Source organism: Hemitrygon akajei, chromosome 23 (assembly GCF_048418815.1).
Source record: "Hemitrygon akajei chromosome 23, sHemAka1.3, whole genome shotgun sequence".
Taxonomy (NCBI): domain Eukaryota; kingdom Metazoa; phylum Chordata; class Chondrichthyes; order Myliobatiformes; family Dasyatidae; genus Hemitrygon; species Hemitrygon akajei.
The window spans coordinates 47,294,613-47,366,701 of record NC_133146.1 but is presented as its reverse complement, the minus strand read 5'-3'; the positions used below and the strand labels follow the sequence as shown (position 1 = coordinate 47,366,701).

Sequence of the window (72,089 nt, the reverse complement as noted above, 5' to 3'; positions counted from 1 at the left end):
GAAGTGGAGGGCAGAGAAAGCTGTTCAGGAAGCAGAGGAAAGGCTGCATCACAGGAGGCTGGTGGGAGTGGTCACACGAGGCAGAGCTGGGCTCGGATCCTTTCCAACTCCCCAAATGGACACCATCTGAGGGAAGGAAAGGTGCCGCCTAGTTCAGGAGGAGGTGAGAGCAGCAGTGGAGGAGAGGAGAACCTGCAAGGCAGTGGGAATGAAGCAACAGTGTGCTTGGACAAGATGGGAGAATGTGGTTGAGAGGAAAGTGACCTGGGCTGAGCTTTGGAAAGCCGAGCCACACCGCATCCAATTTCTCATCCAGGCAGTGTACAATGTGCTTCCAAGCCCATCAAACCTGCACACATGGGGCAAAGCAGAATCATCTCTGTGCCCACTATGCTCCAAGCAAGGAACCCTGGAGCACGTCCTCAGCGGCTGCACAATGCGAGGTACCGATGGAGGTATGATCAGGTCCTGAAGACCATCACTGAAGCCATCAGCGCAGTTGAGTGGGCAAACGGTCCCGACCCTCCAAGCAGACCATTGCCTTTGTCAGAGCTGGGGAGCAGCCAATACCCACCAAAAGAACATCAGCAGGCATCCTGACCTCTGCAAGGAACTGGCAGCTGTTGGTGGACCTCGAATGGCAGCTGAAGTTCCCCAACCATATCACAGCCACCACCCTGCGACCAGACATTGTCCTTGTGTCTGAGTTTAATAAGTGAGTGGTGATGCTGGAGCTGACAGTCCCATGGGAAGATCACTTGGAAGAGGCCTTTGAAAGGAAGCTCTCCAAGTACGCAGGACTGGTCAGCAACTGCCAGCAGGCTGGATGGAGAGTGAGGTGTTTCCCAGTGGAGGTTGGTTGTAGGGGATTCGCAGCCTGTTCCTTAGCCAGAGCCCTCAGCAATTTGGGCATTGAGGGAGAGAGGAAGAGGAGGGCCATCCGCAGTACCACCAATGTGGCAGAGAGGGCCTCAAGATGGCTGTGGCTCAAAAGAGGGGAGCCATGGAGTCATAAGTAGCTAGCCATCTGGACACAAGCTGGGGTCTGATCTGCCCCGGCTGGGTCACCTGGAGAAGGGTGTATGATGTTGAAAGACCCAGAACACGTGATGATTCTAGGAACATTACTGAAGATGTGTCCAGAGGCATCAGTAGATGTATGTACACAACAAACTCACTCTCCGCTCCACATTGACAAGTACACTACTGTGCAAAAGTCTCAGGCACCCTAGCTATATACATGTGCCTAAGACTTTTGCATGTTTTCTTCATCTCTCTCACAGGACAGTCCAGTTCCTTCTAAATTAAGAATATTTTCTTATGTGATTATCCTGTGACATGATGTAGAGGTAGTTTGCTGTATTCACCATTCTTTGTAGACGTGATCTTTAATAGATTTTGCAAAGATAATGATGATCTCTATCACATATGTATCTAGAATGGTTCGACAATCCTGACAATTGTAACTCACTTGGATGATAAGAGTCTTTATACAGTGTATAAATTCAAGACCTGTAAGAGTAAACTCCTGCAGTTTCTTTTCTTTTTAATGTTCTGAGTCTATCTTCTTTCAATAATTCCTCTTCCTTCAAACCTCATATAAAGTTGACTCATAACAACTTACAACCAACCAACCAACAGCATACTTCCTCTGCTGTGACGTAAGCCAATTAAGTATTCTTATCAGCCTGGTTTAAAGTTGTACATAATATCAAGAAGGATCTCATCCACCCTGCTTAAGGACTGTTTGTCACACTCCTGTCAGTGAAGAGATGCCACAGCATCTACAGCAGGACCAGTAGACTCATGAACAGCTTCTTCCTCTAAGCCAACATTTCCACTCACTAAGCCATCCCACCACACCTGTTTTATGCTGCTTTGGATCCAGAGTAGCAATAATTTTGTTCACCTTTACATTTGTGTACTGAAGAATAACAGTAAACAATCTTGAAAAGCAAGTGCTGTATGCATGCATGCATGAATAAGCTGTTCTCATTCTGCATCTATTTGAAGTTCCTTTGCCTGAGAATGAATATTAAGCCTTTTTAGGTCAATGACCTTTCATCAGAATCGATGAAAAACCATTGACCTGAAACATTAACTGTGATTCTCTTTCTACAGATGCTTCCTCACCTGCTGAGCATCTCCAATATTTCTTTTTTTTTAGTTCAGATTTCCATCTTCAAAGTGCTTTTGCTTTTGAATTAAACCTTTTTACACTCCTTAGTTTCAATTCATGTTGAATGCATTATTCAAAGAAATAACAATAAGATATAGAAAACAAATTAACTCTCAATTTCATAATGAAGATGCAAACATATTGTCACAAATGAAAATGCTTTCAGTAGCCAGGATTTAATTTTAATTTGTGAAATGTGTCTCTAAGTCAAAAAGAATCTGGTGCTTTCTCAGCGCATGTGACGCATGAACTCATCTCAGGCTTTCAGCCGGGTCCAGGTGTCGATTTTAACTGACGTTTCAATGACAAACTCTGCCACCTTCATCAGGGACAATGCCTAGGAACATCTAGTCTGGTGGTATATAAACTCAACTCCCGTCATCCGCCCCTTCTGATTGGTTAGCCCTCAACCAATCTGGTTTCCGCTCTCCCACCTTGTGTACAACCTTATTTCATTTCTTATGTAAAATGATACCTTTGTCTTTGTTGAAATTCTTATTCTCTAGTCTTATTTCAATGGCTTCCTTCACCAGGCAGTCCCAAAAGTCATTGGCATGGCGCAGTAGATCTGTGCTGTCAAAATCAATCCTATGGCCATTGAGAATGCAATGCTCTGCTCCCACCAATTTCTCCACGTAACCCAAGCAGATACATGTCCTGTGCTCCTTGATGCAGTTTCATATAAGCTGCAATGTTAAAGATCACCTTGTTTGCTTTTAATGCTTCCCACATGCTCAGAACCTTTAAATATCTATACTCCTCACTGAAATGAGTAACATTATCATTACAGTTCTATTTTAATAATATTATTTCACTGAGTCGAAGCTCAGGAAAACATCAATTTTTTCCAGAATTCAGAATAAAACAGAAGGCTGGTGGGCCAGAGGCCTCATTGTCTATGACAGTTCATGCAATTGTGTGATAAAAGGCAGGGACATGGATGGTCTGCATTTTCCTGGCTCATGTTATACTTGTTGCCCATGATGTCAATTCAACCTGACTTATTTTGGACAAAAATGGAAGGAGATCTTGATTTGAAGACAATTCCAGTGTCAAAGCCTTGGATCAGCGGCAGCGCTTCATAATACGTTGTGAGTGGAGAAGAATAACTCCCCTCCTAACTCTCCTGGAAGTCTTTGATAAGCAGCTGTCAAAGTTGGCAGGCTATTAAAATACTTTTAACTATCTCAGTAATTCAGAAAAATATTTGAATTAGTACAAATGAACAGCAGATTAGATAACATTAAATATTTTAACACAATAAATGAACAATAGTTGCTTTTTAATAATTACCAAATAAACAGAAACCAAGTAATTAAAAATAATTGCAACACACACAAAATGCTGGAGGAACTTAGTAGGCCAGGCAGCATCTAGGAAAAGAGTACAGTTGACGTTTCAGGCTGAAACCCTTCGGCGAGACTGGAGAAAAAAAGAAATTGTTTTCTTTCTTTCCTATAATCATATAATTGTAGATATTGGGGAATTTCAACGTGCTTCATGACTTTGAATTACCAGTAAAGGCCAGCAAAGTCCAGGCTAATTTATAGATGATATCTTTATAAAGTACATCAATAAAAAAGGCTAAGTTAGTTACATTTGCATGCTTCTCTGTTAAAATGGACCACGCAAGCTGAAGAGATTTTTAATTCCATTTATTTTTGGTTCTCAAATAATAAATCATAAAAGAGAAATGTATTAGTACGATATATAGATTCTCATCAGGATCAACTGGATTTTAGTTAATATACCAAACGTTAATGATGACTACAATCGTGGACTGTAACTAAGCATAAGGACATTATGTTAAGGCCGCCCTAAGGGTGGAGTAGCAACACTTTATATTCCATCTGGGAAGCTGCCAACCTGATGTCATCAATATATATTTCTCCTTCCATTAAAAATATTCCCTCCCACTGCCCTTTACTTCCATTCCCCACTCTGGCCTCTTATCTCTTCTCACCTGTCTATCACCTCCCCCAGGTCCTCTCTTCCTTCCCTTCATCCCTCTCATTTATACGGGCATCCTCCCTCTTCCTTTCCAGTCCTGAAGAAGGGTCTCATCCTGAATCGTCGACTTGGTTATTCATTTCCACAGATGCTGCCTGACCTGCTGAATTCCTCCAGCATTTTTGCTTAGGACACCAGAATTACCTCTTTTCCTAGAGGAAGGTACATGTAACCAGCATCCTCTCCCACTTCCTTGTTCTGCTGGAGTAATAATTAGTGAAACCATTGATAAAAAGTAAAGGAATAAATTGAATGTATTATAGTAAAACACACATGAACCATAAAATGTCAAATGTTAGCAAAACTTGGCTAATGCATTACTCTAATGCACCAAGAGAATTCATTTTGGATGAGGCAGAAAAGATTCATTGTTTGAGTAGTACAGACATTCTGGATCTTGATACAGCTCAGAATAACAAACACGAGAAAATCAGCAGACGCTGAAAATCCAAAGCAAGACACAGAAAATTCTTGAGGAACTCAGCAGGCCAGGCAGCATCTATGGAAAAGATTAAACAGTCTACATTTCATGAGGACTGGAAAGGAAGGGGAGAAATCAGAAAGAGAAGTCCTGATGAATGGGCTCGCCCAAAACATCGACTGTTTATTCTTTTCCATAGAAGTTGCCTGGCCTGTTGAGTTCCTCCAGAATTTTGTGTGTGATGTTTTTAATAAGCAGCTTTGGTAAATGCACAGACTTTAATATGTCACTTGTATGCATCTGAAGGATGCCAATAGCATAAACATTGAAAGAGGAAGTATGTCTATTCTCTAGTAAGTTATTACTTCTGGTAATAGTCCTTCATCGACTCTACAAATGCTTGATACAGTTCATATATTGTCTGTTGACTAAAAGGACAAAGAGATATAATGATGCAGTTATCCTTTAAGGAATCTTTTTGTTTTCCCATCTCTTGCAGTTACCTCAATTATAATTGCTTAGCAGTTATTTTCTTGAGGAAAATAATTTTCTGTCAATTACTGTCTTTTAAATATTTCTTGAGGATGATTTAAAGGAAGTGAAAACAGATGTGAACCATTTCCACGGAAGTTTGCCATTTTCTGAATATTTATCTGTTGAAAATTATACACAGAAGGAGTTGTAATAATTCTGTAGACAAGGGCTCAGTGCTTGCTGAAGAATTAGCTTGTACAACTACCAAGAAATCCCATAGGTTTACATGTACTGATGCACATGACTCCTGGCTGGAAAAGCTATAGAAATTCTAAAATCATAAACCCTCTTGTAGAGTTGAAAACTGTAAGAAAATTGGAACAAAGTCTATTTCCTTTCTGGGGAACATTTAATGGACTTTAACCTGAAAAACAGAGAACAAAACTTGAATTGTTTTACTTTAATAAGCAAAGTTAGGTGATTCCTTTTTGCATGTATACAGTAATTTGAATTGTAACTGTTTGCAATTTGAACTAAACATATCAAGCGATAAATATAATAAAATTTCTATCTGTTAAAACCACTTTGTTTTCTTGCTGTAAATGAGCCTTTAGTTTCTGGTTAGACATCAACACTTATTGATTGCAATTATGATAACAAACCATTTTGAATAATAAAATGTACTTTAGAAAAAGGGATGTAGTCCCTTTAAGGCAGGATAGCAGTTTTGCCATATTAGAGCAATTATAATGATTCATTGTCTGTGTCTAATGACATGATCTCCTTCTAGAGTCTGAAGAGTGGGCGTTGGAAAATATACAGCAGCCCACCATGGTCAGTATGAGGCATAACAGGAAATGGCTGTGGGTGTTAACCTTGTCAGAAAGACTTGGACAAAATGCTGACACTGCAGATAAGGAGCCAACATTAAAATATGGGAAAACTATCAAAATACTTATTATCATTTGGGAAGCTGGACCCTGAAAATAGAGGGAGCAGGAACAAAAGCAACTAGATTATTCCTAGAACCTTGTGCACATAATGAAACCACTTCTGTCACAAACATTAAAGAGAGAGAACTGGCAAAATTTCACCAGCTTTGATTATAGTTTTATGCATTCATGTAAATTTAATTTTATGCATTCTATAATTTCATTTTATGATTGCACATAAAATAACTGGATTTTATGTATACCTGTTACTTGAATTTTATGTTTTTTATAATTTCATTCCTTAATTTCTTATATAGTTTAGAAATTTTTAATTTCACATGAAAAAGAGCTGACATTACAGAACTGTGTCTTTGCTTTCTATCACAGCTGAAACAGCGCAGCAGTCAATTTGCAATAATGGTTACCTTTCAGTTCTACAATGTCGCCCAATCCTACATTCGGATTTAAATCACTTCACAACTGCAGATAACAGTCTCAAGCACTTAACCTAAATGGTCTTCTGGTCACTTAGATTTACTGAAACAACTCTTGCTTCATGAGATGGCTGTAATCCTACCTACAAAAATACTCTATAACTAATATTACTCTTATCGAGAAATGACTGTACCTATATTATATATACAATGTGGACATGCAACAAAACCTACTTTCTATATACATTATCCTAATGTAATATATATTGTGATGCTAAAACAGATTAATGATATTCTCTACTAAGAAAGGGAATATTGTGAAAGTTTGAATTGTTTTCTTTTCTCCAAAAGTTCTTTGCTTCTTTTATAATTGCAACTGAACTTAAATAAATATACGTACAACATCTAACTAATGGATGCTTATTGTCAGACACTGCCAAGAGTGTCATTTTCCTTTTAACCAGCGCATCGTTTAAAGATCTTCCTTAAATTTAAATATGTTCTTCTGTGTTATGTATGCATATATATATGAAAAAAATCATTGGTAAATTGACTACCATTTTTTAAAAAACTCCAGAATACATCTGGATAAAAGTTACCAAATAATTCACATTTACATATTTCAGTAAAAACGTTTTAGGAGTAGGACAAAGAATACAACTTAAAAAAAATAATTTGTTAGTTAAGAAAGCTTCTAAGTTCAGGCTTAAAAAGTACTTACAGATATTAAACAATGCAGTTAAAGAAAATAAAGTCACTAATACTATTTCTCACAGATGTAGAAAGGATTTCTAGAAACCATGCCAGCAACTATTTAATCCCAGATGTCTATGGAAAAAAAAGATAACGGTAAATGAAAGCATATGGGATATATGAATTCCCACTGTAAAAGGTTGATTTCATGGCTTAAATTGAGAGAGATTTTCTTCAAACAGAAATGAATTAAATTAAATTTTAGCTCTGTGATTCATAAACATGATTTAAATGGAGGATCAATATGAAGATTATTTAAAACTGATTAATATGCAAGAATTTGTTTGATTCTTGAATAGAATAAAATTGTACATTGCTGTGGAAAGCTTTTACCAAGAGAATGTTTAATGTCTTGTCAGTTTCCCCAAAATAAAGCAGACGATGCATAAATCGATTCCAAGTAGAAGCTTTTCACAGCAATGTACCAATTCTGTTTTATATGAGTCCAAAAGGTCAAGTAACCAACATGTAGATTGTGAATATAAACTCACTATTCAGATGGAATATATATGGCAAGTATCCAATGCATAGAAGGAATACCACATCGTCAATCTCAAAGAAAAGTATCTGCATCAATCTCTCTGAAAAATACTGCACATCCTTCAACAAACCAATAACAATGAACCTACCTACTCCACAGATGGAAGATGCTTGATCACAGAAGTTCGACTGTGGCCATCTCAAACTATGGAACATTTCATACCAAAGAGGCCAAGAGAATTGGTTGCAAGAGGAACCTTGTACCTGTAGCCAGAATCTCAGGAGACCATTGAATGGATCAACAGGCAAAACCTCCAAATGTGAGGGTTTTCAAGTCACAAGGAGAAGGATGATGTCTTTTCACATTGGCAATTCATCGTATTATTGATTTATGATTCCCACTATTTTGGATAATAGTATATCTTCTGATAGTCACAAAACAAAAACCTTAAAACTCACAAAGATTCAACAGTAAGTCAGTGAATAATTGACCACAAGGGGATGAAAAGAAGAACCCCAAATTAGCCACCCGAAAGACAGACATGGAAAAAATTGAAACACAGTCCAGGTTTGCAGCAGTGATGTCATATTGAATGATATAATGTTTGCCCTTTCAATTCCTGTCTTCTCACTTTTTAGCGACCTAAACACTCCTTCTGCATGAAGCAGTGATTTACCTTGCTTGCTACAGTTTGCATTAATTTCAGTGCTTATGATATGGGTCTCTCTACATTAGGGAACTCATTTACATAACCAGTCTGTTCAGTTTGCAGGCATGGCCATGAACTTCTAGTTGCCTATCACTTCAATACTCCATTCCATTCCCACTCAAAACTCTGTCTTGTGTCACCTCCTACACTGTTCTAAAGAAAGCCGGCATATACTCTAAGAACAATACTTCAATTTTTACTTTTACCTTGTAGCGTCCAGAATTCAACAATAAATTCAACATCATTCCAGCCATTTTCATTCTTGTATTTCATGTGTCCAACTTTAGTTATTTTTTTCCTCCCTGAAATTTCAGATTTCATTTCATTACTATTTGTACCTCCTACAGATGAGCAGTTACCACTCTTCTTCAGTCAGAAGCACCAATATCTGTGCCACACTTCCATAGCCTCTCCCCTATCACAGAACTTTGATTTTGGTCTCTCTACCACTTCCCTACTAAACACCTTTTTGTTTCTAATTTTACCCAGTTCTGATGTAAGGTGATCAAAATGTTTCTTTACAAATGCCATCTAACCCACTGACTATTTCTAGGATTTTCTGGAATAAAACTTAATTTCCCTGATGGAGATAAAGCACCATGGGTAATACTATTAAAACAGAGTAACTGAAAACTGGACTTTCAGTCCGTGGGGGTAGTCAATAGTAAACTGTACTAACTGGACAACCTAAACAGTGACATTCGGAAAATGGACAATCTAATATACTAAGCAAAATTTTGAATTGGACATGTGATTTTCTTGGAAGATGCTGAATCATATTAAATGGTTGGTTGTTCATCTTTTTATAAAAAACATCTATTCAGGGAGCCTTGAGGTTGATGTGATTATTTCTGATCTATTTCTCATCATTACCAGCAGTCAGCTTCTCACCTGACACTTAAGACTATAAGTCCATAAGATATAGGAGCAAAAGTAGACCATTCAGCCCATCGTATCTGTTCTGCTATTCAATCATGGCTGATCCAATTCTTCCAATCCTCCCATACTTTCAACCCATTGAAAACTATTTTGTTATTTTTTTTTTCTTTTGCTAGAAATGCTTTTCTCTACTGATTGTTTAACATTTATTTAGAGATACAGCTCGAAAGAGGCCTTTCCGGTCTTTGAGCCACACTGCTCAGCAACCCCAAACGATTCTGATTTAACCCTTACCTTATCACAGAATAATTTACAGTGACCAATTAAGCTACATGGTATGTTGTTGGACTGTGAGAGGAAACCAGAGCACCTAAGAAGACCCATGCATTCCATGGGCAGGATGTACAGCGACTCCTCGCAGAAGACCCTGGGATTGAACTCTGAACTCTGATGTCCCGAGCTATAATAGCATTGCACTAACCACTATGTTACAGTGGCACCAGTAACAATTCTGCTAAAATAGCAAATTTTACACAAATGAATCAAGTATTCACTCCCTGCTATGTAATAGATTGTCATAGTGACTTTATTTTGCCCCATGGAAAATTCCAGAAAGGGAATTGTGCAGTGCTTTACCTCACTACTGTTGTCTTTTTGACTCCACATTTTCATTCGCTTATATAACTCAACAACATACAAGCAGACCCAGTTTGGATAATTTGACAAAAAAATACAGTTAAATGGACATCTCGTATCTTGCCAAAAGGCTGATTGTAGCTAGCTCTGATGGATAGAAATCTTATCATCATGACGTACTTTAAAAATTTTATTTTATTGAGATATGGTGCAAAGTAGACCTTTCTGACCCTTTGAGCTGTGCTGTGCAGTAACCCTCGATTTAACCCTAGCCTAATCACAGGACAATTTACAATGACCAATTAATCTACTAACCGGTATGTCTTTGGACTGTGGTTGGAAACCAGAGTACCCGGAGGAAACCCACACGGTCATGACAGAATGTACAAACTCTTTACAGTAGCAGGGGGAATTAAGCCAAGGTCACTGTGCTAAGCACTATGCTACCAGGCTGCCCTTTATCAAAATATGAATGCAATGTCTGGTCTTAGGTAAAAGCCTTCAAGGTTTAGATACCTGGATGTAAGCACTTCTGACAAAGTGGGAGTGTTGGAAGACAGGTGAGCAATAATGGAGCATTACAAGATTTTATGGGTGAGTAATACTATGGATAAGAGTGGTTATGCCAGAAGTGACCTTTAAGCAATGTATTGAGAACATGTGTACAGGCTGTGGCCACTTTATTAGGTACATCCATACACCTGTCCATTAATGCAAATATAATTGACCGATCATGTGGCAGCAACTCAATGCATAAAAGCAAGTAGAAATGTTCAAGAGGTTCAGCTGCTGTTCAGACCAAACATCAGAATGAGGAAGAAATGTGACCTAGGTGTCTTTAACCATGGAACGAATGATGGTGCCAGATGAGGTGATTTGAGTATCTCAGAAACTGCTGATCTCCTGAGAATTTCATGCATAACAGTTTCTAGAGTTTACAGAGAATAATGTGGAAAACAAACAAAAAAAAATCCAGTGAATGGCAGTTCTGTAGGTGAAAACGCCTTGTTAATGAGAGAGACCGGTTCAGGCTGATAGGAAGGTGACAGTAACTCAAATAACCACGTGTTACAACAGTGGTGTGCCGAGGAGTATCTCTGAATTCACAGTGCATCGAACTTCCAAGTGGATGGGCCACACCTTGAAGTGGAAGACCTCACTGCATTCCACTCCTGTGGCAACTTTATTAGGGACACCCCTGTACCTAATAAAGTGGCCACTGAGTGCATTTTCAACTTCCAAAAGCCAAAGTGTCTGGACCTCATTCTTTACTACACCACTAATCTCCCCACAAAATACGCTGCTTTTTCATGCACAATAATAAACTAATCTACATATCACAATTTAAATTGATTGCCTTAATTTCAAATGTTCATATTCAATTAGATTTAAAACAATTCTAAATGAAAATGTATCCCCAATAGTAAATAAAAGCTCTATGCAGACAACATATTTTATTCTGAACTGTTTATACATTTTCCTTCTGTTCAGTAGGATTTCTAGTTCAACTTTAGTTTGTTTTACAAATTGCATCATTCTATTTAACCCTTTGTTGGTTCCTACTTTTCCACCAAAGTATTGCCAAAACCTATTCACTTAGGATCTTTATTAGTCTCTCAACACTAATCATGCCAAATTGCTATTAGCCAAAAAATAAAATGCCTGTTTTTGCCATCTGTTAAATAATTACAATTATATAGACAGTCTGCTTAAATTCCATGCCACTAATATTCTTCAATGAGATTAGGCAGATCAGTGCCTTAAATCCACATACCTCTCATTTCCCCATGTACCTTATAACACTTGTTAGTAAATTGTTTAAATTGTTTAAAACTAACAATTGATCCAGTGACAATTGCTATTTTCAGGAAAGAATCTTAAATTTTAATCCACTCTTTGAGCATAGAAGTATTTTCTAACTTCATTCCCAAAGGGATTATCTCTAATTTTCAGACTATCTGTCCCATCTTAGAGCCACAAACAGGAAAAATGCCTAAGTGAGCTCATACGTTCATATGCTGAAAGCTTTGATCAAATCACCCCTTAACTATCTAAATTTCAGGAAATGTGAGACTGTTTTATATAATCCTAACTTGTAATTATAACTATTCGACCAGGTGTCAGTAAATTTATAATGCTTTCCTTCAAGACCAATAAGTGCTTTCTACACTGTGGTAACTAGAACTGCTCACACCACTGCAAGTGGAGCCCAATAAATGTTCGGTACAGCTGTTATGCAGTTCCTACTTGCTGTACACTACATTCTGTTCACCCAGCTTATTATTTTTCTGTTTCTGTCCATTGTAATAAATTATGTACATGGTCCTCCAAGATATTAAGAAGTGCTACTGTACTGTGCAAAAGTCTTAGGCAGATATATATAGCTAGGGTGCCTAATACTTTCACACAGTATTTGTCAATGTGGAGCAGAGAAGGAGTTTGTAAATCTGGCGGGAGCGAAGGATGTTGGGAATAGCGAGGATGGAACACCACCGGAGGAGTGTGGAACAGGTGGCAGAGAAGGATTGTGAGGGGGGGGGGGGGGGTGGAGGTAGCACAGGTGTGATCACACCCAGCCCCGAGACATCGGGAAAGATCATTTGATTCCAAACAATTGGTTTATTCATCATCACAAAATCTCTCTCTGGTGCTTCCTGCTCCATTACCTCTCCCTTCCCCTTTTCCCAACCATAATTCCCCTCTCCCTGCCCCGTTCCCACTCCCAGATACAATAGAGCCCCATATCAGAATCAGGTATATCATCACTTGAATATACCATCATTTTGTTTTGCAGCAGGCAGTACAGTGCAAAACGTAAAACATAAAACCCCAGGTGCAATCGTTTTATGGTTTTATGTGTAACAGCATGTCTCCTTTAAGCTGTGTCTAAAAGCTTGAAAGAGATTGGCAAATTACACTGTGCCATTTAAAAGACTGCTCTTGGTCCCTCTCAGTTTGTCCCAAAAGCAGCAGCCTTACTGAAAAAAGAACCTTATCACATTCCCTATAGATGCTCTCACTCAGGCAGGTACCCAAATACTCATAAGCCAGTGCTTACATGCACAACACCGTGGTATTCCTCCACCTACTGGAGAGTGACAATCTGAAGTTTGACAATACATGTAAATGCAGGCCAGCCACTTGCACAGGTTGGTACTCGGGACATGCTCATGTCACTTAGATCAAGTTTGAAGTAGGAAAAGCAATGTTTGTAAATGAGAAAACCTTACACAAAGAAAATCAGAACATAGTGTTGGTAAGTAGCAATGAAAGAGCCACAAATCCTTAAAAGATTGAATTAAATTATAGGAGCCTATATAGGTGATTACAGAGGATCTATTACTTTTAACAAAGGAGTCAAAATACAGGGAGTGAGACTTCATGTAACTGATAAAAGAATCTGGATGGTGGTAGGAATCTGATACTCACTGTCTAAGGTGATGACGTCATAACCCTTCATTACAAGACCTGCTATGTACTCCATAAGCCATAACCGGCAGTACTATGGACTTATTGGGTTAGGGAGCTCTTTGTTGATTGCCATGGGTACAATGGGCTGAATGGCCTCTTAGTGCTCCAGTAGTATTCTGTAACTGCAATTGTTTCGCTCCATGTTAACTTTAACATTGCAATATCTGTTTGTGCCATTTTGCAAATAATGTTTTAGCCTCACATGTTTTAGAACCATAACTGCTTCTAACTTTTCACACAATTTAGAAGTAGTCTGTTCCGGCCATCTTAAAATCCAAAATGAGTTGCACTACACATACTTTCATTGAAATTAATTTGTTGTATATCTACCCAACTGACATTCTATCCATCTATCTTTGTAACTGTATACTACCACCTACAATACACACCATACCGTTTGTCTTCAAGTTATCAACAAATCCAGATTTGTGGATTTTCACACCATTTCTAAGTCATTAAAAATTCAATGAATAGTTACGGCCCCAACCAAGGATCTGCATAGCAAATTGATTGCTTCATTGAAATACATTGATCAAAGTAAGTAATTGGTACTGTGCATTGATAGTAAACATTAATTTTTTATATATCACTCATTATAGTAGATAAAATGTTATTAGTGTCAATGTAAGAAATGAAGTGTGTTCGCAGAACATTAGATCATTATTTCCTCTTTTCCCAAGAATGGGGAGTTACAGTAATGATAATTGTCAGAATGCAGTAATAATAAGTGTGATGGTTATTAATATTTTGGTGGCCTTCAAAATCTGCTCTCCGTGATTGACACTGTAAGTCAAGCCCACAGCATCTGAGATGTCTAATGATAAGAGAAAGAACCTCAACACCGATGAGGCCACAGTGAGAGCCATTCACCAACCTATTAACTCAATGGCTTTTCACCTCCACAATCCCAGATTATCAGAAAATATTTAGGTGCAGCAAGAACTGCAACATCAGATAAAGAATAATCAAGGTTAGAATTGCCCTCAAGTGGATGTACACAGATCAGACATGTCCCTCTGGACAAGTGGACAAAAGATTATATTTTAAAAAATCCACTTTACTGAATGCAGCACCAGCAACAGATGTCAGATGCCATGATGGGGGAAAACAGGTAGTGCAATGTGGAAAATGATGTTGCATATATTACAGTGAAACCTGATGTGATCCAAATTAGAGTAAATTTGTGTCTTTATGAATAAACTTGAAATGGTCTAATTAGAGTCACTATGGGTTTGCATTCACTTAAGTGCACATCTCTGGTAATTTCACACATGGTTGTCAATGGAAATCTGAATGACTAGACAAATTAAACGCCATCTCAACTTTTACCACCTGGCTACTTTCAGACAGCTTAATTAAAATAAATAGATATGCAGCTACTTCGATGCCTGCAGAATCATCCTTTTTACTTTTCTTGTTAACTAAATTTGCTGGCTTAATTACAAGCGACAAAGACAATGAAGCAAAGTTTGTCATTGCCAGTGTAAAAGTGCTTTGCAATTGATCGTGGATGGATTTGTAAGCAGGTCTAATTTCTCAGTCAGAGTGATGTGCCACATTATTTGACAGTGGAAGATGCTTCAAAATATGTTATTGGAAATACTATTACAGGTAAAACGTTTTCAACAGCTATTTTCAAAGATTCAAGAACACACCCTTGAATATTTTCTTCTGGCAGTTTTCAATCACAGGAAGAGATTAAAAGTTGCCAGAATAAGGACTCAAGGATGTGTTCAAAACCTCCTCAAAAAATGCAACTTTGCTGCTGTCTACTGGACCATAGCTACTCAGAAAGAGGTGATTTAGGATGCTATTGCAAATCCAAGTCCACATGTTGGGAGCATAGTGAAACCTTTGATAAATTACAGAACTAGTGGTAGGGTCTTGACAAACCACGTGCATACATGCCCATCAGGCACATCTTACCCCATTTGCGTAAAAGTACAGTACATTTCCCACTTTGCCTTCAGTATTCATCCTGGAGCTCACAAGTCTGGATTAAAGGTAAACCATTCTCCATCAGAAGGGTTGTCTAAGAGAGAAGAGAGATGAACTGCTTTATTTGGGAAGTTGGCTGAGTAATATATGAAAGGAGATTTATAAGATATTGGGCACAATGTTTCGGCAGATATGGACAATAAAGACGCCTATGTCAGACTTTTGTTTATTGACAATAGTTCTGCCTTGAGTACTATTATTTCAAACAAACTCAGCATCAATCTCTGGACCCTGAGAGTCAAAACCTCCCTCTGCATCTGGATCCTTGACTTCCTGACCAACTACATCTACAAATAGTGGGCTGCATCTCAAATAATGACGTGTCAGATTTCAGGAAAGAGATAGAGCGTTTACTGACATGCATCTTGACTTTCTCTCAATGCTAACAAAAGAGCTGGTCTTTGACATCAGGAAGGTGGGTGGTACACATGCTCCTATCTATGTCAATGGTGCTGAGAAAGAGGTTTGAGAGCTTCAAGTTTGTAGGGGTGAACTTCACCAATAACCTGTTCTAATCCAACCATGTGGATGTCATGACCAAGCAAGTTCCACGAACGCCTTTATTTTTTTCAGGAGGCTTAAGAACGTGTCTACATTGTCTCTTACTAATTCATATTGATGCACCATAGAAAGCATTCTGTCTGGATGTATGTAGCTTGGTATGGCATGTACTCTGCACATTATCACAAGAAACTGCAAAGAGTTGTGAACACAGCTCAGTATATCTTGGAAAAAAAGCCTCTATTCTTGGATATTATCTATACCTCGCTGCCTCAGTGAAGCAACTAGCATAATCAAAGGTCCCTCCCACTCCAGACATTCTCTCTTCTCCTCTCTACCGTCACATAAATGATACAAAAGCCTGAAAGTATGTACCATCGGGCTCAAAGTCAGCTTCTATTCCTCTGTTATCAGAACCTTGAAAAGACCTCTTGAATGATAAGATGGGCTCTTTACTTCACCATCTATCTCATTGTTATCTTGCACTTTAGGACATATACAGGACCGTGGAGGAACTCAGCAGGTCAGGCGCCATCTATGGAAAAGAGTAAACAGTCATGTTTCAGGCTGAGAATGAAGGGGGAAAGATGCCTGAATAAAAAGAGGGCGAGGGAAAAGAGGCTAGCAGGAAGGTGATAGGTGAAGCCAGGTGGGTGGGAAAGGTCTTGGGCTAGAGAAGAAAGAATCTGATACAAGAGGAGACTGGACAATAGGAGAAAGGGAAGGAGGAGGGGACCAAGGGAAAAGTAATAGGCAAGTGAGAAGAAATGAAGGATCAGTGGGGAACAGAGGAAGGAGGTGGGCGAAATTGTTTCTGGAAGGAGAAATTGACATTCATGCCATCAGTTCGAAGGATACTCAGACGGAATATCCTCCACTACGGATCGCCACCATGGAACGGAAATAGGAGTGGGAATTAAAATGTTTGGCCATCTTATCGTTTATGGCAAAAGGTTCAGAGGTGCTTGACGAAGCGATTTCCAATTTACGAAGGGTCTCACCAATGTAGAGGAGGCCACATCAGAAGCACCAGACACAATAGACAACCCCAACAAGCTCACAAGTGAAGTGTTACCTCATCTGAAAGGACTGTTTGTGACCCTGAGCGGAGATGAGGGAGAAGGTATAGGGGCAGGTCTAGCACTTAGGCCCCTTGCCAGGATAAGTGCCTGGAAGGAGATTAGTGGGGAGGGAACGAATGGACAAGGGAATCATGGAGGGGCGAGAAGTAATGATAATATTTAGTGGCAGGATCCTTCTGAAGATGGCAGAAGTTGTGGAGGATAATGTGTTGAATGCAGAGGCTGATGGTGTGGTAGGTAATGATGAGGGAATCTAACATTATTATGGCAGCCGGAAGATGGGGTGAACGCAGATCTATGGGAAATGGAGGAGATGCGGGTGAGGGCAGCAGCAATAGTAGAGGATGGGAAACCCTGTTCTTTAAAGAAGGAGGACATCTCTGATGTCCTGGAATGGAAAGTCACATCCTGGAAACAGATGTGGCCGAAGCGAAGAAACTGAGAAAAGGGAAAAGCAGTTTTACAGGAGATGGGGTGGGAAGAGGTGTGGTCGAGATAACCATGTGAATCAGTACGTTTATAAAAGATATCAATTGACAGTTTGTCTACAGAGATGGAGACAGAGAGATCAAGAAAGGGGGGGGGAGGTGTCAGAGATGGACGAAGTGCTTGCTTTTTATCGTTTACCTGCTCTGCTCTCTTTTGGCAGCTTTTACACTTTACTCTGCATTGTTATTGTTTCAACTTCTTCTAGCTCAATACACTGTGTAATGATTTGATCGGTATGAACTGTACGCACAACAAGGTTGTCACTGTATCTTCGTACATGTGACAATACTAACCAAGGTCCGGAGCAGGGTGGGTAGTGTAACACTATTACAGAGCCAATTCCAGTGCTATTTCTAAGGAGTTTATTTGGTCTCCCCGTGACTGCATGGGTTTTCTATAGGCGCTCCAGTTGCCTGCCACATCTCAAAGATATTTGGGTTAGCAGGTTAATTTGTCGCATGGTATAATTGGGTGGTAGAGGCTCAATGGGCAAGAATGGCCAGTTACTGCACCATATCTCTAAAAACAAAGCAATAATCAACCCCAATATCAAATAAAGCCTTGCTCTCATTCATAATAAATAGCCTGGTCAGCATTGAAACTATTTCCTTTTCCCACTCAAGCCTCTCTCCTTATTAAGTCCCTTGCTGCCTAAACCCGAGGGATTTCGACCTGAATGGTAGTGGTGGCTACTTGGTTAAGTCAGTGTAATGTCTCTGTTTGACCACATGGGAGCGCCAGAGTTCTCCAGGTTTCAGTGCTCCTACTCCCCACGATTATTGGTTGATTATTTTTATCTAGGCTTTGTTTTGTTTGTCTTTGCTCTGTCTTAAGTTAGCCTCCTATTAGTGGAGTGATTCTTGACCCCCAGCCTGTGTTCTCTACTAAGCAACCTTGTCTCTGGTCTCCTTTGCATTTGGGTCCACCTGGTCTAAGTCTCTCCTGGTGGCTAAAGATATTGAACTTCACCGTAACAACCCCAGTTCAAATCCAGTCTGGCAACCACCTCTGTTAGAGAAGACTGAGCCGTTCATGGACCCAGCAGAGTATGAGCATCTCTGATCAGTGCTGGCCAGCTTCGCAGTTACGGTGGATGGACCTCAGCATTTACTCCAGCAGATCTGGACTATGCAGCAGTCATTCCCCAAGACTATCCAGCTGAGCCAGCAACCTCTGCTGCCACCCCAACTCCTGAGTCTCCAGCCAACATAGAGATATCACTCGCTTGTTCTTTTTGAATCCCCATGGTTCCTATGGAGGCACCATAAACCTGTCAGTGCCCGAGTGATTTGATGGCAACCCAGGGATGTGTAGAAGGTTTCTTACTGAGTGTTCTTTGGCTTTGAAGCTGCAACCCACCAAGTTCCCCTCTTACTGCTGCAAAGTAGCCAAGTCATCTCTGGTTAAGCTGTTGCTTGGGTGGCTCTGGGAGAAGAACTTCCCAAGATACACAGGCATATCTCCCTTAACCAGGGTGAGGAAGTGTGTATTTGACCACTCTGTCATCAGATGATTGGCAGCCAACTGACTCCTCCAACCTGGTCAGGATAGCAGTAGCGTGTCTGACTACACAAATTTGAGGTCTGCACTCTGAAAGAAGAGAGTGATTGGAACACTGAAGCCCTTATAACCATATTCCACCAGGGGTTATCAGGTGAAATTAAAGGTGAATTGTCATCCAGAGATCCATGTGAGGATTTCAAGACCTTCAGTGATACCTCCTTCTATGTTGACAATCATCGCCAGGAAGGAAGAAGACAGTGCCATAGCAAGTCCTCTAGGGTTGCCAGCCTCTGAGCCCCTCCAGCCTCATCATCCTCAATGCGGTCATGTGCACCCCAGCTACCCTCAGCTTCCTCCAGAGGAACTGACACAACTGGGCAGAACCAACTTTCTCCAGCAGAGTGGAACCAAAGGAAGCCGGGCCATATCCGTTCTGCCCATTCTGAGTTGTCAGGAAACATCCGGTCTAGTCCAGGAAGGGAGATCAGTGACAGGCTCCACCATTCCTCCTAGGACTGCTACATCGGGGTCGTGTCGTCTACCTCGGTCTCCTGGGGTGAACAACAACATACACTTGGAGCCTTTGTGGATTCTGCTCTAGCAGACAGTTTCATGGACCTCGGGTTAGTAAGCTGTTTCTGTGTTCCAACCAACCAGTCCCAACCACAGCTCTGGACAGAAGACCTATGAGCCCTGGGAAGCATTGCCACCTCACTGCCCCCGCCTGTCTACATATAGAACAGCACACCAAGACCAGGTTAAGACCTACAAGTATCTGGGAGTACAGTTAGACGAGAAGCTAGACTGGACTGCCAACACAGATGCCTTGTGCAGGAAGGCACAGAGTCGACTGTACTTCCTAAGAAGGTTGGCGTCATTCAATGTCTGTAGTGAGATGCTGAAGATGTTCTATAGGTCAGTTGTGGAGAGCGCCCTCTTCTTTGTGGTGGCGTGTTGGGGAGGAAGCATTAAGAAGAGGGACGCCTCACGTCTTAATAAGCTGGTAAGGAAGGCGGGCTCTGTCGTGGGCAAAGTACTGGAGAGTTTAACATCGGTAGCTGAGCGAAGGGCGCTGAGTAGGCTACGGTCAATTATGGATAACTCTGAACATCCTCTACATAGCACCATCCAGAGACAGAGAAGCAGTTTCAGCGACAGGTTACTATTGATGCAATGCTCCTCAGACAGGATGAAGAGGTCAATACTCCCCAATGCCATTAGGCTTTACAATTCTACTGCCAGGACTTAAGAACTTTTTAAAAGCTATTATTAATGCTTTTTGAGATAGTGATTTAGATGCATATCATATTTTTTACTGAGTTAAGTATTGTATGTAATTAGTTTTGCTACAACAAGTGTATGGGACATTGGAAAAAAAGTTGAATTTCCCCATGGGGATGAATAAAGTATCTATCTATCTATCTATCTATCTATCTTGTTCCACCTTACTCATTCTCTTGAATTCCCCTTGACCTGAGGACAACCCTGCTTAGCCATCCACAAATCAAATTGACTGGTCCACCAGTCCATGAATGGTCTTCTCCCTGATGGGCCACATACCTCCCCCGAACTGCCACCTCGCCTCTCCTGAGCTGAGTTCTGTCTCTCCCGAGCTGTCCCAAGTTCCTCCTAAGTGTGAAGACCTACTAAAGGTTTATAGTAAAAAAAGGGGCACAACACTCCCTCCTCATTGAAATTATGACTGTGCAATTGAACTGTTGCCTGGAATCTGTCTGCCCCGAGGAAGACTCTACTCCCTGTCAGCTCCAGAAGGTATGGCCAAGGAGGAGAACATCCAGTTTCATCTGCCCCTCCAAATCCTCTGCCGGTGTGAGTTTCTTGTATTGATTATCGAGGCCTCAGTCAACTCATAGTGAGGAACTGATACCCCTTGCCACTGATAACCACTGCTTTTGAGTTGCGGCAAGGGGCAGCCACCTTTACCTCCAAAATGCATACAACCTGGTCTACAATCAGGAACAGGATGAATGGAAGGCTGTATTTAACATTCCCACTGGCCAGTACAAATATCTTATGATGCTGTTCACTTTGGTCAACGCAACTGCTGCCTTCCAGGCCCTTATCAACAATGTTCTCTGAGAGATGCTACATCACGTTGTCTTTGTGTACCTGGATGTACTCATCTTCCCCAAGATCTACCACAAGCACCTCCAACTTGTCCGGTGGGTTTGTCAGTGTTTACTCCAGAAGCAGCTATTTGTCAAGCTGGAAAGAGTGAAATTCCACATCTCTACAGTCTCTTTCCTTGGTTTTATTGCCTGAAAGGGGAACGTGCAGATTGAAAGACCCAAGCTCTCACGGATTGGCCCCACTGTGATCAAGAAGCAGCTCCAGCACTTTCTGGGCTTCGCAAATTTTTACCAGGGGTTCATCTACAACTTCAGTTCCATCACAGAACGCCTTACTGCTCTGACTAAAGGAACCTCCGGCCCATTTCACTGGACCCCAGAAGCCGAGGTGGATTTTCAGAAATTGAAGCTTTGGTTTACCACAGTTCTTGTTTGGGGTTGGGGCTGTTCTTTCACAACACATCCTCCATCTGACCAGAAACTCTATCTCTGCGCTTTCTTCTTCCAGTGGCTCTCTCCTGTGGCCAAGAATTATGACTAGGGAAAAGAACGCTGTCAGTAGTCGAATTAGCCCTGAAGGAGTGAAGACATTGGCTAGAGGAAGCTATACAGACCTCAAGAACCTCGCCTATATCCAAGAGACAAAATGGATGAATTCACACCAAGAATAAGAAGCCAGCAGTTTGAACAACTAGACCTAGTCACCATCCCAGAACCATCCTCCTGAAATCCAGGCTAGTGGTAGCGGTCTGAAGGGAAGTTGAGACCATAGTCAGGAGAGCACAACAGCAGGAGGCAGGCGAGGGAGTGGTCCACTAGGTAACCATTCTTCCCTAACACTGTCCATTCAGATGTGCTACAGGGAGAGCACACATCATGTATCAAATGTCACCCAGAGACTGCTCAAAAGATGGAATTTATCAAGGGGCGGTTCTGGTGACTGGTCATGGAAGGGGATGTTGAGCCTGTCACACCTGTGCCCAGAACAATGAACCCAGATTATATCCACATGTGCATTCTATCAATGTCTTTTTGTAATCTATGATAATTTTCTACACTATCCACAACATCACCAAACTTCATATCATCTACAAACTTATTAATACATCCTTCCACTTTCTCATCTACAGTAGGTAGATAATAACCACAAAGAGCAGGAGTTCCAGACAGGTCCCTGGTCGCAGACCTCCAGACAGAGTATGTTTCATCTTCTACCATCCCCTGCCTTCTGAGTCAAAGCCAATTCTAAACCCATCCAACCAAGTTTCCCTAGATTCCATGCCTCCTCAGAGTGAGCGTACCATTGGTAACCTTGTCAAATGCCTTACTAAAATTTCTATATACCACATCCACTGCTCTACCTTTATCGATTTGTTTTGTCACTTCCTCAAAAAAGTCAATGAGGACCATGAGGCATGACCTTTCCTTGATAAAGCCACTTTAACTATACCTAATCAGATTATGTTTCTCCAAATGCTTATAAACCCTGTCTCTAAGAGTCCTCTCCAATAGTTTTACCAACACAGATGTAAGACTCACTGGTCTATAATTCCCTGGATTATCCCTATTACCTTTCTTGAACAAAAGAATGACATTTGCCATCCTGCAATCTTCTGTTACTTCTCTTATGGCCACTGAGGACCAAAGATCATGACCAGCAGCGTAGCATCCCTTCCTTCACTTCCTGTAAAAACCTGGGGTTTATCCTATCTAGCTGCAGGGACTTATCTATCCAAGTGTTTTTCAGTGCTTACCAACACTGCCTCTTTATTCACTTTGAAATGTTCCACTACATTAGCCATTCATCAAGGTTCCTCTTACTGGTGAGTGCTGAAGCAAAGTGTTCATTAAGAACTACCCAACCTTTTCCAACACAAGGTACATGTTTCCTCTTTTATTTCTGATCAGTCCTACCTTCACTCTACCCATTCTCTTGTTACTTTTACACCTTTCTAAAATCTGCCTACTGACCTGCTCTGTGATGTCCCTGTTAATATAGACAATGATATTTCCCTTCCAGTTACTAATGTCCACCCAGTATATAATCCCTCCACAACATTCTCCCTTTCTGCAACTGTTTAACTAATCCTGATTAACAATGCCACTACCCCTTATTTTTTACCTCCCTCTCTGTCCCTTTGGAAATATCTAAACCCCAGAACATCCAGCGCCTGTGACAGCCAAGTCTCTGTAAAGGCCATAAATTCAAAGTTCCAAGTTTCCATTCATCTGCAATTTTATCATCCTTGTTCCTAATACTTCAAACTGTTAAAGTAAACACATTTTAACCCATCTAACTGACATACTTTTGCGAAACCAGGTTGGTGAACCTATGACACACGTGCTCAAGATGGCACACATAAAAATTTTATTGGCACACATCTTACAGTGCTGCTCCTCGATTCTTTAAACCTCATCCGTAATAAGAAAAGCTACATAATGATTATCTTTACTGCAACATGAAACAGCAATGAGTTTTCACAGTCTAATTATAGGGAGATGTTTTCACAGGGAACATCTTCCGCCAACTTGGCTCGAGCTAGACAGTTGCGATAACATGCGATTGCTGGAGGAACTCAGCAGGCCAGGCAGCATCAATGGAAAAGTTTCAGTTTCAGGCCGAGAACCTTCATCAGGACTGGAGAAAAAAGGTAAGAAGTCAGGGTAAGAAGATGGGGGAAGGGGAGGAAGAAATACAAAGTAGTAGGTGATAGCAGAAACAAGGAAGATGGGGAGGAGTGAAATAAAGAACTGGGACGTCAATTGGTGAAAGATATAATGGGCTGGAGAAGGGGGAATCTGATTTAAATCTACATCCCATTTAATTCTGCCACCCAATTTAATTCTACTTCCCATTCCCATTCTGACATGTCAGGCTTCTACTGCTTCAGTAAAGCCATACTCAGGTTGGAGGAGCAATGCCTTGGATTCTGTCTGGATAGCCTCCAACCTGATGCCATGAACATCGATTTCTTGAACTTCCAGTAATGTCCCCACCCTTCACTATTCTCCATTCCTCTCCCTCTCTCATTTCCTTACCTGCCCATCACCTCTCTCTGGTGCTCCTCCCCCTTCCCTTTCTTCAATGGCCTTCTGTCCTCTCCTGTGATTCCCCTTTTGTTGACCATTTATCTCTTTTACCAACTGACTTCCAAATTTTTTACTTGACCCCTCCCCCTCTCCTTGTTTCACCTATCACCTCCTGCCTTGTATTTCTTCCTCCCGTCTCCCCATCTTCTCGTTCCGACTTCTTATCTTTCTTCTCCAGTCATGATGAAGGGCCCAAAACATTGGCATGTTACTCTTTTCTACAAATACTGCCTGACCCGTTGAATTCCTGCAGCATTTTGTCTGTGTTGCTTGGGTTTCCGGCATCTGCAAATTTTCTCTTGTTTAAGTTGCAATCACTTGTGAGGTTGGATGTCATATATTGAAATCCTCACAGACCTGATGTACTCATCAGTATCTGGAAAGTAAACACCCACAATAACAACACTACTTAGAAATTATGTTATTTTTCAATTTTTGTCTTTTTGGAAGATTAATATTAATATTTTTGAACAGGTTCTCTAGAATGGTTCATTTATTTCAATCTGTCTCATACTTCTGTTAATAGTAAAACAATACACACCTGTAAGTAAGTAACAGGACCCTGCTTTTATTCCTTAAAGCTGTCCACAATTATTTTCACTAATTCATTAGTCAATGATAATTTCTACTCAAAATTACCAATGCACACAGGGAATTTTTGTTTAGATTATCACCAATGCTCTCATAAAGGTTTGTCACCCCTGCTTTATTGACGGCCTATCATTTCTCACAGTCTCTCTGCACATTACATCTACCTTCATAGCAACTGCTCCACGATCTGACCCTCACCCTGCCTTCCTAGTTTAAACCCTTCCCAATATCTCTAGCAAATATGCCCACAAGGACATTGGCCTGTCTCGAATTAACGTGTAATCTGTCCCTCTTTTACAGGTCATACCTTCCCCAGAAGAGATCTTAATAGTCCACATTTCTGAAACCCTGCTCCTTGCACCACTTCTTTCAATCACACATTCATCTGCCATATCATCCTATTCTGAGCCTCCCTGGCACATGGCATGGGCAGTAATCCTAAGAATACTACCCCTGAGGGCCACCTTTATAATTTTTAGTGAAACTGCAGTTCTTGTTAAGATGGTGGCACACAGGAACGCAGCATCTTCCACAGGGTCAACCAGAAGTGTTATTGCTTTTTTAAAAATGTACTTTTTATGATTGCCAGACCCTGCTAGACATTAACAACTTAAAGTGCTGCAGGACTACCCCATCAGCGAGTTTCTCCTTGGCAGAAAAACTGAAGGAGCTGGACTTGGTGCGAACCGTGATGCAGGTTGTGACAGAGAGGCATTGGTGCGCGAAAGGGGTGTGCAGTCTAACAGTAAGCGATCATCTTACCTGTTTTTCTTGTGATTGCAAAACTCTGTAGGACATTGGTAGTGTGGAATGCTGCAATTCCAATTCATTGGTTTATTGGTGAATGGTGGGGGCAGTCAGCGGGGGAGCTGCGTGGCCTTGGTTGTAAGTGAGGACAAGGCATCAAACCATGGTGTTGCCTGTTTGCCCAGGGAAGGCATCAAACCACTGGAGGGAGCGTGGTGCAACACGCATGCTGATGCCAGTGCTTCCCCCAGAGTTTGTTCAGCAGAAGACAAGCTGTATTGTCTTCGAATGCAAACAGCTCCAACACCTTGGACTCAAGGACTTGGACAGTATTTTTTGTTCAACAATATTTTACTGCCATCTTAAATGAGCCATAGGTGTCCTGTGCTGTGTGTGACTGTTGGTACTTAGTTTTGCACCTTGGCCCCAGAGAAAAGCTTTTTCGTTTGGCTCTATTCACGTATGGTTAAATGAAAATTAAACTTGAATTTGAACTTGAACTTTCAATCACAGTTCTTGCTACATTCTGCTTCATATTCCTTTTAGTAGTATTTAGAACAATTGAGCACAGAATAGACCTATCAGAGCATGAAGTTGTACCAAATTAATAGTAACTAGTAATAAGTTCTTAACTAAACTAATTCCTACTATTTACACAAAGTCCATATCCCTCTATTCTCTGCACATTTATGTACCAATCTTAAATACCTCTATTACCTCCCCCACCATTACTCACAGCGATGTTTAGCCCATTAAAGAAAACTGGCTGTAGTATCCAAACTTTGACCCATTGCTTGGCCCATCCATGCTATACATTCTGCACAATCAAGAGAGTTCACCAGATGTCTCTGCTTTCTGAGGAGGCTGAGGAGTGGTAGACTATGCATATTCATACTCACTGCCTTCTACAGATGCATATCCTAACATGCTGTCTCACTGTTTGGTATGGAAGCTGCACAATGGCAAATGGGAAGGCTCCACAACGGGTAGTCAAAACTGCCCAATGCATTTCTGACACCAGCCGACCCACCATCAAAGACATACAGTAATGTGCAAAAGTCTTAAGCACATATTACAGTATACAGCTAGCATGCCTCAGAATTTGGCACAGTGCTGTAGTAATTTTATGTATTGCATTGTACTGCTGCCACAATAAAAAAAACTTCATGATATATGTGTGTGATGATAAATCTGATTCTGTTATGGTCTCTACTGTGGACCCAACACAGACCCCTGTGGAACACCACTAGTCATTTGCAGCCAACCAGAAAAGGCTGTCTTTATTCCCATTCTTTGCTTCCTGCCAATCAACTACTGCTTTATCCATGCTAGTATCTTTCCTTTAATCATAGGCTCTTGATTTGTTCAGCAGCCTCATGTGTGGCACCTTGTCAAAAGCCTTCTGAAAATCCAAGTACACAACACCCACTGATTCTCCTTTGTCTTTACTACTTGTTATTTCTTCAAAAAATTACAACGGATTTGTCAGACAAGATTTCCCTTAAAGAAACCGTGCAGACTATGGCCTATTTTATCATGTGTCTCCAAATATGACCGCACCTTGGTTACTTCTTCCAAGCCTGTATTTCCTAAGATGTGCGCACTTACCCAATTGAGTTCCAAAGGTCTTAAGCTTTAGAATTCCCTCTAAAACTTTGCTGGTTCTCTCTCAATTCCCTTTGTTCAATTTGTTTATTATCTCCTGATATATATAATTATCAATCTTTTATTGCTAACGTTGAGTTATCTTATGATGTCTTTGCTCATCTAAAGAAACTAAAATGCTGCTGATGTATCAGTTCTTCCATGTTCACCTCTTAGATTAGATTAGATTAGAATTTCAAGATACACTGGAATCTGAAGCAACAGACAATGTGCTGAGGGAACTCAATGGGTTGAGCAGCTTTTGTGAGGGGAATGGAACTGTTGACATTCTGACTTGAAACCCTGTATCAGGACTAGATAGATATTATAATCTCAGTTTCTGACACTCACAGCCTCTTACATTTAATCATTTGTTCTTTGAAAACCTCAGTAAGTCTTAAAGTTGGCTATGGATTTCTTAACAGCTGATTTCCTAATGACTTCAGTCACTAACAGGATAGGATAAACTCTGAACTCATTAATGCTTTCAAATTAGGGAAACTAACTCCTCAATCAATTAGACTTGCATCACACCTGGTGTATAAGTTGGCAACCTATACCTGGAGATACGAAGGACAACTTCCATTTTGTTACAGCTTCATGCAATGTCTGATGGGTAAAAATAACAAAGCATTCTGAGGTCTTCATACCGATCTGCAAAGAAATATAGAAAGATTAAAGGAAACGGCAGTACAATGGCAAATGGAGTTCAGTGTGTGGAGGTGCCATTCGCTCTGGACATTAATTGAGAGAGCATGAGGTTGTGGAGGAGAAAAGTTCAGTTCTACAGGTGTATATGCCAAGAAAAGTTTGTCCACAGTAAGCAATATGGCAGGCATGCAGTGTAGGTGTTCAACGGCAATACACAAGATGCTGGAGGAATTCAGTCGGTTAGGCAGCATTTATGAAAGGAAATAGATCATTGATGTTACAAATTGAGACTCTTCATTTGGACAGTCTTCCGAGTCCCTCCAGCATCCTATGTGCTGCTTCTCCTTCCAACATCTGCAGTCTCTTGTATCTTTGTCTTACGACTGTCAAATGGGCTTAAGAGTAAAGTACTTCTTCATTGTAGTGTGTCATGGGCAGGTGTCATAAGACCATAAGATATAGGAGCAGAAGTAGGCCATTTGGCCCATCGAGTCTGCTCCACCATTCAGTGAGGGCTGGTCCAATTCTTCCAGTCATCCCCACTCCCCTGCCTTCTCCCCATACCCTTTGATGCCCTGGCTAATCAAGAACCTATCCATCTCTGCCTTAAATGCACCCAATGATTTGGCCTCCACAGCCACGTGTGGCAAAAATTTCCACAGATGTACCACCCTCTGACTAAAGTAATTTCTCTGCATCTCTGTTCTGAATGGACGTCCTTCAATCCTGAAGTCATGCCCCCTTGTTCTAGACTCCCCTACCATGGCAAATAACTTTGCCATATCTAATCTGTTCAGGCCTTTTAACATGTGGAATGTTTCTATGAGATCCTCCCTCATTCTCCTGAAATCCAGGACAAGGGTGGCCATATGTTCCTCATACAGTAACTCTTTCATTCCTGGAATCATTCTCGTGTATCTTCTCTGAACCCTCTGTCACCCAGAACATTGGGTGAACTTAACTTTGGTTTGATATTTAGGAAAGGTATTTATTCTGAGGGAGTGAAACCAGCACATGAAGGGTTAAGCCCTGGGGGCTGTTGTGATCTAATCAAGGCATTTAAAACAGCAAAGGGATTTGATAGAACTGATACAGAGAAAGTTGGGGAAATCCAAAACAGCAGGGTGTAATCATAAAATTAGAGTGAAACCATTTAAGAGTCAAATCAGGAAGCACTTTTCTCACACTGAGTATTATGACTGAAGGAAGGAGCACCCTGCCCAATTTTATTTTAGATTGGCTTCACTAGAAAGTAAAATTGTGTGGGATTTAAAACGTGCAGGCGATTCGATCCCATTGGTTTCCTGCCAAGCGGGTAAGATTAAAGCTACTCCCCTTGGGAGACTGGTCTTTGAAATAGCTAGATTAGAATCTCAGTTGCTGACACTGAAGTCTCACTACACCTCACAGTCTCCTAAATTTAACCATTCATTCCTTTAAAACCTCGGTGAGAATTTAAGCAGTTGGCTGCCAGTCTCTTAGCAGGTGATCTTCCCCCGAGAGCTGTGCTCATGTATCGGAAGCTGAATGGTAAGGGCTCTAGACTGTTGTTAGTATTGCTCATCACTGAGCAACAACATTGAGCCAGTCACACAAGCATCTCCAGTTTGGCGCTGGCTGGTGATTTCATGCTTGAAGACAGGAAGGCAGGAATGGATCTCATTTCTCTAATCCCAACCTCTCTCACTGTGAGGAGTCCACGTTTATCTTGTAAAGATTTAGGGTTGCCTGAACTGGATATTCCTAAGAAATGCTCAGTGTGGTCATGTTTTCTGACTAAGCTACATCAACTGCTTCCATTGCATGCTGCACATGCGCTTCCTACCTGCTAACCATCATAACTGGTGTCTAGTATGCTATTGAGTGGTAGCCCAAAAGAGCAGAGTTAAAGTTTGCAATGTTTACAAGCAGTCTGCACCAGTTTAAAGGGACGTGATCAGTGGCTGCAGCCACTGGCGGAAGTCAATGTTTAATACTGTCTGACATAGAAGAAAAGGGAACAGTGGCAGAAGGTGCAGCTACAATGATGCAGCAACTCCAGTGGGCACCAGAGAGCTAAAGGAGGAGCTAGAGAGGGGAGAGATGTGCTGTACGCTCAGAGCACCTGGAAAATTCTCCATACACAGAGAGAGCAGGAGGGGTGTCAATGCCACAAATTAAGAATGATGCCCTGGAGGTAATTTTGTGAAATGATCAAGCCTCAAAATTGTATGCTCAGTGAATACTTCTGCCAGTTGTTGTTTCCATAACCTGCATCACTAGCCTCAACAACTGTTTTATGTATCACAGGACCATCCCTTTCACCAATCAACATACTTTATATGCACTTAGCGTTAAAAGGTTCCAAAAAAAAAGGAAAAATGGCAACTTCAGAAAATCTAAAACTAAAAATAACACAAAACTCAGCAGGTTGTGGATCAGTGGAAAGAGAAATCAATAATATGTCTGGTTGAAAACGTTAAACAGAACTGAGTTGAAGAATATCAGTTCTAATGAAGGATCCTGAACCTAAAACATTAACAGTTACTCTAAGTTTTTCTTCTGCTAAGTTTTTAGTGTATTTCCTCTTCTTAATACAGTAGTCAACACATGGTCCCACTGCAAACCTTTGCTATTAAAATTTGTCAGCAAGATCATCCCAAGACCATCGTGTGTTACTCACTGACTGCCCTCTTGTAGAACTGGAGGCACAAACAGCTCAGATCATTGATGGATCAATGGAGCTTCATGTGCTCACCTCATGGATGAAATGAATCTGATCCAGCCTGAAGCAACTAATGCTGAGGCCTTAGTCAGCAGCTTAAATGATCGAAGATGATTGTCAAGTCATGACAAATCTTTCACATGTCTCATATCCCTTGACTTTACAAAACCTTCTACCTCACGGGTTGCAGGTGTCTTCCTATTGCAACCTTACAGCTCATTCCTCTCTGCAAGTGTACTCTGAGCTTCTCCCTCATATACTCAAGGACTCAAACCTGGCCAGCTAAAAATGGCCAGCACTTATATCCACTGTGATGAAGTGATTTGAGAGGTTGGTCATGAAACATATCGACTCCTGCCAGAGAAGTGACCTGGATCTTCTCCAATTTGCCTACTTTCGTAACCGGTCAACAGCAGATGCCATTTCATTGGCTATTCATTCAGGTCTGGAGTACTTGGACAATAAAGATGCATAATTCGGGATGCTCTTCATTGATTACAGCTCACATTCAGCATTATTAACTCTCCTGCTCCACTCACTTTACACTTATGACTGTGAGGCTGAGTATAGCTTCAATGCCATTATTAAGTTTGCTGATGACACCACTGCTGTTGACTGAATCAAAGGTGGAGATGAATGGGCATGTCAGAGAGAAACTAAAAATATACTTGAGTGTTCTGAAACAAAAACCTCTCATGCCACATCAACAAAGCCAAAGAGTAGATTATTAATAAAGAAGGAAGAATCTGGAGATCCATGAACCAGTCTTCATTAGGGGAATGGAGGTAGGAAGGGTCAGTAGCTGTAAATTCCTTGACAGTAACATTCCAGAGGATCTGCCCTGGCTCCAGCATATAATTGCCATGACAAAGAAAGTACGAGAGTGTCTTTACTTACTTTGAAGTTTGTGAAGATTATGTATAGTTTTCATAGATTCTATCAAATTTCTTTATTTTTCTTGTACATGCAAATGGTTACACACATGCATGAGGAATTGGGGCTGCATTTACTGGAGTCATACTTGGATGAGGCCTTGCACCGGGCTGTGCTGTTGATGTTTCTTCCTCAACCCTCTCAGAATTCCTCCACCTTGGCTACTCCGCCTCTTACAGAATATAGCTGGTGGGTAGAAGTGATTCCCCGTGATGGTGAACGTTTGCAGCCAATGCACATCTGTGAAATACCGCAGAGCATCAGCACGCCATCGAACTGCACTACCACATTTTGTGTTGCAGCAGTTGTATGCATTGTTTATATGTATTTGTTGAGATACAGCACAGAAAAGGTCCTTAGGGCCCTTCGAGCCACATGCCCAGCAAGCCCCAATTTAACCCTAGTCCAATCATTACAATGACCAATGAACCTACCAACCAGTACATCTTTGGACTGTGGAAGAAAATTTCCCAGAGGAGACACACATGATCACAAGGAGAACATACAAACTCCTTACAGATAGTGGTGGGTTGCCTATTTGTGCATGGGAATTGCACCAAAGTCATTCCCATGTTATCATCAGATAGGTTTTGTCATCCAGCTCCCATCTTTTGGTTTGCTGTGGTGGCTCAGTTGCAGGGAGCACAGTCATTGTCCCAGAATGACAATGATATTATTGTCACCAAGGTACCAGCCATTAATTAGTGTAACTTACAGTCTGTGATTGTGCACCAGGTGGTCACCGAGGGACTGGAGACCTTTCTGCTTATAAAACATTTCAGAGTTGAAATACTGCATTGGTCAAACGATGACCCCAGGATTTCAGTTTTAGGCCAACATCAGAGTATCCTTCAGGAGGGTGAGCCCACGGAAAGCAACTGGCCTAGACGGTGTACCTGCTAGGGTACTGGAGCCTTGTGCTAATCACCTGGCTGGAGTGTTTACTGACAGACTTAACCTTTTGCTTCAGCAGTCTAATGCACCCACCTGCTTCAAGCAGGCTTCAATTATACTGGTGCCTAAGATGAATGTTGTAAGCTGCCTCAATGACTATCATCCAGTAGCACTTACATCCACTGTGATGAAGTGCTTTGAGAGGTTGGTCATGAAACGTATCAACTCTTGCCTGAGGAGTGACTCAAATCCCCTCCAATTTGCCTACCGCTACAATGGTTCAACAGCAGATGCCATTTCATTGGCTCTTCACTCAGCCCTGGAACATCTCGACAGTAAATTGCATCCAGATGCACTTCATTGACCACAGCCCCAGACTATCATCCCCTCAAAGCAAATCAATAAGCTCCAAGACATAGGCCTCTACATCCTTGTGCAGCTGGATCCTCGATTTCCTCACTTGCAGGCTCCAGTCGTTTGGATTGGCAACAACAAGGGGGATGTGCTAAGATGGCACTAAAGGGCGACTTCTTTGAGTTCATCTTTGGAACAGCTTACTTTCCTCTCTGTAATGTCTCTTCTTTCCATTTCAAGGTGGCTGGGGTTCTGTCTGAGTCCGTGATCTACAGCTGCACTCAAACTGTGGTTTTCCGTGACAGTGAGTTCCTGCTCCTGGAGCTCGGTGTCCAGCCATTTTTGATATCTCCAGGAGAGGCCTTGCGTGGCACTGTTGACAACCAATTCCTAGCCAGGATCACCAACTGAAGCTTCACGGGAGATTGAAACATCAAGACAGCAGGTACAGCTGTCAGAGGCCTTTGAACTCAGGCGATCATTCTCTCCCCCTCTTCCCCTCTCTCCCCTCTCCCCTCTCTCCCCTCTCCCCTCTCCCCCTCTCCCCTCTCTCCCCCTCCCCTCTCTCCCCCTCTTCCCCTCTCTCCCCTCTCCCCCCTCCCCTCTCTCCCCTCTCCCCCTCTCCACTCTCTCCCCCTCCCCTCTCTCCCCCTCTTCCCTCTCTCCCCCTCTTCCCTCTCTCCCTCTCTTCCCCTCTCCCCTCCCCCCTCTCTCTCTCTCCCCCTCTCCCCTCTCCCCTCTCTCCTCTCTCCCCCTCCCCTCTCTCCCCCTCTCCCCTCTCCCCCCTCACCCCTCCCCTTCTCCCCTCTCTCCCCCTCCCCTCTCTCCCCCTCTCCCTCTCTCCCCCTCTCCCCTCTCCCCCTTCTCCCCTCTCCCCTCTCTCCCCTCCCCCCCCTCTCTCTCTCCCCTCTCCCCTCTCTCTCCTCTCTCCCCCTCCCCTCTCTCCCCTTCTCCCCTCTCCCCCTCACCCCTCCCCCTCTCCCCTCTCTCCCCTCCCCTCTCTCCCCCTCTCCCTCTCTCCCCCTCTCCCCTCTCCCCCTTCTCCCCTCTCCCCTCTCTCCTCCCTCCCCCCCTCTATCTCTCTCTCTCTCCATTCTCTCCTCTCTCCCTCTCCCCCCTCTCTCTCCATAAACTGTATATGTACAAAACATTTTATTTCCCTTTCATAAACCCTTATTCCAAATAAACATACTTTCACAATAACAAACTAACTTTGCAGTTCTAAAGGTTCAGTCTTCTGGGTGGCCACTCTGTTTCTTTCAGGATAGCACCTCTGGACCTGTGGAGTGGCATCTGGTTTGATGGGTGCCTTATGTAAGACAAAGTTCTCAGTTTCTGGTGTCACTTTGCTGTCAGTGATACCATCACAAAGAGGTAAATCCAGTGGCTGTAACGTCTTGTTGGATGCAGTTGATTCAAGTGTGTTCTTCGGCTGAGCATCCAGTACTGGTCCACATAACATGACCATATCTGATCTCCAACCTCCACTGTGTACATCAGTGGTCCAGTTCTTGTAGCAGTCCTACTGGGTGTCCACTTATCTTCTCGGTAATCATATGCTAGGACTTCCTGTCCAATCTCGACGCCCCTTGCTGCTTCACTTGGCAACTGGCTGAACTGTTTATTCTGTACTTCCCTCCGGAGGTCTATGTGAGATCTCGGATTCCTGCTCATGAACAACATTGCAGGTGTTTGATTTGTTGTCGCATGAACAGAGTTCTGATAAACCAAAAGGAAATTGTCCTCTTTATGCTGTAGAGAAACATCCTCCTTGTCCATTAAAGTGATGGACTTCTTGAAGGTTTGGATAAACCTTTCAACTAACCCATTCATTGCTGGGTGATGAGGAGCTGATTTGAAATGTCTGATACCATTTTTCTTCATGGACAGTCGGAATTTGTCCGACGTGTATTGTGGTCCATTGCCACTTACAATTTGTTTGGGTAAGCATTTCTGACTTTCTGTCAAAGATAGTCCTCAGAGTGGAGACAGTCTTTGCTGAGGTGGTTAACTTCAATGGTATAACCTCAGGCCACTTCGAATGAGCACCCACAACAATCAGAAACATGGAGTCCATGAATGGCCCAGCAAAGTCAATATGTACTCTTTGCCATGGTGATAATGGCCACTCCCACTGGTGTAACGGTACCTGTGGGGATGCATTTTGAATCTTTTGGCATCCCGAACAGCTTTTGACCAAGCCTTCAATCTGTACTCAAGAGCCCTTCAAGCAGATTTTCTAACACTCTGCTGCGCAGTTTAGAGGGAACCACAACACGAGATCCACACATCAGCATTCTTTGACATACTGACAGGTGGTCTCGTCTCGCTGAGAACTGTGGAAACATAGGGTTATCATGAGCTGGCATGGTATAGACATTTAACAATGTCGGGTCATTCCTTGTTTCCCTTTGGTATTTCGGAATTTGTTATCAGCAACTGATCCACCAACACATTGTGGAACACCTGCTGGGTCACAGTATTAAGACTTTTCTTCTTCAGTTACCAATAGTGGAAGACTTGACAAGCCATCAGCATTGATGCTGAAAGGTCTCAGCTCAAAACGTCAACTGTATTCTTTTCCATAGGTGCTGCCTGGCCTGCTGAGCTCCTCCAGAATTTTGTGTACGTATGTTGCTTGGATTTCCAGCATCGGCAGATTTTCTCTTGTTAGAGTTGCTGTCTTGTTTGGTACCCTTGAACACTATGTCATAAGAATGGGCTCCTAAGAACAGTGCTCAACATTGTAATGGGGTAGCAATCAACATTGGAATTCTCTTCCAGGGATTGAAAATGGACACAAGGGGCTGGTAATCTGCACTAGGTTTGACTTCTGTCTGTAGAAGTAATGGTGGAACTTCTTTATTCACCATACTAGACTAAGGGGCTCTTGGTCGATCTGAGCGTAGTTGTGTCCTGCGCTCGTCAGTGATCTTGAAGCAAATGCAATTGGGCATTCAGATCCATCTTTCATAATGTGTGACAAAACTGCTCCAATGCCTTAAGGGGGTGCATTGCAAGCAGTCTGATGGGCAGGAATGGGTTATAACGGGTGAGCAGTTCATTGGATGTTATCAGTCTCTTTGTTTCCTTGAATGCTTTTTCACATCTTTCTGACCATTCCTACTTTGTTCCCATCTGTAACAGTGGGTGCAGCACTATAGCAATGTTTGGGAGAAACTGGTGGTAATAGTTTACAAGGCCCAAGTTTGACCTGACTTGTGACACATTTTTTGGTTTGGGTGTCTGTAGCACTGCTTCAGTCTTCTCTTGTGTGACTCATGTAAGCCATGCTTGTCAATGGTATGTCCCCAATATGAGATTTCATTCTTGAAAAACTCACATTTCTCTCTCTTTGCACACAGACCATACTCACTCAGTCTAGTAAGCACTTTATCAAGGTTCTGGAGGTGCTCTTCATCATTTTTGCTGGTCACGATGATGTCTTCAAGGTAACATTGTTTTTCTGGGATATTTTGGAACACTTAGTCCATTGATCTTTGCCAAATTGCTGGAGTTGATGCAATGCCAATGACGAAATGATTATACTGGAACAGTCCCTTGTGAGTGTTGATTATGAGGAACTTCCTGCTTGACTCCTCAATCTCCATTTGCAGATAGGCTTGTGACAAATCAATATTCGAAAACCTGTCCCCACCTGCCAAAGATGCAAAAATATCTTCTATTCATCCCAGGGGATACTGCACTGAGTTGATGCTCACCTTGAAACCTCCACTCATGCAAATAGCTCTGGTCTTCCATCTTTCGATTATCAGGACAATAGACATGGCCCAATCGTTCCACTCAATATTGGAGAGAATTGCAGATGTCTCCAAGCTCTGCAGTTCAGCATCCACTTTAGGACGTAGTACATAAGACACTGGCTGTGCTTTATGGAATCTTGGTGCTGCTGTTTCATCCAGTTCAATTCGGGCTTTCATGGCTTTGAGTTTACCAATCTCCTTCTCAAACACCTTCTCATAAGCATTAGGCAACTGTGCCAGTGTCTGGTTTGTGCTACCATTTGGGCTGCAGTTGCCTGTTGATGTCACACTGAGAGCTTTGTTTGAGAGCCATTCTTTGGATTTTTTTGAACCATTCATGTCCAAAAAGTGTTGTCCCTCCACTTTCCAATAAATAAAATTCTAACTGCTGTGTTTGGCCTCAGATTGCTCTTAGGAGATACTTATTTTTTTCTTGTGTAGGACTTTAACATCACTGACGTCTTCTCTAATGGTATCTTAGAAAACAGTCTTTTGTAGTCAGCCTCTGGAATTATAGACAAAACTGGCCCTGCATCTAGCTGCATTTTCAGTTTTACACCAGCCACATCTATTGTGCTCCATATTTATTGTGATCTATTTCAGTGAAACTATACTGCAGTAATACTATACAGTTCTAGGCATGACTGTTCACCTTTGTCAGACTCTAAGTTGTCTGATTCTGTTTCACACTTGGTAACTTTATGCATTTATTTAGTTTTGTGTTTGAAACTTTTCACTCAGTTGTACTTTTTGTCTGCCTTGTACACTCTCTCTATGTGATCTTGTCTGTGACACATTTTTCCGAGGATTTGCCACGTATATAACATTTTTGGCTTTTTGCACCATTAAGGGACATTTTGTGCATTTCACATTCTCACCTCCTTTTCTGTAGTTCTGGTGCATTCTCTGCTGCCGTCCCTAATGATATTGTAATGGTCAATGCCCATTCTAGGGTTAGATCTCTTTCGGGCAGTAGCCTCGTTTGAGCGCTTTGACTATGCATGCGACATACAAGCCTGTCCATTAACGCATCTGAAAGTCCATCTCTAAAGTCACAGTACTGGGAATATTTGCACAGTTCTGCAATGTATTCAGAAAGACTTTCATCTTTTGACTGGATCCATTTGTAAAATCTAAATCAGCTATTACCAGTGGTTTAGGGCTCAAGTGATTTTGTAAAATTGTAACAATTTTGTCAAATGTCTTGCTTGCTGGCTTTTCAAGGGTTACTAGGCTGCGCAAGAGTCTGCTCATCCTCGCACCCATTAAGTTAAGTGCAAGGGCTTTTTTTTTACTCCTCCATGTTTGTGTTACAATACAGTTCAACCCGCTTGATATACGACTCCCAGCTTTCACTTGCACTATCAAATCCATCAACTTTCCCAACTGAAGCTATTGCCATCCTATTTTCACTTTAAATTTGTGCCTTTCACTGTTACTATGCACTGTACTTACACATTTGTTTGCATCTGTGGCGGCCTTCTCTTGCTGTTTATCTGTTGCAGTTTCATCTCCTAACTGTCAGTGCAGTTGGTGATATTCTCTGATATTCAGGTTCTTACTCGTCGCCAATTTATTGTGTCTGTGCACAACTACGTATCAATTAAATAAAAGCAAGCATGTAGTATCGAACTGGTGTATTCACATTGCGGCGAGAGAGAGAGAACACTGCGTAAGTGTACACAACAGCGCATGCACAGACAACAGACCAATATGTATTGCTAAGGGGTGTCATTGTTCGAAGAGAAATAGATCCATACGTTACAGTGAGAGAGAGTTTGCTGCCAATTCTCGAGTCGGAGAAACTTGAAATAAAGAGATACTGCAGACTGTATCATCGAAGCATGGAGCTCTCATTGTGGAAAGGGGGACACCTCTCTCCCCCTTGTTAGTCAGAGAGAGAGATAACCCATGCTGAAGTGCTGGGTTATAGACTGTAGTTTTTGATGGACCTGGTATTTTTGTGGGGCTTGTTTGTTGAGTGGCGGGTGCTGATGCTTCCTGCTGGAACAAATGGGGGAAGGGTTGATGCTTTGCTGTTGCTGGTGCATGGGAAGGGGGAGGGAGACTTCAGGGTGTTTTAACATTTTTCTATCATTCATTCCAGGTATTCTTCTGCTTCATGGATGTCTGCGCAGAGAAGAATGTCAGGTTGTATACTGTATACATTCTCTGATATTAAATGGAACCATTGAACCATTGAACATCTCCTCCACAATTACTATCAGCACAAGTGCACCACAAGGCTTTGTGCCTAGCCCCTGCTCTACTCACTTTCTACTTGCAGCAATGAGACTAAGTACAGCTCCAATACCATTTTCAAGTTTGCTAACAACGCCACTGTTGTGGGCTGAATCAAATCCGATGATGAATTGGCAAATAGGAGGGAGATTGAAAATCTGGTTGAGTGGTGCCACAACAACCACCTCTCTCTCAAGGAAATAAAACCAAAAAGTTGATTATTGTGTACAGGAGGAGAAAATTGAAAGTTCATGAACCAGTCCTCATCAGGGATCGGAGGCAGAGATGGACAATAACTTTACATTTAATGGTGTTATCAGTTCAAAGGATTTGTCCTGGCACCAACATACAAGTGCTACAAAGAAGGCAAGGCATCAGATTTGGTATGTCATCTAAACCTTTGACAAACTTCTACAGATGCTCAGTGGAGAGTATCCTGACTGATTGCATCATGACTTAACATGGAAACACAAATGCCCATGACGGAAAATCCTACAAAAAGAAATGGATACAGCCCAGCCTATCATAGGGAAACCTCAATACCATCGAGCACATCTATAATAAATGCTGCCAAAACAAAACATCATCCATCATCACGGACCCCCAAAACATGCTCCCTTTTCGCTAATGCAATTGGGAAGGAGAAACAGTCATCTTAGGACCCACCCTGCCAGTTTCAGGAACAGTTATTACCCTTCAACCATCAGCTCCTGAACCAGCATGGATAACTTCACTCACCTCAACAATGAGCTGGTTCCACAATCTTTGGACTCTGCGTCTCTTGTTCTTGATATTATTTATTACTTATTTTTTTTTGTGTTTGGACAGTTTGTTTTCTTTTGCACATGGGTTACTTGCCTGTCTTTGTGTGCAGTTTTTTTCTTGATTTTATTGTATTTCTTTGTATCTGCTTTGAATGCCCATAAGAGAATGAATATCAGAGTAGAGCAGAGCAACATATGTGTACTTTGATAATAAATTTACTTTGAACTTTTACATTTACAAGAGAAAAAGAAGTACAATAGAATTTTATGAAAAGCTATACATAAACAGACAAAGACTGACAAACAGCCAATGTGCAAAAAAAGATGTGGCCTCTTGCTGAAAACCTTTCTCTCATTTCTCTTTCAGCCATTAGTTCTGCACTTAATGTCCTCTACTCGTTCTTCCAATGAAGCTGAATAAAAGGACGAATACTTGCATCTAAAAGTAACTTTCTTTCTGGAAAGTTAATAAGATCCTTAAGCTACCAGCCACACTGTTCATTTAACAAGTTTAACATATTTCATAAAGCAAGAAACACCCGCAGAAGCCCAAAGAAGTTAGCAACCAACTCACCAAGCACAGGTGAGTCCATCTTTCCACTGGTAAAGTTTAATGGAAAGAGAGTGCTGGACTGCTGAGCCCCAACCAATGTTTTTGATGGCATTTTGTAGTAGAAATGCTACCTTCTAACATCCAAACCATGCACTCTTTTCACTGCTACTATCAAGAAGGAGGTACAAGAGCCTTAGGTCCTACAACACCAGGTTCAGGATCAGTTATTACCCCTCAACCATCAAGCTCTGGAACCAGAGTAGATACTGTCACTTCACTCACTCCAACACTGCACTGATTGCACAACCTTTGGCCTCTCTTTCAAAGAGACTACAGCTCATGTTCTCAATATATTTGTTTGTTTGTTTAATTATTTATTTTATTTTTTGTATATACATAATATGTGGTCTTTTGCACATTGATTGTTCATCTGTCTTTGTTTTGTGTAGTTTTTCTTTGATTCTATTGTGTCTGTTTGTACTTACTGTGAATGCCCACAAGAAAATGAATCTCAGTGTTGTACATGGAGATATGCATGTCACTTGATAATAAATTTACTTTTGAATTTTTAGCTAAACAATGCATGCTACCAAATCAACTTGGCATCAAATAATGGCAAAACAGCATGGTTATAATTTGGCATGATTTTGGCATCAAATCTACTGGACATAATGCTGTATGTGATGAAGATAAAATTGAAGCATATTATGTGTGTTTAACTGCCCTCAGTGCTCTGCATTTTGGATGACAATACTCTGATTAGGCTGGAAGAAGCTATTGTTGCTTCATTCATCAGCTCTGTTTCATTAGCTCCTTAAATGGAGCCCACATCTAACTGATTGGCTGACATGGAGTTAACAACGGAGAATATGCGTCAAATTTTGTAATGCAGATTGTGTGCAAGATTATTGGAGCATGTTGTCCCTAGTTATACTTCTCATAGTTCGGTTCATGTCCCTCTATGGCCTTTCCTTGTCCAGTCTTTGTAACTCAATCTAGCCCTTCAGGCATTCTGCACCTTCTGTAGTCATTACTTCCTCGGCAGGTATGTTTATAGCTGTCCAGGCTCACAGCTCCAGAACTGCTAACTCCTGAATCTCTCCTGGCTCTCTCTCCTGTAACATTTCTTGTATCTCCATCTTCTCCTAAGATTACACTCCAAGTGTTTCTATTGAGACTCACTGTTAATACCTGATTCATTAACCATCCATGATGTATACAGGCATACAGTATTTCACAATATTAAAGATATTATCTAAATACCTGTTGTGTTTCCTTCATCAACAGTAAGCAGTGTAATAGATCTCATAATGCCACTCCACTGTGTATCACTCCCATGGTCAAAAATGTCAACTCTTTGATGCTTCCTTCCAGCAAAGTATCAAATGTAACGGATGTATAATTTGGAGAATATAACATTGATATGGTCTGTGTCTGATTCGCTCTCCATTTTGTACAGCTTTTCCAGAATTCTAAGCCCAGCAGTTTAATTTTCCAGACACCATCAATATCTTTTCATCCTGTTAACAATAATTCCAAATTTTGATTTGAATGTCAAAGCCATTATTGTTGGTTTTTAAATAAAAAAAACAAATATCAACAGGATAAGGGAGAGGCACAAATAAGAAGAAAGCAACTAACCATAAAGCAAGCATAGGATAAATACTGAGGTTTTAAACTTGAAATTGTGATTTAGATACTAAATTTTAGCAGTTTATGTTTAACTGCAAATGGATATTGAATTAACTTTGTTACTGTCATGTTAAGACTTAGAAATTCTGAATATCATCTGAATCCTAAAATAAAAATAAGTGAAATAAATGTTGTCTCAGAGGATCAGTGGTTTTGGAAGCCAATCACATTTCAAAGCTAATGCAAGTAATCTGGAGAGCTAAACATCATTTTTATTTTAAGGATGAATCAACGAAAAGCTCATAACAACTTTCTAAATGCCCAGTAAATTGCATTTCACTGTCAGAGCCTAGTTACTTCAGGAGAATTAATGGACATTACAATAGCGTATGACTTAGAAGTGCTACACCAATCTCTTTATTATACTAAGATATTTAATGGAACGATCAACCCCATGCTTGCAAATTCTTCAGAAAGCAATCCGTGCCTATCTTAAATAACCTTTTACATTGCATATGCAAAAGGCATATCCCTGAAGCCATTGTGAACAGAGCTGCTGAAATACACTCCTTTAGCTGGGGTGTATGATATGCCCTACATTCACAGGGTGGGAACAATTATAAGGCAGTACTAGCATGCTTTTCAGTACAATATAAACAGGTACCTAAGCTTAGTGATTGTCATGGTTTCATTCCCTTTCAATTAATGTTATTCATGCTTTCACTAAATTTCCTTTACAATGCAATTGAACAGTTTCAAATTCTGATTTTCTTATTTATTTATTTATAATTTGGGGAATGCCAAAAATAAATTTTTTTTACATTCCATATGTTAAACCAGAACACTTTTATTCAAACTTCCTCACACAATGCATAAATCTTTATTGATAGCATTACTTTCAACTGCAAGTCACTCTTGTTAAATTAGAACATATTGTTGTGTCCTTCTTACATGCCTGGTTATCCTTCTCCATTTTCTTCTACTACACATTCTGTCTTAGCTGTGTCTTCTGTAATGAACATATTATATTCATATGCTTCAGCCACAGTTGGCACGATATTGTTCCTAACAGTGTTTGGTAAGTATTCTCTCAATGGTGTTGTTTTCAGAACAAAACACACATTGCTTGTTTTTTTTAAAAAAACACATTTAAAGAAGAACTTTTGATGTTCAATGAAGAGATGAGTTGATGAAACAGTATAGACTATAAAAACAATTTGATAATATTCAAAGATAAATGTAGTGATAGTCATAACTGGTTGCACGAATCTATGTTAGTAGGTAGAATGTAATGTCCTGAATCAGAAATACTGTGAACTTTAAATTCCTCGGTGTTATCATTTAAGAGGATCTGTCCAGGGCCCGGCAATTATGAAGAAAATGCCTCTACTTCCTTCGGAGTTTACTCAGATACAGCAAGATATCTATAACTTTGACTAACTTCTACAGATGTGCTGTGGAGAGTATATTGACTGGCTGCATCATTGCCTGGTATGGAAACACCAAAGCCCTTGAACGGAAAATCGTCCAAAAAGTAGTGGATATGATGAAGCCCATCATGGGTGCACTAGCTACATAGAGAAGCATACTGAGGGTGTTACCATCACAAAACACATCCAGCTGAGGGCCAATCAGAAGCCATGGCTTACTGCAGAAGTCCGTGCCAGGCCGAGAGATCATGCATTTAGATTGGGGGATGTGATAGCTCTCAGGGAAGCAAGAACTGTGCTTTCCCACTCCATCAGGAAGGCAAAATGGGAGCATTCTCAGGGGATTTACAGTCAGTTCTGTGATACCAGAGACACAGAGTGCATGTGGCAGAAAATTCAGAGGATTACAGACTACAATCTACCCTGCACGTCAGTGACCAAGATGCTTCACTCCCTGAAAGGCTGAATATCTCCTACGCCCAGTGCGATGTGCAGAACAAAGGGCTGGTGAAGAAGGCATCCCTCCCTCCAGGGGAGCAGACACTCCACCTGGCTGAAGCTGACGTGAGGAAGACCCTGGCTAGAGTCAACCCGTGCAAAGCTATGGGGCCCAATAATATACCAGGTCAGGTTCTGAAAGACTGCGCAGCCCAGCTGATGGAAGTGGTGACAGAGGTATTTTGTATCTCTCTGGAATAATTCATTGTCCCCTCAGTTTTCAAGGCAGCAACCATCATTGCAGTGTCAAAAAAAGTCAACAGTAACCTGCCAAAATGACTATTGCCCGGTGGCATTAACATCAACCATTATGAAATGCTTTGAGTGGCTGGTCATGGAGCACATTAAAGCCTTTCTCGCAGCTACACTTGGCCCTTTCCAGTTCGCTTATCGCTCAAATCAATCCACTGACCATGCCAGAGTCTCTGCCCTCCTCCATGTCTTGTTCCACCTGGAAAATGGGGTCTCATAGACAAGACTGCTGCTTATAGATTTCAGTTCAGCATTCAACACCATCATGCCCCAGAAATATATGGGAAAACTGTCCTCACTGTGTCCCAACATCTTCCTCTGCAATTGGATACTGGACTTCTTAACAGCAAGACCACAGTCAGTCTGCGTGAGCAGCAACATCTCTTGTCCCATTACGCTGAGCACTGGCGCTCGCCAGGATTCTGTGCTCAGCCCACTGCTGTTCACAATTCTGACTGTGTCACAGGATCCAGCTTAAAGCTTGTCATCAAGTTTGTGGATGACACAACAGTGATTGGACTTATCAAGAAAGATGACGAGATATAGAGAGGAAGTGGAGTGCCTGGTGGACTGGTGTGAGACGAACAACCTAATTCTGAACGTGGAAAAGACAAAGGAAATCATTGTGGACTTCGGGTAGGTGCAGATGTACCATCTCCCTCTGCAAGCACATGGCTCCTCTGTAGAGAGGGGTAAGTGCACCAAGTTCCTGGGAGTTCACATCACAGATGACCTCACCTGGTTCCTTAATATCATCTCCCTAAACAAGAAGGCACAACAACGCCTCCACTTTCTAAGAAGACTGAGGCAAGCAAGGCTCCAAACCTCACTCCATCTTAACTGAATCTTACAGGAGCACCATCGAAAGCGTCCTGACATGTTGCATCTCCATCGATGCAGTCGAGCATCTAACCAGAAGACTCTACAAAGGACTGATAGAACAGCTGAGAGGATCATAGAAACATAGAAACATAGAAAATAGGTGCAGGAGTAGGCCATTCGGCCCTTTGAGCCTGCACCGCCATTCAGTATGATCATGGCTGATCATCCAACTCAGAACCCTGTACCTGCTTTCTCTCCATACCCCCTGATCCCTTTAGCCACAAGGGCCATATCTAACTTCCTTTTAAATATAGCCAATGAACCAGCCTCAACTGTTTCCTGTGGCAGAGAATTCCACAGATTCACCACTCTCTGTGTGAAGAAGTTTTTCCTCATCTCAGTCCTAAAAGGCTTCCCCTTTATCCTTAAACTGTGACCCCCTCGTTCTGGACTTCCCCAACATTGGAAACAATCTTCCTGCATCTAGCCTGTCCAATCCCTTTTAAATTTTATACGTTTCAATAAGATCCCCCCTCAATCATCTAAATTCCAGTGGGTATAAGCCTAGTCGATCCAGTCTTACTTCATATGAAAGTCCTGCCATCCCAGGAATCAATCTGGTGAACCTTCTCTGTACTCCCTCTATGGCAAGAATGTCTTTCCTCAGATTAGGGGATCAAAACTGCACACAATATTCTAGGTGAGGTCTCACCAAGGCCTTGTACATAGGGATCCCTATTATCATAGGGATCTCCCTATACTCTCCCTACCATACATTGGGGACATTTATCTGGAATGCTGTATACACAGGGACTTTAATATTATTTAAGGATCCCACCCATCTATCCAGCATCCTCTTTGACTTTCTACCATCAGGCAGGAGACTAAAAACAAGAATGGTCAGGATGAGAAACAGTTTCTTCCCTCAGACTATTCAGCTTCCAAACTCCCTGGTGCATTTTATTCGAAGGGTCACTGGTTAATCTGTTCTGTACATTATATTATTTAATATTAATGCACTTCAATATGTTATTTATACATGATTCATCTGTATATTTTATTCTTATCTTGAGAAGTTATTGTGTGTTATGTATGTTATGTGTACTACTGTGCACTGTATACCCTGGTTCGAAAAAATGTTGTCTCATTTCTAAATACAATATATAGTTATATATGTTATATACATGTTTTTAGTTAAATGACTATCAGCTTGACTTGACTTGACTTAAAGTCTTCCCCACTGTTGAGTTCATCTACATGAAGTGTTGTGGTTGGAAGGCGGCATTCATCATCAGGAATCCATACCACCTAGGATGTGCTCTCTTCTCACTGCAGCCATCAGGAAGAAGGAACAGGGGCTTCAGGACTCACACTACCAGGTTCAGGAGCAGTTATTACCATCAACCATCAGGCTCCTGAATCAGAGGGGAGAATTTCACTTATCTTCTCTTGCCCCGTCACTGAACAGTTCCCACAACCTACGGACTCACTTTCAAGGACTCTTCATTTCATGTTCTCAATACCTATTGCTTATTTATTTTTTATTATTATTAAGATTTCTTTTTTTCTTCTTTCGTTTTGTATCTGCACAGTTTGTTGTCTATTGCACACTGGTCCGCCCTGTTGGTGTGGACTTCCATTGATTCTATTATGGTTATTGGATTTATTTATTAAGAAAATTAATCTCAGGGTTGGATATAGTGACATATATATACTTTGATAATAAATTTAGTGAGCTTTGGAACTTTGATAGTCCTTCTAACCTCTATTCATTGTATAGGGTGGCATGCTGTACCAGATTCCTGATTACCTTAAGTTTCCTTCCTTTAGGGACACAGATCTTGAAGTAGCCCTAAATGCAATAAATGATGAGTACCATCCATTCACCACAGACCACACAGTGACTCTGTGATAGAGTTGTATCTCCTTAATAGTAGCATGTGTGCATTCTACTCTGCTTCCAAAATTCTGTTCTAAAGAATTGAATTCTGAAGCAGAGTATAATGTGGGGATGTTATTCTATCAAGGGCATAGCTAGTATAACCAAGAAGGAAGTTCCGCTGCAAGATAACGTTTTGTTAATTTATATGCAACCCGTACATTCATTACTTGCTTAATGTGCCTTCAGTTGTATAACTGTTTCTTCAAAGTTATGGAATTCAGAATTGATTGTCTTCTGAAGTGAATGTGATAACAGTGAATATGATAAAAGCTAGTTCCATATTGTTCTACACATTCCAGATTCTTGACTGGCCAATTCTAGTCATGTCACTTTAGCGTTCATGTTGTAGTTTCCAAGTCAGGTGCATAGCAAATGAGATTATTCATCTTGTGAAGCTCCTTTTAGACTATTTTGTTCCCAGAGTGCTTGTCTTCTTGAAATACTCATCTTCATTCTTGCACTGCAAAGTCTTCCCCACCTGATGCAGAATTTCGACCTGAAACTGTGACAATTTGCTTCCACCAACAGAGGCTGGTCCACTTGTTGAGCTCCTCCAGCAGATTGTTTGTTGCTTCTGGCATCTACAGTCTTGTGTTGTTGGGTCCATATCTGCATCCCGGACTCTGGATAGCAACATACCAGTGCTAGGATCTCCACTATTTAAGTGGCTAGTGTTTCATGATCCATTCCCTGTCATCCATTCCACCTGAATAGCTAGTTCAGATTTTACACTACTGTTATCAGCCAAATGTGAAAGGGTGCAAGGGAAACTGCTCCCACCCCACTTGCACCTGAGGCATAAGTCACATTCATTTTGTGAGAGGCGTGAGTTACATCTCTGACGGGATGAAATAATTACATTCCTACAAGGAGCAAAATCTTTATGATTCAATGTGCAGAAGGATTTCCCTCACTTACGGTGTGGGCGTTAGTCAAAAATAACAGTGTAGCATATATCAGCATATATATGCGGTGTTTGTTGTGTGTGTGTGAGATGCCTTACCAGTGTACCATTAAACAATGCAATATGACTTTTGGAACGTTGTTTGAAGCAACCACGGCTATTACTTGGGTTTGACTACCTTCAATAAAGAACTTTATTGATGGTAGCTCTATATGTGTTATTTGCTTTGCTAAATAACCACACGAGAGCTGTCAGATTCTAGATTACCGTAGATTCCGGATTTTAAGCCGCTACTTTTTTCCCACATTTTGAACAGCTTTGAACTTTGCGGCCTTTAATCCGGAGCGGCTAATACATGATTTTTTTTTCATGCCGCCTTGTAAACATTTTGCCTCATAACAGTAGACCAATAAAATTGATGAGTAGTTCACAGAGGTCCAATGAAATTGTACGATAAATCAAGCGCACTTTCACAATTAAATTATTGTAAATCAATCATTTGTACTCACCCTCATCAACATGGAAAACACTCGAAGCATTGTGCTGCCTTATGGCAGTTACTTAGTTTATAATATTTTCGCTTAGTAATTCATTTTCTAGTTAAAGTTAGAAGAGTTTTAACTATATTTGTTTTCTGTACTACATCGCGGGATGCTATGACGTCACACCCGGTTTCGCGGTGTCTTGTGGGAAAATGCCGGTTTGCGATGAAACGGGACGGAGGGAGGGAGCGCATTACGCGAGCGGCTTTGGATCTGAGCGAACGCTGCTTTTAAGTTAAAGGTGATCAATAACTTTTCCTGGTAGGCTGCAGTATATATATTTTTTACCAGTCGTTAGGAGATATTGGAATGTTGTTCAGTAAAGAAGTATACGCAACGTATATTTAAAAGTAGCCGCGTTACGGGCACGGTTCGAAAAAAAGCATTTGCAATATGTATTTGTTTTTGTTACCATATGGATTTAATTAAAAGTTAAAAAAATCCTCACGTGTAATATCTTTCTGCGTAAATATCTCATATTACAACGTGGGACACCTGCGGCCGAAAATCCGGTGCGGCCTTTACAATTAAAAAATTGATTTTATTTCTAAAATTAGAGCCAGCGGCTTTTAATCAGGTGCGCTCTGTAGTCCGGAATCTACGGTAGTAATGAGTTTGAGATGGTGGGTTTGGGTTTGGGTATTTGACCCTCCACAATATTCAGTGTGGGAATTTAAACTGGAGGTGGCAGTGTTTTTTTTCACAAGGCCAAGCTGCGAGCTCGACATCAACCTGGTACGGATGGAGAGCGCGCTCGGGAGCGGTCTGTCACTGGATCGAACTCGGGAAACTCTGTTCTCGAGCCCGCTGCTGGTCTCACTGTACCACCAGCCAGTGGTGCTTGATGGAGTAGAGGAACAGTATTTAAGTCTGAGGAGAGAGAGAATAAGGTTCCCTATGTAGAGTATTTTTGACAAATAGTGAATATGTTGAAAAGTTTGAGAAGTATGAGGTGTCTCAGCCATTGGTCCCATTTGATGTAATGAGTGGAGATATGCCTGAGAGTGAACACAGAACAGAACATGGACATATGAGAAGAAGAGCATGATATAGCTGTTGGCGGCAGGACTTGAGAAGTTTGAGATCTTTACCAGCACAGTGAAACAGGGACAAAATTTCTAAGACAACATTGTGAAAACTTTGAAGGGACATTTAAACCCAGCAAATTCAAAGGTTTTCATGAGTTACAAATTTAGCATATGCAACCCAAATCAAGAGAAAATTATTGATGACTTCCTGGACAGGCTGAATACGCTGGGTAACAGGTGTAATTTTTATACTTTTTGTATATTTTTAGATATAGCACAGTGGAACTGAGACTGTTGGGTTGCTGGTGAAGACTATTGGGTGCAGTTACCTTTCCTGGTTATGCGTACGCCAGAGATCACGGATGTGAATTACACTGCATCACACTGCACAAGTGAGAGACTGGGAGAATTATAGTGCTGGATGGTGAAGAAACCCAGGAACTGCTCATTCTTTGGATGATCTGGCCCCGGTCATACAGTCCACAGGTTAGTTGGGCTTGAGAGGTGCCATGATGTGCAGAATCCACAGACACTAGGAGATTAGATCAAGTGATATAGACCCCAAATGATATACTGAAATTTTATGGGTTTATATGTACTGCTAATCTAGCTTCATGGACATATAGAGAATATTAAAAGTTTTTTTCAAAACCCATGGGTTTGCAGTGCAAGCCGGTTAAGCGTCTGTCAGTATGGACAGCCCACTTGTTTACTTCACTGAAGGACAACAAATAAAGCAACTCCTGCTTTACAATAGGATACCCATACCTGACCAGTAAGTGTCCATCACTAAAGGGTCTACAGAAGGAATCACAAGATGGAAAGATCTAAAGCTCAATGCATTAAGATAAGAAAACCATACTCAAATATCTCATAGAGAAGGATAATCCTTTTTGTTCTTCTAGAGTATCATTTCAACGGCAATTTTGCATGAGCAGAGCAGTGGAACTGTTCATAGTTCTCCAAATCCAGTTGGTCAGGACAAAACATCTGGTTCAAGACAATAGCTGTGACATTGCAAGGATCCTTGACTAAACTTGAAGGTGAGAAATGCAATTGGAATGTTGCAGGGAGATTAAGCCAAACCAAGCTGTTGTATAATTCAGGCAGCCCAAGTCTTATCAAAGAGCTTGATGCTTAAAGGACTCCAATTAGTTGCATAATTACTGAAGGGCTGAATCAAATTAAGCTGGTCAGCTAGTCAGTGCTGTTAGTTGAGCATTAAAGGGTAATTTATTGCTCATTCTACCCTTGTTATGCTCTGTCATCAAAAAAGTAAAGTACTGATAGACATTGCAGAGAGCAAAGCCAGGAGAGCAAATTGGAACAAAACTCTTAAGTATGCCCATTTCTTTACACATTAATTAATTGAATGACCATTGCTTTGAAAAGAATATTTTTGGAACACTGATAGCAATGTTCTTTATAATAAGTAAGCTTATTACAATATTCAATGCATTTTTCACAATATATTAGAAAATTGCCCATGGCATTGCCCACAGTTATTGAATAAATGCAAGGTATATTGCTAATACAAGATGGAGATGGTATTGGAAGAGCGAATTTCAGAAACCCATTCCATTGAGCCATCTAATGAACATGCTCTGAAACTGCACTGTGGTAGTTGGCATGTAAATACGCTGAAAGGCTAACACTGATTTAACAGTTTGCAATGTAAATAGTGAAGCAAATTGTGACCAAAACTGTGACAACTTGAATTACAGTTTGTGGACAGGATGTGCACACTCAGAAAGATTTTACAATGACATATAGTTAAGACTCAGATGCCAACTGTTCATAAAAAAGAAATAACAGATATGTGCTATCAATCTGCTTAAGCATGCATACTGTGCTTATTATAGCTCATTGACCTGATATGAAATTCTAGCAAATCACCATAGAAATTCATCATCACTTCATAAGCTTCATTCAGAAAAGCGTTAGTGTTTTGTCTATATTTATTCTCTCCACTAACACTGTGCATGGCATTAAATAGCAGAAGCTCATGAAAAAGGTTAGCCAGAGTGCATTGTCTGATGAACACATATTTTAATTAAATAATGAACTATCTCTAATCAAATTCACTATTAAGCCATATACTGAAAACAGCTGCAATTACATTCTACTGCTTAAAATTCATTTTGATTTAATCCTGGTTCACAGCCTCCATTTTATTTGTAGAGTGTTAATTTCAGAGGCCCCTGGCCATACTTCCATGATGACGAGGAAACTAGAAGAGAGGATAATAATGACAATCAATATTATTAAGAAACTCAAATCTGTGATGAGGCACAATATTGATATTGTTAATTCTGCTTAAATCCCCGCTGTCAGCAGTTCAACCTCTGATGCTCATCTTTCATCTGTAGGTCTCTCCAGTTCTCAATTACTACACAGTTATGATATAAACAACTGTATTTCATAAAACTACCATACTGATGAATGCAATGTGTTATGTTTTATAACTCCAAAAGATTAAAACTAATTGAAAGAAAAACATAGGAGCTCAAGAAACGCAAGTCTTAGTTTGTTCTTTAAGCGAGACACGCACTTATCACATGGTAGCGTCATGACTTATGTGATTCACATATTTTTACATATTACTCACAATATATTATTTAAACAAACAAGAATGCTTAATCAAACAATACTTTACAATATTATTGAGATACAAGGCGGAGTAGGCCTTTCCAGCCCTTTGAGACATGCCACCCAGCAATCCCCTGATTTAATCCTGGCCTAATCAGCGGACAATTTACAGTGACTAATTAACCTAACAACTGGTATGATTTAGGATTGTGGGAGGAAACTGGAGGACTCAGAGGAAACCCACGTTCTCATTGGGAGAACATACAAATTCCTATCAGGAAGTAGTGGGAATTGAACCCCAGTCACCTCTACTGTAAAGCATTGTGCTAACCACTACACGACTGTGCCATTCCAATATATTTCTCAAACATTACTGAAATATGAAATACACGACACAATGAACAAAGCAACTGCATTCACCCTTTCTTATGTTTAAACACTATCATCTCTAAAAGTTGGAACAGCTCCAAAGGGGGGGTCAGGAAAATGTTTCTCAAATGAAACACTGAACCCCTTTCATCCATTGGTTATTAATGTCTTAATGCTGAGGGAACCAATCTGCAAATTTTACACTGTAGCTTATTGTATAAATTAGCATTTGTTCAGGCTTTTAATGACTTAAACATACATTCAACATTCTCCAAAATTAGGGTAAATTGTTTCAAAATTTTAGATTGTTTAGTTAAGAACTGAATTTCTCAGAAAGAAATAACTTCTATGTATTTTCAATAAACCAATAGCTTTATCCTACTCTTAAGCAAATATAATATAAACGTCATTGTGAAATAAATGTTCCTGATTTAAATGTATCAGCACCAAAAAATAATAAAAAGTCTTGTACAGGGCATATTTATTTATATCATCTCCTTTTTCTTCTGCTTCCGAATGTAACTTATTCTGAAATAAATATTTGTTAGTTTGAAAGAAATAGCAGTTATACTAAACATACATGGAAAAAAATGAAAAAAACCAGCCTTCTATTTATAATCTGTGGCAATTTTTATAGCAATGTGTGTGCTTTGGTGGAATTTTTATTATGAAATACATTATTATGAATGCCTAATTAAAAAAAAGTCAGTCACTTGGTATTGAGGGTGCAATTTATATTCAGCCCTTTTTTCATCTGGAAATAGCACAAATGTGAATGCTTTGGAACTAAGTTCAACCAAGATTACCAAAACACAAATGGGACAGATCACAGGGGGGTCATTTTCTCAAAACATGGAACCAAACAAGTAGTCTGCAAGCCAAAAGGGAACAGAGACTGCTCAGGATGAATGCCAGATCTGCAGCCACCCTCCTTCTACCTTTCCAATTCTCTGGCCTGCTTAATTATGATTAATTGCTGCATGGATAATCAGATACAGCTTCAAAGGTTGGCGATGACAGTCCAAGGACACCAGGGAGGAAGCAAGGTAAGTATTCATGAGCAAACCAGGTCCCTTCTCCAGCCTGTAACCTCCCTTTTTTAACAATTCCAAATAGAATTAATAAGAACATTATATGGTTCAAGCACTTAGGGAATAGATTCAACTGCACAATTCTACTGCTGTCATTTTTAGAGCTCATGTCAATAATTTCATGTTTGCATGCATTGCTCTGAATGACAGCGGTTTTAACTTTCTGTTTAATGTCTCTGCTTTCTGGGTGGCAAAGCACGATCAGAAAATAAAAAAAAAATCAGCTGAAGGTTGGAGTCATGAAGTAGTGTGGTTTAATAGATTGCAGTTTTTCACACCACTCCTTTTTATATCAGCACACAGTATGAAAACTGCAGAAAAATGCTATTTGCCAGCTCTTACCTCTATTTAAATCCCTTTGGCAAAGGCATTGATCACAGTATGCCATTTCCAACCTAAAAGAACTGCCAGGCCTAGTGATATTACTAGGAGGCAAATCCCTAGGTTCCAGGCGCCAGCATTTCTACGTTGGCTTCTTTCCCAGTATTGTTCCCTTTGTTACATACCAAAGTGCCTCACAACCAGCTAATGTCTGCTATGGGAGGTCTGCTTATCCAAGGCCCAGAGTTTGACTTGTTAAAAGAATCCAAAACACCAGCCAGTCTTGAAAAAGTTGTTTTGTTTTGTTTTGTATAGCATTCAATTAAGCGCTCTACAATGAGGCAATAATTTTGAATGGTTAGTATAGCAGAGCTTCATAAATGGCTGGTGTTCAAAAGAAATTCACTTGGAAGTTGTTACCTCAGAAGACAATTATTTTCAGATTATATTAATATCAAGATTTACTGTTCACAGTGTTATACATTCTACCTGTTTTGTGTATATGTTCATATAACAAATGTAAAACATAGAAACACTTTAAAATTCCTGTAATAGTACAAAAAACTTATTAAACTGACAACCATTTTCCCTCAGTCACAATGTCTTTTCTGTACTCTGCATGAGAATATCCTTGTTATTTATTTTTTGAATTTAAGTAATTTTTTTTTTAAAAAACTATAGAATAAATTAAAGCCACACTGCTTAATGAGGGGCATGATGTAGTTTCCTTATAGTTAGGAACTTAAAAAAACTGCATGTGTTAAAAAATTCTCTTGTGGCATTATTCATTACGAAAATATCCATTTGTTATCAAAAGGAGTTTGTTTCATGGTTTATGCAAGTATACTGTTGATCTCAACTTTATAAGCTTCTTGCTAACTGTAACTAGGAAGAAAAGCAAAGGGCAGAGATCAGGAAAATGATAGAGGCATTCAAAACTAGTTACTTTCCTTTTTATTTTGTTCCTTATTTCTTCATTGGTTAGGATGCTTTTGAACCACAAAATATTCACTGATTTGAATAGGTTGATGAATTGATCTTAGGCCTCTGTCAATGCTGCTGTGATTTCACTTTGATAAGGTACACAAGGAAGAGCAATCGACCTGCACCCTTTTGCCCTCCCAATTTCCGCACTTGCACATGATTCAGAAGCCACTAAAGCCCAAGCTGGGACTGCTCTTACAAAACATCTGCATGATGCTAAGCTAGGGTGCATCGTCAGTGATGTTACCTGGGGTCGTCAGGCGTTTCGGGCCTTTCAACATCATACATCCTCGCCCAGGCGACCCGACCGGGGTTGATCAGACCCTGGCCTGTGCCCTAGCAGCAACCCACAGATTTACTCTCTTTACCCAGAGCCATCTTGACACTTTCTCTGCTGCATCTGTGGTGGTAGAAATGGCTCTTCTTCTCTCTCCCGTGCTTCCAAGTGCAGTGTATACTTTGCAGAGCGACCGGCCTGCAAAGCCACGACACCCGACCTCCACGGGCCAACACTTTGCTCTCCAGCCTCTTCTTTAGCAGTTGTTCTTCAGATCCTCAAACTTGGCTCTTTTCTACTCGAAGGCCTCCTCCATTCGTTCTTCCACGGCACAGTAAGCTCAAGCAGAAGAACGTACTTCGATGAGTCGGACCACAACACAATATCGGGCCGCAATGGACAGAAAACATACTGTAGACAGATCCATGTGTTTGTCTTGCCACTTTCATATTCACACATAGGCTCACAAACCTTAAGTGAGCCTTCAGACTGCAAAATCGATCCTGAGTGCAAAGGCTTAAAGGCTTCGCATCAGCATGCCATTTCAAGCAGGATTCTTCTTGCCACTTCAAGAAGGTGGGGGAGAAAGTGCTTTGACCAAAACATTCCATACAGCAGCTAAAAAAATTTTTTTTTTCCTTAAGCAAGCCATTAGTGGTTGTAACTTCATAATTTATGTAAAATGGTGGGTTGTGCTGGCATGGATTATTATCAAAGGAGATAGAATCAATGATATTCCACCTCCAGAAACTGTCGAACATCTCTTATTGAAGCTCCTTCTCTGACCATTATTAAATTAAAGAAACTGGATACGATTAATAGCTCTTCACCTTGTGTTTTTGTTTGTATAGCACAGCATAATTTATGCTAAGTGAGTTTATGATTCCTATGCAAAATACACATTTGCAAATGCCAGACAATCAGTTCATCAAAAACCTCTAATTCATTTACACTCATTATGGCTCCTAATTTACTAGTATGCCAAATTACAGGCTTCAAAATTAGGAAAAAAATTACATGCAATTACTGGGAAGTGAACAACACCTAAAAGATGTACAAGATAAGCTCAATTAGTTATCGTGGCATTTAACAAACTGGTATTTGTAATGCATACATTTCAAATTTCTCAGAGCCCATGAAGCTGCCTGAAGTCTTCAGAAATCATGTGGCTGCCACCTTTCATCAAATTCTTCTGAAAAAAAATATTTGGAAAACATTATTTTAGTCAAATAAACAAAGTTAATAAATTTATGATTTATGTCAGTACCTATGTTACCATATGCCTACAATCCATGCATTGCAACTTCATGTTTAGTTTAAATTTAGAAATGTGTATGGAACCAGTGCACGGGGAGCCATAACATACTTAATCTCTTTCTCTTTTAAAACTTTAAAAACTAAAAAAAAATGCCACAAAGTATTGAATTATAGGCTAGACCTGTATCATAAATTCAGATGGTGAGGTCATTTATAATATCATGTGTTGTAAGGGAATTTCATTATGTTTAAAAGAATGTAAAATGTGTCAATTTGATTCAGATGAGAAGTATATTAAAACCATGCTTGATGTTCCTGTGTAATAAATCTCCAACAGTCTTCCGTAAAGGATTCTGGAAATCCATAGGGATCTATTCTTGTAATGGTGACGCATACTGAACTGGAAATTTTTTTGTTGTTGAAATTTACCATATGGGAAAAAAGACAATTAAGGACAAAGCTCCAAACAGCTATTTGGCAAATGACCTCTGTTTCTGATATAGAGTGTGGTACACTTAGATGGAAAATTTCTTATTACAATTATAGTTTAGTTCTATTACTTACTTCAATCTCTTCTTCAGGCTCATTATAGCTAATAGTATAAATGTTTTAAAATGTGATTTTATTAAATGTAGTTTTAAATACCTTTTTAAGAGAAGCTTTGAGTGGATGAATGATAAATTGTATATCTTGTCTTGTCAACCTGACCATTCATTGGTTAATTACATGTTTCCATCATTATTATGCTATTATCAAGATGACTACTCGATAGCTTTGCTATACATCCCAATTCATACCCTGGGCTGATTAATCTTTGAGTTTAGTGAAAAGCAATTCAATGACTGAACATGAAAGCCATTAAAAGTTTTTATTCTTACATTTTTCAGTAAATAAAATCCATTAAGTAAAGATCATAAGACCATAAGTTGAGCCATTTGGCCCAGCAAGTCTGCTCCTCTGCTTCTTCATGGCTGATCCATTTTCCCTCTCAGCCCCAATCGCTGCCTTCTCCCTGTATCCCTTCAAGCCCTGACCAATCAAGAATCTATCAACCTCTGCCTTAAATACACGTAAAGACTTGGCCTCCACTGCTGCCTGTGGCAATGAATTCCACAGACTGACTACTCTGTAGCTACTGATATTCCCCTTCATTTTAAAAGGACACCCCTCCTTTAAAGAATAAAGTTAATGCAGTAGTACAAGTGTCAGTTATTTTTTTTTCCAAACCAGAATATAGATTCTACTGAAAGGTGTTAGAAATAGAAGATAAGCTATTAGTTGTCATTTATGAGCATTATATATTAATCTTCTTCCATTTGCCTTCTTCACAGAGCAAGGAGTCAACAGCATAATAAGTGCACGTGGAGATGACTTTTTGGCTGAACCCTAAGCTCACCAGCAGAGCTTTACTCACTCAGGATGCTCACAGTGAAGCTAAACTTCCCTCTTGTCATGTGACTAGGGTAAGCAAGAGGAGAAATGAGGATGCTAAATTTGTATGTTGACGTTTCATAGCCCATTATTGATATCCGGGCCAGCTGAATGGATTCTGCTGTGACACGCAAGTTCAGGGCAAATGTTAACAATATGGCTCATTGACTGCACCTCATCACATACACAGCTTAGAGTCCACATTGCCTCATTTGATTAATAAATAAACAGACATCCGTATCCCGTGTGAATTGGATTCAATGCAGTTGCTGCAAGTTAAAAATAAAACATCAGATGAAGCGTATTGATGGTGAAGGAATAGCGTAGTGAGGGTTTGATGAGTAACATCTGGAGTGCAGAGCTTCAGGCTATGGAAGCAGTTGGACTATCCCTTATGAATAAACCCTCAGCATTGCTAAAGCCAGAACATCTAAACTCCAGGATAGCCAGTGTCAACTTCAATCCATTTTCAGCATTCATCTTGGAGCTCAAATGACCAGCATGCAATACTTTTGCTGATTTCTTCCAGTGATGGATTTTATGGAGCAGTAAAGGAGCAGCCAGTTGGCATCATGTCAGTAGTTGTTCTATGCCATCAACCAACACTGCATGCATGACAAAACAAATGGCCCAAAACATTTGTGGCCAAGTCAATAATCCAGTTCATATGCTATCAAGGCTTGTTCTTAACACCAGCAATATGGGTCGTCTTTCTTTGTGCAATTTATTGGAATGCAGTACTTTTGGAATGTATCTCTCTCAGCTAAGGTGGGGTCCTAAAGAATGATCACATCACAAGTATGCGATTGCAAATACACCACTTTTAATGACACACATTGAATAATTTACCTACTTTTCATACTAGTCTAAAGAGCATCAAATAGGTATGGTCACTAGAACAAGAAAAAAATAAATCAAGTACTAGGTGGTACACATCTCCACTAAACATTCAACCCTAGCAAAAAGAAGCTGGCAAAGAGATCCTCAGCTGCTTCGAGTTTGTTTGTGGGTAGTTTACTTTTGCTTTTTGCTAAGGTGCCACTCTCGCATAGTGCTTAGAGCATCGGAGTTTGGAGTTCAATCCTGGTGTCCTCTGTAAGAAGTCTCTGCACGTTCTCCCCATGGAATTCATGGGTTTTCTCCAGGTGCTCTGGTATCCTCACACTCTAGGGTAGGTTAATTGGTCACTGTAAGTTGTCATGTGATTAGGTTCTGCTAGATCAGGGTTTTCGGGGGGTTGCTGGGTGCTACAGCTTGAGGGGCCAGCGGGGCCTAATCTTTGCTGTATCTCTAAATAAAATAAGTATATATCATCAGCCTTTGCTTTTCCTTTCCTTGTATTAACACTTTCAAAGCTCTAATATTTTGTGTGTTAGGAAAATGCTCCATAAGTGATAAGAGCAACCAAGACCAAAACCTTGTGATAGCAATATTCCGTAGCCTGTTATAAGAAAGGCAACAATTAGTAGATTTCTAGATATTAAAGAAATCAATGGATGTCGGGTTGGATTTAAGGCATATGGCACTGAAATAGTGGCGAGCAAAGAACATTTAATATTGAGGGCTGAATAGTCTAATTCTTATCTCTTTTGCTCTTAAATATTGAGATGAGCCCAGTGAAGAATTTAAGACTTCCCCCAGATTAGTTCAGATGGTGAAATTGTTGCTGTAGGGTAATGGTGACTTGTAGCACAAATGTTCTTCTTGTATGTACAGTTGTGGATACAGATGTAAATAGTCCTTGTCATCCATTAACTTTTCTTTCTCACACAGTGTTATTGAGGTACACCTTGCACGATGGATTGCCGCTGAATGACTGCATTGGGACTATTATTAGGATGCTTGTTATTGGCTAGATGATTCAATATGTAAAAGCTCCTGCAGCTCCCAACTACGTTTCCATAACAAAGCAACAAACTTTGCAGGCAGTTGCAATCTGTACCATGGAGAAGGTTGCACATTTTGCAAACTTTTTTTATGTCAGCAAATGAGATAAAATTGCTCAGGAAACTTCCAATAGCCCATCATAATGCTGCAGTACTTTGCAAACTTGAAAATGTAATTTATAACTGTGGACACCTTTGCAGTCACTAACAATACAGTCCTGTCTCTGTACTGAAGCTGAAGTAACAGCTGCAGGAATTAGCAGATGATAAGCAAAACCCCTATAAGAATGTGCTAATGTTTCCTGGACTGGTCTTCATTGAAATTCAGACACAAGAATTGCTCCCTAAATATAGTCCACTTCTTGCCCTTCCCCTTTAACAACAGCTTTTTGTATTCTTGGCAGCCTCTGTGTTTGCTCCCATTTATGCTCACCAAATCACCATTTATCTCTCAGTTACACACTGAGTCATCAAATCGTACTTCTGCACCACATTCTGGAAAATATTGATTTTTTAAGCAATGATAGAAAGCATCCAAAACATATACAATTCCTACTGCAGCCAGAAGTGAAAAAGCAACGTAGACTACAGAACATAGCACAGTACAGTCCCTTCAGCCCAGGATGTTTGCTGACTTATATAAGCATACTGCACAATGAATCTAACCCTTTATTCCTACACAGCCCATAGCTCTCTATTTTTCTTTCATCCACATGCCTGTGTATAAGAGTCTCTTAAATGTCCCTCTATCACCAGCCCTGGTAGTGCATTCCACACACCCACCACCTTCTGTGTAAAAAAAAATCTCCTTCTGACACCACTCCCTATATTTCCTCCAATTACCTTAAAATGATGTTCTCTAGTATCAGCCATTTCTGCTTTGGGAAGCAACTCAAGATGAACTGATTAGTTCCTTAATTATTGATGGCAATTGGGATGTCTTTACATGATTAATGTGTTTTTCTTTGAAAGATTATGTGAGATGCGGGCCGGAGATTCAAAATTCGGAATGGCAATGATGATGTCAAGTCAGCCTTGCATTGTGCTTGACATCATGATCTGCTTGATACTGGCAGGCGATAGGAGCACATGCAAATCCCTTTATGAAAACATTGCTCAACATAGTTCCCTTTGGAGTACGTGCAATAGCTCCAGATGGTTAAATGGATGCTACCATGTCCAGTTCTGTCCCCTGGATCCAAGAAGATAAATGAGACCAATGCTAGCATTTACTGTGTGTTTGTCACTGGAGCTGAAGTAAAACATGGGTGATAGATTGAATGGGATAAACATAGTAAGAGAGGAGGTATTAAAGGTTTTGCATTTTTGAATGTTGATAAATTGCCAGGTGTTGATGAAATAAATCCCAGGCTGTTAAAAAGAAGCAAAGAGAAGAACATGCAGATATTCCGTCTGGAATGAAGGAGCTCTGATAAAACTAAAGTTAATGGTTTATCATTTTCTAGTCCCCAATGGCTACAGAGAAGAAGAGGTATGTTAATCATAAACATGAGAAAGTCTGCAGATGCTGGAAATCCAAAGCAACACACACAAAATGCTGGAGGAACTCAGCAGGTTAGGCAGCATCGATGGAAATGAATAAACAGTCGATGTTTCAGGCTAAGACCCTTCTTCAGGACTGGAAAGAAAAGGGGAAGATGCCAGAATAAAATGGTTGGGGGGGGGGGGGGGTGGAGGATAACTAGAAGGTGATAGATGAAGCTAAGTGGGTGGAAATGTATTTTTTTTAACATGAGAGGAAGGAGTAAATTGTGTAATTACAGGCCAGTTAGTTTAACTTCAATAGTGGGCAAATTCTTGAAATTAATGCTATGGGACAATATAAACTTTCATTTTGAAAGCCATAGACTAATTAAAGATAATCAGCATGAATTTGTTCAGGGAAAATTGCATTAGATTTAAAGTGGAAAAACTGCAGATATTGGAAATCTGAAAAGGTAAAGAGTCCTGATGAAAGATTTTTGACCTGAAGTTCTTACTTTGTTTTTCTCTCTCCACAGACATTGGCTGACATGCCAAATACTTCCACCATCCTCTGTTTTTATGTCATATCTGACTGAACCTTTTGAGGAGGTTAATGATATTAGTGGGTGGCAGGATGGAGTTACATCTCTACCAAAGGAGGTGTAAGGTGCTCCTTCACTCCGCTGGCCTGCAGGCCACCCATGGGCAAAGTGTAAAACCTGCTTAGCTCCCCAGTGAGGGTCACATGAAGTGATGGGAGCAGGTGATGAATGGTTGTATGAGCAGCTGGAGCATATCACAAGACCTGGTTACGCAATCACTGACATCAGGCAGCCAATCTCTGTAGAGTATTGACAGATAGATAAATATGTTATTGATCCCAAAGGAAATTACAGTGTCACAATAGCATTACAAGTGCAAAGATATACAAACCTTAGAAGACTAGTAAGAAAGAATAAAAAACAAGTTACCTCAAAAGTCTAACTGGACGGGTCATCACATCCCCTGCTATAAGTCAACTCATTAGGGAGCTTAATGGCCAGGGGAAAGAATGCCCCCATATAGCGCTCTTTGAAGCAGCACAGTTGTCTTAGTCTATTACTAAAAGCATTCCTCTGTTCAGCCAAGGTGGCATGCAGAGGGTGAGAAACTTTGTCCAGAATTGCAAGGATTTTTCTTTGGGTCCTTTGGTCTACCACAGCCTCCAGTGTGTCCAGTTTGACTCCTATAAGAGAGCCGGGCTTTCTAGTCAGTTTATTGAGCCAGAGCATCACCTCTGTAGATGCCACTGTCCCAGCACACCACTGCATAGAAGATTATACTGGCGACAACAGAATAGTAGAACATGTGAAGGAGAGGCCTGCATACCCCAGTCTCCTCAGAAAGTAAAGGTAACTCTGGCCCTTCTTGTACACTGCCTCTATGTTGGTGCTCCACTCAAGTTTGTCATCCAGGTGCATCTCCGGGTACTGGTAGGTCCTCGCCAAATCCACGTCCTCACCATTAATAGTAACAGGGAACAGTTCAGGCTTAGTCTTCCTAAAATCTCCTTTGTCTTACTGATGTTGAGCTGCAGCTGATTCAGCTTATACCATCTGACAGAGTCCTTCACCAGGGCCCTGTATTCATCCTCTTGTCCTCCCTTTATACACCCAACTATTGCTGAGTCTTCAGAGAATTTCTGCAGATGACATGACTCAGTGTTGTATTTAAAGTCTGAGGTATACAGGGTAAACAGGAAGGGAGCCAATGCAGTCCCTGTGGGGCCCCAGTGCTGATTATAGCCATGTCTGACACACAACTCTGAAGCCTCACCAACTGTGGTCTGCCAGTCAGGTAGTCCATTATCCAGGATACATGGAAGTGCCTGTCTACATTGAACAGAGCTTTTCCCCCAGCAATGAGGGTTGTATGGTATTGAAGGCACTCGAGATATCAAAAAACTTGATCCTCATAATGCTGCCCTGCTTAGCCAAATGGGAGCTCAGGTCACACCTCTTGTAAAGATACTACCCAGAAGAAGGCAATGGCAAACCACTTGTGCACTAAAATTTGCCAGGAATAATCATGGCCATGGAGAAAACAATTGCCCATGCCATATGACATGGCACATGATGATGATGATGATGAATGAAGTCAATATACTTAATGTGGTCTTCATGAATTTTAGCAAAGTCTTCCGACAAGACCTAACTTGGCAACTTGGTCACAGAAGTAAGAAACGATGGGATCCAAGGCAGAGTAGCAAATTGGTTCAGTAGTAGGGAGCAAATATAATGATAAGACACAAGAAATTCTGCTAATGCTGGCAATCTTGAACAACACACACAAAAGGCTGAGAGATCTCAACAAGTCAGCAAGCATCTGTGAAGGGAAATAAACAGACAAAGTTCAAAATAAATTTATCATCAAGTACATATATGCCACCATATGTAACTCTGAGATTCATTTTCTAGTGTTCATACTTAATGAATCCATAATAGAATCAATGAAAGATGCAAAAGGAAATAAATAATAAGAATAAGAATAACAACAACTAAGTAAGCAGTAAACATTGAGAACATGAGATGAAAAATCCTTGAAAGGAGTCCATAGGTTGTGAGAACATTTCAAAGATGGGGCATGTGAAGTTGATGGAAGTTATTTCCTTTGTTTCAAGGGCCTGATGCTTGAGGGGTAGTAATTGTTCCCGAATCTGGCAGTGTGAGTCCTGAGCCTCCTGTACCTTCTTCCTGACAGCAGTAGCAAGAAGAGAGTAAAATCTGGGTGGTGAGAGTCCCTGATGATGAATGTTGCTTTCTTGCAATGATATCCCATCCAGATGTGCTCGATAGTAGGGTGGGCTTTACCCATGATGGACTGGGCTGTATCCATTACCTTTTGGAGGATTTTCCATTCAAGGGCATTGACTTTCCATACCAGGTTGTGTTGCAGCCAGTCAATATACTCTTCACTACACATCGATAGAAGTCTGTTAAAGTTTTAGATGTCACGAATCTTCGAAAACTCCTAAGGAAGTAGAGGCACTGCAGTGCTTTCTTTGTAATTGCATTTACGTGTTAGGCCCAGGGCAGGTCCTCCGAAATGATAACACCGAAGAAATTAAAGTTGCTGACCCTCTCCACCTCTGATCCTTCGATGAGAACTGGCTCATTGTCCTCTGGTTTCCTCCTCCTCAAGTCAATAATCAGTGCCTTGGTCATGCTGACATTGAGTAAGAGCTTGTTGTTGCAGCACCACTCAGCCAGATTTTTAATTTTGCTCCAATATACTGATTTGCCAGCACCTTTGATTAAGCCTATGACAGTGGTATCATCAACTAATTTGAATATGGCATTGGAGTCAAAGTTACGGGCTGAGACCCTTCATAAGGATGGGCAAAGATGGAAGCAGTAACCTGTGCAGGTGATTATGATACCGGAAGGCCACTGCCTGTGGGGTTTCACAGGTCTGAGCATTTGTTCCCATTATGTGTGTAAAATAAAGGTTTAAAAGATAAAGATGTTTGTAGATGATACAAAACCTGGCCATGTGGCTGACAGGGAGAAGGATAGATCTCAGGAGGATATCAGTGCTGGACAGGTGAACAGAAAATCAGCACATGAAGTTGAATCTGGAGAAATGTGACATATTGGAGAAATGTGACATATTGCAGTTGGGGAGTGTGGACAAAGCGTGGGAGTACAGAATCAGTGGAAGCATATCAAGATGTTTGCAGGAACAGAGAGATGTCGGTGTTAAAAGCAACAGTACAGGTTGATAAAATGACTAACTGGTATATAGGATATTTTCTTTGCTAGCTGAAATATATAAAATCAGCAGAGTGTGAACTAAAGCAGTATTAGTTAAGCCACAGCTTGGTAATTAGTTCTGTTCACCACATTATCAGAAAGATTTGAGAGGGTGCTGAGATTTACAAGGATGTTTCCAACATTGGAAAATTTAGATTTTTTATTTTACTGTTTTATTTATTGAGATACAGTGCAGAATAGGCACTTCCGGTCTTTGGAGCTGCAATCCCCTGATTAAACCCTAGCCTAATCACAGGACAATTTACAATGACTAATTAACCTACCAACCGGTACGTCATTGGTCTGTGGGAGGAAACTGGAGAACCCAGAGGAAACTCAAGAAGACACTGGGGGAACATACAAACTCCTGATAGGCAGCAGCAGGGATTCAACCCGGGATGCTGGCACTGTTAAGTGTTATGCTAACCACTATGCCCCACTATACCCCATTAAAGGAGGTAGGCTAGCTTTCTTTGCAAGAAATGCATAGAATTATGAATGGCATAGACACAGAGGACCACTCCCCCTATGGACTGTTCAAAACCAGAGGACATTGATACAAAGAAATTGGTAGGAGGATTAAAGGGAAGACAACATTTTCTTTTTCAGTAGGTTATAGTAGGGATCAAGAATTCACAACATGAAAGGGGGTAGAAACATAAACCTGCTCCACATTTCAAAAGTGCCCAGGTACGCACTTCAAGTGTCATGAATGCAGTGCTACAGATTGAGTGATGGAAGGTGGACTTAAACTCGGTACCTCATCTTCAATCAGCACAGACATAATAGACTAAATGCCCTCTTCTGCATCATAATTTTTCTTTTGTTTTCTATGATGGGGCTGTCTAAGTGGAGGAAACAGTTCTTTCCATCTCACCCAGAAAATGTTTTTTTGGTCACTATCCCAGCCAAGGACCTTGGTGGGAGCTTGAGTTTCATTCCATTATCACTTCTGATCTTCTATGCTCCCTTCTCAAACTTCTGGTCCTGCAATGAATTCTTGTAACACTGCTGGCAATCTTTCTTATTTATTGACATACAACATGCAGTAGGGCCTTCTGGGCCTTTGAGCCGTGCTGCTCAGCAATTTCCCAATTTTAGCCCAATCATGGGACAATTTACAATGTCCAGCTAACCTACCAACTGGTGGGTCATTGGAATGTGGGAGGATACTGGATCACCTGGAGCAAACCGAAGCAGTCATGGGAAGAACGTACGAAACTCCTGATGGGCAGCGGTGGGAATTGAGCCCAGTTCACCTGTACTGTAAAGCACTGTGCTCACCACTCTGCTGTTGTGTCCTCCCACCATCCTATGCACCTCATCTAGAAGGCAGGAAATCTTCCAGAAGCTCATTATGAGAAAAGGGTTGTGCAAAGGGAGAACATGGAAAAGTAGCTGGAAGTGGAATCTTTCCAAAGTTCCATTGAGATTAACAGAATCCAAGCTGTATTGTCCAAAATGAAATGTCATGGGGCTGATATTAGAACTTCAACATCCTTCAACTGTTAGTCAGTGAGTCAAAGAGTCAGACAGACATACAGCTTTGAAACAGGTTCTTTGGTCCACTGAATCTATGCCAACTATCAACCACCCATTTACAATTTTATTCTCCCTACGTTCTCAACAGCTCTCCCCCACCCCCCCCGGGACAATTTACAGTGGGCAGTTAACCTATCAACACTCATGTCTTTGGTCTTCAGTACAAATTCATAATACGGGTCACTTAGGCTGCACCAGATTAACGACCTATCAGCATATATCTTACCACATTTTAAAAGAATTATGCAGAATTCACCCTACCTTGAAGTAGTACTGAACGAATTCATTTCACATTGCTCTTGATTTGTTCAGGCTTGAGGGACACTCATGATGGCTCCCTTGAAAATAGATTGTTCTGAAAAATACAGGATGCCAGACGCGTGTTTGTCTTTTAACATGATGTCACAGACTGGAATTTATCATTTTTATATGTTTCTACACTCTATGGAGATATCCAATTGGTGAAAAGTACATTATAACTGTAGTATCATTTAAATCAATTACACATAAATGACCGATCGCTGACTTATTATCATTCTAACCAATATTGGCATGGTTCAGTACTGCACATATATTTGATCCAATTATTCAGATGCTGTCTTACAGAAAACAGTTGGCAATTCTATGATAATAAAACAAACACTGCAGTGTATTTGGATTTTCAAACTATCAGCCAAGCGGCTGATAAATGTATTAGCAAAAAACTTCAACTGGAGCAATCTGGGTTTCATAGACTCTGACAATCGCACATTATTGTGCAAGACTTGAATCCATATGTAACCAAAGAACCATGTCATTTTATCGGGCTGTGTACTGTGTCTGAACAGCTGAAGGATTGTTTCATTAATCAATTGATTAAGTGAGCACTATTCTGTTGGCATAATTCTACATATAAAGTTAGTTAAATTTCAGAATCACCAGCTCTTCTACAATAATCGCTGAAAAATCATCTGATTCTAAGCCAGGTTTTTTTTTTGCATGGTACCTATATCATTGTAGCTGGGCTCCCTTCATATACACAGAATGTACTAATTAAGGCAAAATTGCTGTATTATTGGTAGGTCGGTTCATTTGGAAACAATAATAAAAATGATATTTTATTTCCTGAGATACAATTGCACTTCTGAAATTGCTGAATAATCCACAACTATCTAAAGAACACATACAGAATTGTTGCATGGAAGGAGGCCATTTGGCCCATTGTCATACTAGCTCTTTACAGAATGAAACAGTCAAAGTCATTGAAATGATCTGTTTTTTAGGGCTGTAATGGTGATACTGCTCCTGTGGTTAATTGAGGACATGTGGTTAGATCTGACAACATGACAGGGAAAATGAGAGCAATGGTGCGTAAATCCCCATCGAGATACAAGTATCATTCCAGCTTCTCCCTCATTCAAGTGAACTCCAACTTTTAGTATTCCAGGAGAGCATGCATATTCATCAACCCTTTCATCCTGTGAATCTCCTTGCAAACTCCTCATTGAATGCAAATTCAAAGCACCATCGACTCTTTGTCAACAGAAGAGGAAACACTGGAGATCAACAGAGTCTTAGTGCATCTGGCCATCAGAAATACGAGGGGTGATTGATAAGTTCATGACCTAAGGTAGAAGGAGATGAGTTACACAGCTCTCATTACATGAACGTGCAGTTCAACTCTTTGAGTGAAAATGCAGAAAGTTTGAAGTTAATAACTCATCTCCTTCTACCTTAGGCCACAAACTTATCAATCACCCCTGCTGTGGACCACTTCTGGAGGTCCAAGACGCCGATTTCTACAAAGAAGGGATCTGTATGCTCCACGACCGCTGGACTAAGTGTGTAAATGTAGGAAAAATAAATGTGCTAGGTTTTCTGAAATTGACTCCTTCTACTTTAGGTCACAAACTTATCAATTACCCCTTACAATATCTTATTCCTTGGGTAGAACAGCAGACACAGTTACATTCAAGTTTGCAGTGAAGGCTTTTACACAGATTAAATAGGATGAACAATAACTTAGTATCACCCTTTTGTCTGCAAAGTGCAGAGAACATGGGTTGGTCCACACAAAGCAGGATGATTTAAGATTCAAGTATAAGACCTTGGTCAAAGCTTTATATTTTCCACCTGAGATCCTCACTGTCTGTACTCACTGGAATTTAAAAGATGGAGGGGAATCCAACGGAAACCTATCAAATATTGAAAGGCTGAGATAGAGTTAAAATGGAGAGGAGGTTTCTGATAGTTTGGGAGTCTAGGGCCAGAGTGCACAGCACAGAGCAGATGGACATCCACTTAGAACAGAGAAGAGGAGAAATTCCTTTAGCCAGAGGGTAAGAATCTGTGGAATTCATTGCTATAGACCCCTATGGAGGCCAAGTCATTGGGTACTCTGTATTTAAAGAGGAGGTTGATAGAGTCCTGATTAGTCAGGGCATCAAAGGTTACGGGGAGAAGGCTGGAGAATGGGGATGAGAGGATAATAAAACAGAGCACACCTGATGGGCCGAATGCCTAATTTTGCTCCTATATCTTATGTTCTTATGGTCTTTCCTCACTATTTGCATTCCAATACTTGGCAGGGAGTTTCAGTTACTAATGCCCAAATCTTTTCAGCATACAGCAGTTAGACTCAGAACAGATTTGCCTCACAACCTACAAAATCCATAGGATATTGTCCAAGCATCTCAACAGTCCAACTCAATCACCATAAAAGTCACAGTGCTCACGTCATGTAGAAACACTTGGAAAGGGAAGAAAGGAGATTTACAGCTACACAAAAGCATGCATTCATCTTATTTGGTCAATAAAAGTGCATACATAATACTATTTTACCTCACTTTATTTCCCATATTCCTCACTCTTCATTGTGGACTTGTTAAGAGATTATTTGGTGATGAATGGGAGAAGCTGAACTGACAAAAAATACAATTGGAAAATGGTGAAAGATATGCCTTTTTTTGCAGTACTTGCTCTGTGTTAATGATACAGGAGTGTTAGAGGAGAGGAAACATGCCTTCTGCTCAACCTTGTTGCTGGAACACACGTAAACCTTGCAATAAGTAGGGCATCCCAGGCAGTAATTTGTGCCACTGTTGATAAATTGTCCCAATAACCTTCTGTTTCCTCTCTGGCTTCTCTTCTACTTCCCAAATGTTATTTACTTCTGTTACTTTTAACTCCCACCCACTCCCAGAGCCAGCATCTAATGCAGGAATCTGGAGACTGATAAAACAATCTTGGGGGTATAGCGTAATACAGAATAATATTGCAGGAGTTTCCATTATCCAGCTAATAAGAATATACTCACAGGTCTATATTACAACAATTAAATCAAATGTTACTTGCAAAATAATAAGTTGCAACTGTTTTGGGTGCATTTTTGCTTTTTGCATTTGAACTAAGTCAGGTCAATACCCCAGAAACAAATTTGGTCAAAAGTAAGTAGGCAACAGTGCTAGGTTATGTTAAGCCCAGAAAGAAGCATTAAGATGCACTAAGCATGTATATTTAAGGCAGCAGTTGATAGATTCTGATTGGTCAGAGCATGAAGTGATACGGGTGGTGGTAACAAAGGCAGGAGATTGAGGCTGAGAGGAAAAATGGATCAGTTATGATGAAATAGCGAAGCAGACTCAACGTGCCAAATGGCCTAATTCTGCTTCTATTTTTAATGGTCTTATGTTCTAAAATGCGTACTGTGCAGTTACCCTTGGAAACACTTCACATTTAATGTCATTGGCTGATACTTGCTGGACTGAGGGAGAAAGCTCACACATTCATATTCAAGTGTTGCCCGTGAACTGCGTGAGAGGAGGTTTGCCAGGAGATCCTTCAGGCCATCCTAGGAAGAGTTTAGCAGGAAGTGGCTTGAATATTTTTCTCCAGGGAAAATTTTCACTCTGTGATTCAGTGGTTCAACTTAATACCTGAAAATGCATACAGTATACAACCTGAAATTCTTACTCTTTACAGACATCCATGAAACAGGGAAAAAAAGACAAAGAAAGAATGGCAGAAACATCAGAGCCTCAAAGCCTCCTCTCCCTCCCATGTACAGGCAGCAGCAAAAGCACTGATCTCCCTCCTCCCCCCCCCCCATCATTCAAGCAGTAGCAAAGCCCCCAAAGAGATCTTGATCGAGAGTCCATCAAAAGCTACAGTCCACCCTAACACTCTAGTATCTCAGACAGGCTCTTGCTCACCAGCGAGGGAAAGAGAGATCACTTCTGCAACAACGACACCACCTGCTGTCTCGATGTTTCAGTCTCCTGTAATGCTGCAGTTGGCAACATCAATAAAGGAATGTCTCAAGAAGGTTCATGACTTCATAAATTATGTACAACCAAGATCTCTCTCTCTCTGTCACTCACACATACACACACACACCCTTACAGAAAAGTTTACACATATGCACAAAGTTCAGCACATTCACATACAGCCTTCACTCTTCCACAATATGCCCTAGCCTCACCCAGCTACTGACGTTCAACCCTTCCACCTCCGTAAGAGCTCAAAGCTGCAAGCACATGACATTGAAAAAGTGACTCATAGTGTTTGTTAGGTATGAGAGGGAGGCCTCCTACTTGGAAGGTGCAGGGGTGTCATAAGGATAGAACTTCACTGGACTGGAGAGATGATCTTCCTCCGTTTGAGCAAAGAGCCACTAAGGCACAAACCTCCTCCTTGGCAAAGGGTGTCTGAAATCTGCCAGGTATGCTCATTAACAGCGTTTCACTGTGATTATTATATCCCTTTTGAATTAATCTACAGTATACATCTTCATTAGTGTAGTATATATAAACATGTGATGTAAAATGAAGCGTGGACACATACAGAGTGTAGTCGGAGCGAGGAGAATAAACACGTTGCAGGTGTTTTAGCTGTTCTCTGTGTCCCTTAGTGATTCATTATGTTCCTGGCATTCTGCACAGTTTGTATAAGAACTTGTGTGTACATCACAAATCGGTGATGAGAATGTAAAGAAATGGACTTGTGTGAAGTAAAAACAAATGGCACTTACCTGTGGAGAGAAAAAAAACAGATTTTGACTCAAGCAAGAAGACTATGAACTAGCAATGTTGACACAGGAACAGTTCTGGCCCCCACAGCAATGCTGGGCATGTTAGGGTCTGCGGGTATGGGGCAAACATTAGCCAAAACCCTGTACAAGTAGCAAGATAGCACAACTTAAGGGGCTCCCAAGTGAGACCTAAAACTAGCATAATTGTTTCCAGGGAAGAGGAAGGTTATACATATATAGTATTGCCAGAAAAGCAGATTTGGTCTGTGTGCACTGGGATTATAAGGTTCCCAATGGATCCAACTGTGTGGGGATTGTGCTGAGAAAGGCAGTACAGTTAATTTATTAGGTAGGAGAATGTGACCATGGAACTAAAAGGAGACGGAAATGATGGCAAACTGATGTGATGTCATCTTTCTAGGAAGGAACAACATCAAAATGGCTACTTAGCAACTGCTAACTTGATTGGTAGCCTAGAACTACATGATCAGGAATATGAAAGCTTATACTCTGAATGTAGGGAAATGTTTCTCAGAATAAACAACACGACAGACCTATCGTAGTAATGATAACAGTACATCCTTTGCCCTGCTTTTCCTCCACATGGAGGGTGAGGGATACATCAGATGACAAAGCAGGAGAGAAGGCCAGAGGGAGAGGATGATATGGGTGGCGATGACCGAGGCTCAACTTTGTAGCTTACACGTCACTGTCTCAGAGACTAGTACCACATTAAGTAATGAACAAAGTGGGTTAGACAGACATGGAGTCACGGAGTCAGAGAAAGGTCTAGCATGGAAGCAGGCCTTTCAGCCCAAACAGCCCACACCAATCATTGACCCCCCCATTTCTACAAATCCCACATTCTCATCAATTCTCCCCACTTGCCTGCACAGTAAGGGCAACTTACAGCAGCTAATCAAGATGCCAATTTTGAATGTGGGAGAAAACCAACACATCCCAGGGGAAACACACTCGTCACAAGGAGAACATGCAAACTCCACACAAGCAGCACCTAAGATCAGGATTGAAATCA

General features: G+C 40.8%; 1 long non-coding RNA gene across 1 annotated transcript; it reads right to left on the bottom strand.

The window, feature by feature from the left end:
* Positions 1-51,112: 51,112 nt before the first annotated feature.
* On the bottom strand, positions 51,113-66,396 carry LOC140715097 (uncharacterized). Its single transcript, XR_012096058.1, has 3 exons — positions 66,307-66,396; positions 55,768-55,845; positions 51,113-51,252 (listed from the first exon to the last, which is right to left on the bottom strand). It is a non-coding gene; the product is annotated as an uncharacterized lncRNA (long non-coding RNA).
* Between the last annotated feature and the right edge of the window lie 5,693 nt (positions 66,397-72,089).